The following is a 64,734-nucleotide window of genomic DNA, read 5'->3' as shown; positions in this document are numbered from 1 at the left end:
TTTGGAATTCCACCAGACAAGTTGTTCCTTGATAGATCCAACCCTTGGACATTCTTTAAAGAACTCAAAGATTGAGGAACTATCCCTTCAAACAAATTTCCGTCCAAGTATACATTTTCCAAACTCAAACACTCACCAAGAGTACTAGGTATTAAACCAGACAACTTATTTCCAGAGGCCGTGATATCAACAAGATTTATTAGTTTTCCTACTTCTAAAGGTAGGGAACCAGTTAAGGAGTTCATAGAGAAGTTAAGAATAACCAAAGAGGAAAGGTTAAAGATCTCTTTAGGTAGGGTACCATTTAGGTTGTTCTGTTCCAGACCCAGTTCTTGCAATTGGCTAAAAGCACCAAAACCTGAAGGAATGTTTCCTTCCAGTCTATTGCTTCCTAAATGCAAGTCATTCAAGTTAGTATTGTTTGCTAGAGAAGATGGGATCGGTTCAGACAATTTGTTTTCGTACAGATATAATCCCTGTAAACTACGGAGTTTTCCAATAGAAGATGGAATACTACCATAAAAGTTATTAGACTTGAGACTTAATAAAAACAAATTGAACAGGTTCCCAATCCCTTCTGGGATAATTCCAGATATTTGATTGCCTCCTAGATACAACCTCTCCATTCGGTTGGAGAGATTGGTAATAGAGTTCGGGAATACCCCTCCGAAATTGTTTCGGCCCAAGCCCAATACGTTTAGATTACTGGAGTTGGTCAAATAAGTGATAAAACTCAAATCATGAGCTTCTCCTGTTCCTAGATTATTGCTTCCAAGATTTAGCCATTCAATAGTTTGAGGGAATTGAAAATCCTTAGGAACTTGTCCTTTGAAATTGTTTGTTGAAATATCAAATAGTTGAAGTTTAGAAGCATTAGCTAATGAAACTGGGAGTAGTCCAGAAAGTTGATTTATACCCCCATAGAAGTTTACAAGATTAGGAAGAGTGATGCCCATGTCTGGTGGAAGATTACCACTAAATTGGTTATCGACAATTGATAAGATATTCAATGATGAGATGTTGAAAATTGTTAAAGGGGCCTCACCAGACAGTCTATTACGTCCAACATCGAAGATTTTTAAGCTTGACAGTCTACCAAAGCTCGCTGGAATACTTCCAACGAAATTATTTTCTTGTATATTGAAGTTTTGAAGCGACGAAAGATTACCTAAATAAAGTGGTAGCACTCCTGTTAGATTGGTTCTTCCAATACTCAAGACTTCAAGCTTTGACAATGAGCCAAGCTCTGCCGGAATATTCCCTGAAAATTTGTTCCAACTTATATTAAGGACCCTGAGTTCAGTACATTGGGTTAGATTGATTGGAATTTCTCCTTCGAAAGTGTTATCCCACAGAGTGAGTCCTTGAAGACGAGACAACCGACCGGTTTCTTGTGGGATATCACCGTAGAGTTGATTGTGCTGCAGGTCGATGACCCTTAGGAAAGTGAGGTTTCCAATATGAGGCGATAACGATCCAACCAAACTCTGGCTGGAAAGATTCAAACTTATGACTCTTTGATGACGCTTGCCACATGTAATGCCTTGCCACTGACAGAAATGAAAAGATTGGTTCCAAGAGCTTAAACCGCCTTCAATTCCATTTCTAATGGAAATTAGAGACAGGAGATCAGTCTCATTTCCTGAGGAGGTGGCCATAGAAGGTTTTGTTTGTAACATCAACTGGTTAAAGAGTAGGAAGATGATGTAAAAGTTAAGTAACGTAAATGCCTGCAGGTTTGAAATCATCTTTGCGAATTGTATAAACTAAAAGGTATGTGGTGTACTAATATATAGTAGGAGCATAGCGCCTCTTCTTTTCCCCCACAATCGCTGTTTTTTTGTTTTTTTTGTTCTTCTTTTTCGTATTTTTTGGTAAACTCATTTTCTTCCCTACTTTACAACTGTAATCCATTCATTGTATTGTAGAATGATTGTTGAGTATTGTAATTTGTTAACTTATACGGCGCAACTGGTGGTCAAGTTTTCATTAGATCGAGGGAAGGCTGGCACCCATGCTCTCTGGGACCTCTAGTATTCAGTGTCGGTACTCCATCCTTTGTCCTTAGAGCATTTGCAATGCAAGTCATAACTTTCACTCCCTCTATCACCGCCACCTCCTCACTTTTCACCCCCTATCACCAACCCGGTGATAAACAAGGTGAAGCTGTGCGATCTGAAGGTGATAAAAACATCTCGGACGGGATGTTAGATTCCGTCTGGTTTTTATCACGAGGCCGAATGTAACATCCCGGTCGATATTTTATAACGAGGCGGGGATGTAACATCCCGTCCTAACTCTCAATACCAACAGAGGCGAACGGGCTCCATTTTCACTTCATTTCGGTGAAATTCGATTTTGTAGCCTCCATTCACAACCTTTGAACACAAATTTCCATTCATAATGACTTCTCCATCCCCAACCCATCCCCACCAACCTCACCACATCAAGAGCATTCAAGATGGTTTGGAAATGTCAAAATTTCCAAAAAAAGGGCAAAAGGATCGTCGTCGAGAAACGGCGTAATGTGGGCGAGGAGGACGAAATTGAACTTGGGTTTAATTTTCCACCGTTAATGAAATCGAGGACCACCCACCATTAAGCGTCAACATCGGTCCGACACGCGTAGCAAATCGAGTGGCGGAATCTCAAATAAGTTTTGATTTTTTTTTAGTTAATTATAATTATTTATGTTAGTTTATATCATTTGTTGTTTGTTGTTGTTTGAATTTGTCGTATTATTTTTTTTTTGAATTTGTATTAGTTTATATTAGTTTATTTTAGTTTTTAGAATTTATTAGATTATTTTAGTTTGAATTTGTATTAGTTTATATTAGTTTATTTTAGTTTGAATTTGTCATTATTATTTTAGTTTGAATTTGTATTAGTTTATATTAGTTTATTTTAGTTTGAATTTGTCGATTATTTTAGTTTGAATTTGTATTAGTTTATATTAGTTTATTTTAGTTTGAATTTGTCGATTATTTTAGTTTGAATTTGTATTAGTTTATATTAGTTTATTTTAGTTTGAATTTGTTTATTATTTTAGTTTGAATTTGTATTAGTTTATATTAGTTTATTTTAGTTTGAATTTGTCGATTATTATTTTAGTTTGAATTTGTATTAGTTTATATTAGTTTATTTTAGTTTGAATTTGTCGTATTATTTTAGTTTGAATTTGTATTAGTTTATATTAGTTTATTTTAGTTTGAATTTGTCGTATTATTTTAGTTTGAATTTGTATTAGTTTATATTAGTTTATTTTAGTTTGAATTTGTCAATTATTATTTTAGTTTGAATTTGTATTAGTTTATATTAGTTTATTTTAGTTTGAATTTTTATCGTATTAAGCGTGTTTGTTGAATGTAGGAAGTACACTTATGGAAAGTCGTTGTGCACTTTCAAATGTTAATAATCGTGGTGGCGTTATATGAAATCAAAAAGCGGATCCTAATTTTGTCACGGTTACCGATATTATATCCATACACCATTTGGGAGTTTTTAATTGTAATTTGGGACAAAATGATCAGGCGTTGTTGTTTGCGATAGTTGGCGGTGGTGGCCAACTACCCACACATTTCATTTCCCATGGGGTGAGCTTGGGATTACCCTCTTGATTTAACAATGCTCACGGGTATCCCAATTGGTTATGGAGATGCGTTCCTTTTGATGAAACTTTAGAGGTTTTACTACGGATGAGTTTCTTTGAATGTTTTGATTTGGTTGAAGATGATGAGCAAGGCGAGTTTTGAGATTATCGGTTGAAAAGGTTTAAGGGAGGAGCTATAAATATGAGTTGGTTTCACGGCGAGATATTTTTGAATAGACTCAAGGAGAAGCCGAAGACTATCATATTGGTGAGAGTCGATCCACGGTATGTCACGTGCCTTCCTCTTCTACTTTGTTGGTGCGGTATTATTTGGATATCTTCGATAGTTATTTACGTGTATCCCGGTGGATGGCGGCGCCCTCGGGCGTAGAGAGGATGTGGGATTATGGTAGGGTCAATCCATCTTAGCATACCTTTACCGGTAGGCTAGACCTCGCCGTTGAGGCGAAAGCCGCTAAAGGCAATTTGTGCGGCTTTGTTTGGATTATACCGGTAAGTCTTATTTATTAAGTTATTGTTTCATTTCATTTATTTATCTAATTATTAATGTTGACATGTTTATATATATATTGATATTGTATTTTATCTATTGATGATGCGATATTGGTGAATGCGAGCATTTTCGGTGATGCATCCCGTGTTTGAAGAGGTTGGAAGAGGATGAGACTCATGACTGATTCCACGTATTCAAGCATGGGGGCTTCATCGTGGCGCGAGGGGGTATGGGGACCTATCACATAATATTCATAACACTCGCCGCCAGATTGAGCTTTTAGGAGCTAGTCGAATTGAGTGGCAACCCCGGGCGAGTCCTTCATCTTCGGACCCTTTATGCGGATATTCCGGATGTTCCAGAAACAGTGAGTACCGTGAACTATCATATATGTGTCATAGAGCAAGGTTTCTTTCTCAACTTAATGATACTTATAAGGGTCGATCATTGATGGTACCTTGGGGACAGATGTTGGCGGCAAGTATCCGGAGAGATTGTTATACCTTACCCACCACCTATGGATATGGCGACCTCGATATTCTTCCCCGCTGCTTTTTTCACACTATAGAGCAAACCCAAATGAGTGGCCGACGATCGCCTTTTCGGTTTACGGGCTTACTATGACTTATATTGGAAGAGGGTTGGTCGAGGTCTCTTGCTAGGTGCGTTATACCGGGGCACCAATTTTGAAGGGGTTACTTCTGGAGCATTGAGGCCCGACATTCATTTCCCAGGAGGAGTGGAGTTGCCACAGTCACAGCCCAGGGTGTTTCATGATATTCAGATGCCGCAAAGAACTCCACAGATATTTGATGATGATGACCTTTGGCATTGGAGCATGATTACTTCTCAGGGGCAAGATATGAGAATACCTATTCCACCAGTAGATGCCGCAGTGGTAGCAGATTTGTCAGTACAGTTCGAGCAGTTAGCCGAGGTTAGTATGATTTGAATTTATTTATGATTTGTTATTATTAGTATTCACTATAACCCCTAACTTGCATTTGTTTTGTTAAACAGGATGAAGTAAGGTCAGAGCTCCTTAACTACAGACTCTCTCAGTTATGCCATGCGTGAGTCCTTCATGGAGTCCTCTCGTCGCAGTTTTGAGTACTTACAAGAAGAACGTAATCGAACTTTGCAGCTTCAGAGACGTGTGCAAGAGTTGGAGAATGCTGGAAGTGGAGTACCTCAAGCTCAAGCTCAACCAGAGAGGCGACAACGACGTAGGGGGGAGAGCTCTTCGACCGCCTTCTCGTAGGGGAGGAGGTCTCGATAGATATTTTTTGTAGTTTGTAATAACTGTATGCCATTACTTGTCTTATGGCGTTTGGGATTGTTGTTTGTAATGAATTTTTGATTAGCAGGTTTTTCTTTGATGAGTTTTGGATATGAATATGTCATTAAACAAAGGAGGTTATGTCCAATTTTTTTAAGAAATTATAAGTTAGTTTTTTTACCGAGTTTCTGTGTTAGACTTGGGTGTTGTTTGTCTTCTTTATTATTTTCAAAGTATATTAGCAGGTTTTTTATATGAATATGTCAATAAAACAAATGAGGTTATGGCCAAAAAAAATTAAAAACTTATAAGTTCGTATGTTTCCAAAAATGGAACATTCGTTTCGCTCGTTTCACATTTGTTTCACTCATTTCCTGTCATTGTTGAAACAGCAAATTTTTAGTTTGGAATATCACTCATTTTGCAGGTGGTTTGGTTCTGACAGGTTCTGACAGGAATAGTGTATGGGGATACCGAGACGGAATGTAACATCCCGTCTGGTTTTTTAGACCGAGACGGAATGTAACATCCCGTCTGGTTTTTAAGCCCTCCTCCCTGCACATTTTACTATTCCAAACAATGCAATTATGGATGGTGGCCCATTTGGAATTATTGAGGGTACATGGATAGACATTTGGATACAATGTGTTGTCACTTGGAGAGTGAACAAAAATCTAATAAAATGTGTTGTCAATTGGTAAGTGGACCAAAATCAAAGTATCACATGTGACCTTATCATATGTGACCTTACCTTTCATATTTCGTTTTACTCTTCTATCTTTTATATCAAACAAACAACATAGCCATCTTCTTCCCCACAACCAAGCTAAAAATAGGAAAAATGTCTAGAGAAGAAAGAATTACATATAACCAAAGGTTATGGGGAGGATCTAGTAGTAATAGTTCGTCTTCTGGTTTCACCGGGTCGTCTTCTGGTACTTCTGCTGAAGATGACTACATGGAAAGAGTAAGAGATGAGCATAATGATATGATGAGGCGAAGGAGGAGGAGGAGGTTGCAGTTATTATCCATTTCTTTGGGGCATTAATGACTCAGCAGCCATTGAAATTGAAGATGTGGATCTGGATAAACGCGGTGGATCCGTGCGCAGCGAGAGTACACGTTTAGAGATGGTGGTGATTTCATAAAACAAAAGATAATGAGGGATTACTTCACAACACCTTGTAGGTGGCCTCCTCATAAGTTTAGACGAAGGTACGTGATGACAAGAGAGCTTTTATGTATATGTTGCATACCGTTGCATCATTCGACGATTACTTTAAAGACAAGGTGGATGGATTGGGTTAGACAAGCAATTTCACGGGTTACAAAGGGACTAGCCGCGGTTGCACAATTAGCAACCGGTTGTTCTTCTCCGATTCAACGGATGAGTATTTACAAATTGGAGATTCCACAAAGAAATGTATCTATGAAGCGTTGGTGCAAGGCAATTATCCGGCGTTTGAGGAAGAGTACTTGAGACGCGACCAAGTGAAAGCGGATCGCTAGGATATTAGCTGAAAATGCGTGAAGGGGTTTTCCAGAATGCTTGGATCAATCGACCGTATGCACCGGGTGTGGAAGAATTGCCCAAGTGGATGGGCCGGAACACATGTAGGGTACAAGAAGGAACCAACTTTGATACTTGAAGCCGTTCGCGGACAAACATTGTTGGATCCGGCATTGCTTCTTCTCGCCTACCAGTTCGCGATAATGACATTAACGTGCTTCATCGTTCTCATGTTTTGAATCATTAGAGCAAGGTGAGGCTCCTGGCTGTTGCATTTAATGTGAATGGTAATGACTATGATATGGGATATTATCTTGTCGATGGTATTTACCCAAAATGGGGCACATTTGTTCAAGCCATTCGTTATCCAAGAAATAAGCATGAAAAGATCTTTACTCAACGTCAAGAAGCCGCAAGAAAGGATGTTGAAAGGACGTTTGGAGTTTTGCGAGCGCGATGGCATATTGTTAAGGCTTAGCAAGGTTGTCATAGTGTTGTTGTTCTTGGAGATATAATGAAGGCATGCATTATAATGCATAATATGATTGTTGAGAATGAGCGTGAAAGTGGAGTTTGGAATTGGAAAGGTCGAGGAGGAAAGAAACAATACCAAAACTCTTTTCGGAAGATGATGGTTTTCATTTTGTCTATCGATGATTGAAGCAAGAAATAAGATCGAAATGAAGTTACACATACTAATCTTCAAAAGGACTTAGTTGAACATGTTTTTAATTGGGTGGCATTGAAGAAACAAAGCAGATCCGGTACCAATTTATGATCCAAATTGGTCGGATCCGGATATGAGGGAGAAGGAGGCTTAAAATTAAAATGGAAATGAAAATGTATTTCCTATGTATTTCCTAACGTGAACTATTAAGTTCCAACGTATTTCCTATGTATTTCCTATGTATTTCCTAACGTGAACTATTAAGTTCCAACGTATTTCCTATGTATTTCCTAATGTATTTCCTAATGTATTTCCTATGTAGTTTCAACGTATTTAATCAGTTGTATTTTAATGAACTATATTACAATGTATTTTAATTTGATTGGTAATTGTATTTCTATGAAAATAATTATATTGGACGAGAACATACATAGTGCATTAATTAAAAAAACAGTTAGATAAAAATACATAGTTCATTAATTAAAAATACAATGAAATTAAAATACATAGTGCATTAATTAAAAAAAGGAAATTAAAATACATAGTGCATTAATTAAAATACATAGTGCTTTAATTAAAATAAAATACTAGATAATTAAAATACATAAGCTTAGTTAGAGCTAGAACCACCTCTAGCCCTTCCCCATTCAAAGACGTATTTCAGCTTGTTGTTGCTCGATTATAAAAGCGGTATCGGGATGGAGGACACTTGTATCGGTCGCTAAAAATCTTAGCTTCATATTGCATCTTTTGAAGCCGATTTTTTTCCAATTGAACCTGATTTTTTCTGCTTGAATCCGATTTTTTCTTCTCTTGCCATCACAGTTCTTTGACCATATGCAAGTTCCCTTTCCCTAAGTTCTAAGCATTTTTGTGTTTCATTTGCATCCCATGGCAAATGTATCCTCTAAACGTAAAGTAACCCTCCAACATACCAAATGATTTTTCTTGGTTCCTTTTGGACTTGGCTTTCTTCGATCCAAGAGGACGCTCCATTTCTTTTGGACGCTCTATTTCTTGAGAACCCTCCAATTCAACTCCACCAACACTTGGTGAATTAGAAGTTGAATCTTCACCATCATTTTTGCGACCTTTTCCCTTTGTGGGGCGGCTTGACCTTGCCTCAAAAACGTTACTCCACTTTGGATTATCCTTGAGTATAACGTAACAATGATCAAGTGAAAAAAGCCGATTTTTCTTGTAGTTGGTACGTCATCCTTGCCTCGGACAACTAAAAAATAAAATGGTGGTAATTAGACTAAAATAATCACTAGGACTAAGATAATTAAACTGCAATAATAATTAGACTAAGATAATAATTAGACTAAGACTAAAATGGAAATAATAAATACACTAAGATAATTAGATCTAAGACGGAAATAATTAGACTAAGACTAAGATAATCAATAAATTCCAAATTGACAACGTTGTAATTACCCGCTTTGTATTGTTGTACCACTTGCATGTCGAGCCTCCACTTGCATTCACAATTGCAACAAATTTGTTCATCATTTTTGAAATATATTTCCACCTTCCGCTAATTGAATCGAGACCTATCCGACCCACGCTTGATTGAACTTCGTTTGTTACGATTCCAAAATCCTTTTGCATTTTGGAAAGCACCAACAATAGAGTCTTCACTAATTTTTATCCAAGCAAGACATAGAGCTTGATCATCGGACATGCTAAAGTGAGCTCTCGCTTTTGCTTGAGTGCTACCACTTGCTTGAGATGCTTGAGTTGATGCCATTTGATATTTGGTTTTTAAGAACTGATTTTAAAGAAGAAGAAATATGATATATGATTGTTGGAAGTGTGAGTTGAAATGAAACAAATGTTGTATATATACCAAAGTTTTTTATTTTGACCGTTTTTTTGACCGTTCGACTTTTTTGACCGTTGGTAGCCGTTAGGACTCCGGACGGGATGTTGGATTCCGTCTGGTGAGTTTTGTAATCCAGACGGAATCCAACATCCCGTCCGAAGTTAACAAGTCAGTGATAAACTCGGTGGTTGGTTTCACCTCGTTTTGAACTGGGGAAAATTATCACCTTCATTATCACCCTGCATTGCACAGCAGTTTTGGACCCAAGTAGGTGATAATTATCACTACCCCCTCTCTATCACCTGCATTGCAAATGCTCTTATATTGTTTAGTTTGTCCCCCCCATTACTCCAAGTAAAAGCGGATTTTGGGTTGTACACTTCTTCCTTTGTGTTTTAGTGAAATATTTTATCCAGATTTCATCTGCAAATTTCATATGGAAATCTGGATTAGCTAATTGTAAGTGATCAATTAATCGAATCGAGTCTGAATAGTGCAGGAGTCAAAGCTGACATTGTGACATTAATGTCGAGTGAAGGTTGAGTCAGATGAATAGTTGAGTATATGGATGCTCAGGTAAACATTCTGAGTAGAAACGTGGTTCTTCACTGTAAAACTGTGTGGAAAAAAGAAGTGATTAAGCAGACTGCATTCAGTATAGGGTGAAGCTTAGTGATGCTATTGTGCGAATGTAAACGTTCTTACACATCATGTAAATGTTCTTAACCATTCTGAGTAGAAACGTGGATCTTCACTGTAAAACTGAGTGGAAAAAAGAAGTGATTAAGCAGACTGCAATGCTTTACATCCATTAGACTACAAAGAGATTGAAAAAGTCTCACAATCGCCAGTTAAGATATTAATAAGTAAAAAAAACTTGTTTAATTACCACCACAACTACACAACTACAGTTCTTTCATCATCGATTTTTTGAATTTTAATTCAACTAATATGGACTGAAAAGTAATTAGATCAAGTTGATGGATTCTCAAACAACTTTTCATTTAATTTGCACTGAAGTTACGATTCCTTTTTCCTCTTTTAAAATATCTACATAATAACTATATTTTTTCGATTGACTATCTAAATAACTATGCTATAAGCTCTGGAGCTGAAAACATTCAACTATCGAAGGCCCTATTGTACTTATATCAGCTCGTGTAACTGGGGTGTTAATGGTGTCAAACTTAACACGGGGAAAAAGAGGCGAAAGGATTTTAGTTTCACTAAAATGTGGCCGCACATAAAGATTATAACTAATGCATTATACCATATATTGATTTCAAGCATTTATGAATTGGAAAAAGGACTGAAATCAGCATATGTCAATAATTAAATTCCTACCTAGAGCAGCATAGCCAATGGATCCTTTTACCCTTGTTGAGATACTTTGATTATTAAGCAAGTTCTCTAGTGATCCCGAAAGAAACTAGCTTTGCCAAACCAAAATCACCAACATGAGCTACCATATTATTATCAAGAAGCACATTGCTTGGCTTTAGATCACGATGAATAACTAAAACATGACACTCGTGATGAAGTTAGCGAAGCGCAGAAGCAACATCAATGGCAACATTTAGTCTTTGAAGTAGGCTCAAATTCGATTCTTCATTTTGTTCACAGATCTCTTGATGCAACCACTTCTCTAAAATTCCATTTGGCATAAACTCAAAGACTAGTGCTTTGAATTCACTCCCATCACAATCCACATTAGAGCAAGAAGTTAGAATCTTAACAAGATTTCAATGGCGGATATTTCGCAATGATTCACACTCTGCCATAAAACTCTTTGAAGCTCATTTCAATTGAAGTTTGAACACCTTAACAGCAACAACAATTTCATATTGGTTGAGCATTCCTTTATACACACTTCCAAAACCACCTGAACCAACAAAATTAGTTGGAGAAAATCCACCAGTCGCTTGAGAACGATCTCCATAAGAAACCTTAAGATGCTTATCATTGAATGATTGCGAAGAAGCCGTATCAAGTTTTCATTTTCTTTTCAAGTAAAATATTAGAGAGCAAGATGCCAAAAGAATGGCCACGACCACACTGATCATAATCAAGTGAGCAGAGTGTTATTTTGGAAGTATTGGACCTTCTATGATACTCAAATAAAATGGTTTCTTCATATGACTGTTAGAGCTCTTGAAGCAGGAATAGGTAAAACAAAATTGGCCGAGAAATTCAGAACGAAAACAATTTAAACGGGTTAAGCAGACCAAGATCAGTCTCAAACTCTTCATAGATACAATTCAAATTGGTAAAAGCGCAAAACTACCATAATCTTTTGTTTTTTATTAGTAGAGTTCTATCAGCAGAAGAAAGTTCAATTCTTAGGTTTCAGCTAACCAATTCTTACAAAAAATATCTAGCAGAACGTAAATTTTAAGTTTGTCACCATGGCATCATGCATCAAATTTTATGCCTTGTAAAGAACAAGTTACTAATTACTGTGTCACGAAGAAGCGTGAAACCTATTCTAGGAGTAAATTTTATTTACTGAAAGAATATGCTATAGTAACTCAATCTGTTCATAACCAACTATAAGACAGATTTAACAGATTGAAGGATTTGCAATAGACTACTACAATCATCGTATCCAAAACTTCATTAATGGAACTTGCAGAATGAGGATTCAAGAAAAGATTATATGTGTACAGCAACTAGAAACGGAGTTCAGACTTCAAAGATCCTCCTGCAATCAGTAGCGGACCCACATTATTCCCAGGAAAATTTAATGTTACCACTTCAAATAGTAATGGATTTTGGGTTGAGCGAGCATTCTGAAACTTGACTGTAGCAAATTGTGTTTTCTGTCCAGAGATTTTAGTTGTTATAAATGGTGATTCTACATTTGCTGACTTGCATTACCTACGAATAAAACAGCAGCAAACATGACCACGCTTTTGTACAGATTCTAAGAACAACATTTTATGTTTCGGTCTTAAAAGCATATGGTGAGCATCAACACTGCCGAGTGCCAAAAGCTGTTACTTACATAAGTTAATAGATGAAGATATTAGATGTTATGGTAGAATAATAAATGAAAGCATTTGGAGTTCTGGACTGATAAAAAAATATTTCCTCATATTCTCTTACTAGGAGTTCATGAATTTGAATTTATACCAATTGACAATGGCCACTGTTTGGGTGAGATCTCACACAAACACACTAATGATCTTGTTGGAGAGGTTGATAGAGAGTGAAAGAGACTGTACCACTAATGGCTGCCTACGTATCCAAATTGTTCTCTGGAATCAAGTCTCAAAAATGCACGTAGTTCTTTGTTTGAAATGATTGTTGGGTATTTATAGGAATCTTATTGCTAAAAATACCCTTTCCTTATTTGACAAGATATTTCCCTCTTTGTATGAAATCTTTCCTAAAGCTTCATATGGAAAAAATCCCTTGACATATCTCCGGACCTGCTATATATAACTTGGGTGTCATATTAGTGGGCAGTGTCATTGCTTCAATAGAGGGCATGCCCGAATGCCACATTAGTAGACAAGCCGGGCTGCCACAAGAAGGGCTAGCAAGCCCGCCTTCATTAATGGCCGGCTCTTATAGTGGTACCCAATGATTGTCGCTCGTAGGGTACAAGTACAGCGATTGGTACATACACCACCCCTCTTTGCCGGATGGAATCTGCTCCTTCTTACGGCGAAGAATAGACATCATATTACTATAAAAGAATGAAACAAAGGTGGTCACAATTTCTGCGATGCCACGCGAATAACTTAGTTAAGGTACTTAACTTAGAATGCTTTGAATTAAGTGTCGATCGCGTGCACAACCTCTTTTATAATTGAAGAACACCTAGGTGATAATGTAAAATTTGGGAAACAAAATTTCATTTTGTTGATAGACACGATAAACCGGTTTGCATTTATATAGTCATTCCCGCTTGATTGCTATGTGATTTGTGATGAGTGGGTAAGGTATTGTAAATGCTAACCCCACGATTTTCTGCGCGGGTCAAGATATTGCATATGTAAGTCCCGCGGACTTCTTGATGCGTGGAGTAAGGTGTTGCAGACGCAAACTCCACGACTTTGTGATGCGTGGAGTAAGGTTTTGCAAACACAAACTCCACGACTTTGTGATGCGTGGAGTAAGGTTTTGCAAACACAAACTCCACAACTTTTTGATGCGTGGAGTAAGGTTTTGCAAACGCCAACTCCACGACTTTTTGATGCGTGGAGTAAGGTTTTGCAAACGCAAACTCCACGACTTTTTGATGCGTGGAGTAAGGTTTTGCAAACGCAAACTCCACGACTTTTTGATGCGTGGAGTAAGGTTTTGCAAACTCAAACTCCACGACTTTTGATGCGTGGGAGTAAGGTTTTGCAAACGCAAACTCCACGACTTTTTTGATCGTGGGAGTAAGGTTTTGCAAACGAAAACTCCACGACTTTGAATTTGTGTAGGTTAAATACCAACCTCACCTAAACTAAGGTGGTGGTGGACTGAACTAGTGTGCCTTTGGTCGTACATTGCTTTTGAGGAATTTATATACACCGTATGGGTGTCTTCTTGAATGGAAGTCAAATATGGAAGAATGAAATTTTATTGATGATTTCAAATTTGAAACAACATAGCTAGTCCGTCTCCCCATGGACAAACACTAAGGAGCCACCACTCAAGCTACCAATTTGTACTAATGGGAAACCAATTTAACGATAAAAACGCCTAAGATGGAGCGCATTCCATGGTTTCGGGAGAGGGGTTCCCAAATTGTCTCGAAGGAAATATGCCCTTAGAAGCGAAAGACGGTCAATGATAAGAGGTCCTTCCCGTTTTAGCTTTCCCTCGCCTCGATGATCTTTGATTGTCTACACAAGACCCAGTCGCCTGGATGAAAAACTTTCAAGCGAAGCTTCTTGTCATATTGCTTCTTCATTGCGGCTTGGTAATGGAGGAGACGAGCAATACTTTCCTCGCGCACTTCATCTAGATTGGCCTTTGAATGAGCTACTAATTCGCCATTTATGGCCATCATTTAAGGCAGCAGTGGTCGCGCCCCAAAGAAAAAATTTCCGTGGGTAATACCGCTTCGCTCCATACGCCAAAGTTAAATGGTGACATTCCCCGCGGAAGCTTTGAGTTGTTCTATACGCCATAGAACGGCTGGTAACTCCCTTGTCCACTTGCCTTTAAGCCTGCTCGAAATCGACGCGTTTGAGGATTGCTAAGATGGATTTATTTGTCGCCTCGGCCCCGCCCCATTTGCTTGGGGTGATAGGGTGCAGAAAAATTGTCTTTGAATATGGAGACTAGCACAAAGCCCGCGGTATTTCTTCTGCATCAAATTGCTTTCCATTGTCCGATATTAGCTCACGGGGATACCAAATCGGCAAATTATATCCTTCCATAGGAACCGCCTAACGTCCGAAGCTTGTATGTGCACCAAAGGTTGTATACGCCCCACTTGGTAAAGTAATCAGTAGCTATGAGGAGAAAGCGAACATTCCCCTCGAGCTCTAGGTAGGGGCCCAATGTTGTCTAAACCCCATTTTGCAAATGGCCATGGTGAGAAAATCGGGTGTAGCTCGGTGGAAAGAGTACCCAAATGATAGTGTTTCCGACAAGGAATACATGTCCGGGAAATGTTTTTCGATCCAATTGCATATGAGGCCACCAATATCCTTTCATGCCATTGCCTTATGAGCCAAACTTCACCACCCAATGATTTCCGTGATATCCCCATGGATTTCTTGTAGCACGGCTGTTCCTTCCTGTGTTGTGAGACACCTCAGCATAGGAGACAATGAATTACCTTTCCTGTACAATTGCAGAGTTCCTGTGGATGAAGATACGAGTATAAACTTCCATGAGTCTCTTTTGACGTTATCTGCGATCTTGGGCTCTGCAGGGACTATGCCATTGCGTAGAAATGCAATGACCGGTGTGCGCCAATCGTCGATGTCTGCCACGATATTTGGGTAAGTGAAGTTGTCGGGATCTTCTGTAATTTCGTCGTCACCTTGATCGTTACTTTCAGGTATAGAGCAGGAGTCTGCATCATTTTCTTGAAGAGTCATGTTTCCATCTTTCTGGGAAGCGTCTTCACTGGGCTTGTCTTGTAGGGGAATATCATACTTCCTTTTCCTCGTATTGACAATATTAATGTCCGATGGTAGATGTTCCCTATCCATACTGAAAAAGCAACACGCGTTGATGTAGATGTCTGTGAGTTGTTCTAAGGACAAGTCAATGCTCGGGTCTTGCTGGAAATCAACGTTAACTTGTCTTGGTCCATCAATGTCTACTGCTGCGGATAGATATGCTAAAGCGTCTGCATGTCGAACATCATTCCGAGGCCTTTGTATAATCTGGATGGTTTCAAACCGGTGAGCAAGTCCGTGAATTAGGTCTAGGTATGCCGCCATTTTATCGCCTTCCGCTTCAAAAGAGCTCGAGAATTGCCCTCGCCACCAACCGTGGAGTCGAAAAATTTGTAATTTTCGAACTCCTAAGTCCAAAGTCAGGCGATTGCGCATTATGATGACAGCGGCTTCATATTCTCTACATTATTGAGGCCTTGAACCCAAAACGAACCGAAGGCCAATGGTTGACTTATCCGGCTTGATAAAACACATCCTAATCCGTGAGCCGGATTTGTTGTGTGAGCCATCCGTAAACAATCCATGAATCGGATGAAGGGTCAAGATGCTTTGGCAGGGCTTCCTCGCCCTAACTATAGCCGTTTCACTATAGATACCGCCGCCTTGGTTGACTTCGGGGACAAAATCGCCGATAGGAAATCGCCATTAGGGATGCAAGTGCATGACCCTTTTCTCAAATGCGAGGTTCAAAATTGATGCTATAAGCACTTAAGTAGATGTCCCATTCCGCGAAGTCTACTTGATTCCCCCGGGCACTTCGAAAACTTTTTGCGTAGAGGATATTCCGTGTACACTTTGATCGATCTTCCTTGGAAATATGGCTTGAGGCGCCCGGCAAAGATGAACCAAGGCTAGAGCAATTTTTTCAATTCTCGAATATCCGCTTTCCGCCCGTTAGTGTTTTACTAATGAAGAAGATTGGACGACCGTCTTCTCCATCGATGAACAGATCGCACTTACTTTGCCAGATTCAGAAGCGGCCAAGTAAGCTCCAACAGTTGCCCTCAGAAATTGGCCGCCAAGATTGGTGGTGCGACAAGGTAGTTCTTAATTGATTGAAAGGCATTTTCACAATCATCATTCCACTTTGCCGAAGTCTTTTAACGCCCGGAAAGAAAGGATGACACCGGGTCCGAAAGTATTTAGAGATGAAACGATTTAGTGCTGCTAAACGCCCTGTGAGCTGTTGAATCTCCTTTTTGGTTTTTGGAGAGGGCATGGATTGAATGGATCGGATCTGTTCGGTTAGCTTCGATGCCTCGACGAGTCATCAAATACCCTAGAAATTTTCCCCGATATCAACCAAAGCACATTTCAAAGGATTTAGCCGCATGTTGAATTCGGCCAATTTCGTCAAAAACCGATTGTAAGTCGAGATGTGATCGCCAATCGCGGCTTGGATTTTACAACCATGTCATCAATGTAAGCTTCCATTGTCTTGCCCAACATATCTCCGAATATGGTGTTGATCATCCTTTGGTACGTAGCCCCTGCGTTTTTTAAACCGAAAGGCATAACTTGGTAACAAAAAATCCCTTGGTCAGTGATGAATGCAGTTGCTTCTTGGTCTTTAACAGCTAGCGGGATCTGGTGGTATCCCGAATACGCATCCATAAATGATAAGCGTGGGTAGCCAGACGTGGCATCTACCAATTCCGATATTCGTGGAAGAGGGTAGGGATGAATCGGGCAAGCTTTGTTAAGGTTCGTGAAATCAATGCACACTCTCATTTTACCATCTTTCTTGGGCACTGCAACCACGTTAGACAACCACCGCGGATATGAAACCGGTCATTATGAACTGAAAGTTGAGAGTAACCGATCAATTTCCTCTCGACTTTGAGTTTTCTATCCGGGGCCATGCGCCTAGGCTTCTAAATCGGCTTGATGGTAGGATCCATGTCAAGTGTGGCATGCAACTTCGGTCGATCCCCGCATCCGCCGACCACCAAGCAAAGATCTTTTGTTTTTCCGAGGAGTGCTACCATTTCTTTTTGTTCATTTTCCGTCAGTTCTGCCGAAATGAAAGTTGTTTGTCCGCCTAAATTCCCAATTTGAACTTCTAAGAGGCGGTCGATAGTCGGCGGTCCTTCATTTTGTGAACTAGCAAGATAAATATCGCGGCGTGGCTAACTCGATTTAGACCGCTATGAATTCATCGAGAATTGTATTTCCCGCATATCCGGAATCGACGATATTCATCCAAGACTTTCTCGCGGATACCGTGGGAAGCCATCCGATCACCGCAAGACCTTACAAATTTTGTCGAGATGGGAATTTTATCTTTGCGGGTGAAAGGTAGAGACTACTGCGCCCATGCTGTGGAGCCAGTCTCTTCCTAGGATTGCATTGTACGGGGACTTGCAATTCATCAGGAGGAATTCAATGTCAATAGACTTGTCCATGAGCGTGACTGGTAGAGAGACTCTTCCTACTGGAGTTGTTGCGGTTCCGTCAAACCCAATGATTGGAGTACTTTCTGTAGTAATTAAATTTTCTGACAGCTGCATGTTCTTGTAGCAACCTTTGCAAAATGACGCCGACAGAGAGCTTCCAAGATCTATCATGATGCTACCGAACTCGCCATAATCCAACGAAAGCGAAATGACGACAAAGATCATAATGAGGATGATGGACGCCAATTAGATCTCTATCACTAAAACATAGGGGACCAAGCCTCTCGGGTTTCGAACGAATTCCTTCAACAAAATCAATGTTATTGACGTGATAAAATTCCCGAAGAAACCAAACTTTGCTCGTTGTTCACACTTTTGCCTTGTTCGTGAAACATCATTGATTTTGGCATGACCAAATATGTATGACATTGTGGCGACCATTGCTACATTTTGTTTCACCGCTTTTGAAAGCACAAACTCATCTAATTGTCCCTTTGTCGACTAGCCTCCTATTTTTCCCTTTGAGGGATCTGCACTCTCTCCCCGCTTCATGGCGAAATCATTGTGGAAGTGACACCAAAGATTTTTGTCACGCGGTAGACTTAGTGTTTTCGTGCAAGGGTAGTGGTGGAAAAAGTAAGTTATTCCCCCTTGATCTTTTCATATATCACATTGTACTTGGCATTTAATGGAGTGAGCTTCATTTCCTCCGAACCGTGTTAACCTTGTTGTATTCTAACTTCGTTGTGGTCCTTCCGATATGTTTTGCTTCGCTTTGCCTTTACCTTCGCTTTGAGTCTTTACTCCGAAGTCTTTGTCTCTTGAGGCTTTTGATCTAACATCTTCCTCCACGCAATGAACTGCGTGTTCGTGCAAACAAATCGGATTTTGATTGTGGGGGTCCCGCATAAGGAGTTGTAAATTCCGCTTTTATCGAAATGGACTCCTTCCTTGAATGCATGAATGATCATTACGCCGGGACATCGGTGACCTCTGCTTGCACTTGGCTTAAAACGAATTACTTAACTTTGCCAATGCTTCATCCTTTTGCTTGCTTGGTGTTGAGCAAGATGTTGACATCCTTAGGACGGTCCAATTATGCTTAAACCGATCTCGTGAACCGGTTTGCTAATTCCCGAAATGACGCTGATAGATTGAGTGGGTAAGGAAAGCCAACGTAGAGCCTTTTAACGTAGACGGAAAAAAGTTTGCAATGATGGGGTCATCTTTGCGCCATAGAATTACCCCCGCTTTTAAACTCCATAACATGATCGTTTGGGTCTCCTCCCCGCCTTCGTTGAACGTAGGGAAGGTCCGGTTGTTTGAATCCTTTTGATGCTCTGCATTTTGTATTTTTAGAGAAAATCTCCGACGATATCTTCATTTACTTTGCAAAGGTCTTTCCATCGCGGCTTCAAAGACACCCACATTAGTCATTGTTTTCTTGATGATGTCTTTGATTTGTTGTTCGCGTGAATGGTGCACCCGTGGCTTCTAGACTTACGACTTGAGGAGTAACTTCACTACGCTGCATCTCACGTTGTTGTCGCCCCGCTTGTTGCTTGCTTCTATATTTGGTCGGTTCCTTGGGTCATGGAGACCTATGCCGATAAAACGGGCTAGGCCGGCGAACCGGGGACCCATTTCTTTGGTGTGGCCATATTCGGGGGTGACCGGCCATTAACCCGCTCAGATCGGGTTTGTCGCGCATTCAAGCCATGTCTAAGGTCATGTTGCAATTGCCTCGAGGTCCTGATCTTGGCGTTCAACATTTCGTCTTATGGTGGATGTTGTCCACCTTTCTGATACGCTATGATCAACATTCAATGATCTTGTCATGTTATGACCACTTATACGCCTAGTGTTGTTGGTATTTCGAGATCTGGATCGTCTTCTTGAATGAGATGAATGTCTGTTTGACCTTGGGTGACGATGCTCAGGGACCGTTTCCAATGGACGGGATGTACCGTAATTAAATTGTAGTCGGTTGGATACACTCCGATTTTCACCGATCCGGGAGCTCTTTGCCGGTGTGGAAGATGCAAAGATCGGCGCCATCCCTTTGTACTTGCTTCCCTTTGTCCACCGCTACGCAAGTAGTTGCTATGCTCTTCTCTCTCTCCTCAACCTCCGACGCAAAATTTCTTAACGGCATGTCTTCATCTCCTATCTCCATGTTATCCGGATCTACTTCGCTTGCATTTGTAACATCTAGATCTTGAAGGTGAGTTCATCGGAGCCCGAGATGTCGGACGCCTAGATCCGGTTGTCGTGGCACCGAGAGTTGAAAAGCGCCGATCTTGCGGATCTGCTGCGGCCGGTTGTTCTATCACCTCCTCGATTGATTAGTATTTCCGGATTTTCGCCTTGTTGTTGTTGTGTTCTTGCATTCTTGTTAACTTTGAGACCTTGTAGTTTTTGCCATTAATGGTGCTTGGAAGAAGGAACGTGGAAGAGGGCCCGTCAATAAGGACCACGAACGGCGCCAATTATGTTTGGGTGAGATCTCACACAAACACACTAATGATCTTGTTGGAGAGGTTGATAGAGAGTGAAAGAGACTCGTGCCACTAATGGCTGCCTCACGATCCAAATTGTTCTCTGGAATCAAGTCTAAAAAATGCACGTAGTTCTTTGTTTGAAATGATTGTTGGGTATTTATAGGAATCTTATTGCTAAAAATACCCTTTCCTTATTTGACGAGATATTTCCCTCTTTGTATGAAATCTTTCCTAAAGCTTCATATGGAAAAAATCCCTTGACATATCTCCGGACCTGCTATATATAACTTGGGTGTCATATTAGTGGGCAGTGTCATTGCTTCAATAGAGGGCATGCCCGAATGCCACATTAGTAGACAAAGCGGGCCGCCACGATGGCGGCATAGCAAGCCCTCATTAGTGGCCGGCTCTTATAGTGGTACCCAATGATTGTCGTTCGTAGGGGTACAAGTACAGTGGTACATACAGCCACTACATTACAAACATGACTAAAAGAAAATAAAGTACCACATCGTTCAAATCTCTATACAAAATCAAATCTTTCCAGATGAAGAAATGACTACACCAGACTGATTACATAGTTTCACCCTAAACTTGGCAAATCATTTGTGTATGTGAAATGATGATCTAGCGCTATGCATATATGCAGCGAAACAGCCAAACCACAAAAGATATCATAAGCCCCTGGACAGTTGCTGAGTTGATCAACATGGGTCAGAGTTGCGAATTTGAAAACCCAATTTTCTTTTTTATCCCCCTACTGACCAGGGTTTGAATTAGTGAGATTGTGCTTCAAGAAGGATGTTTGTAGCCACGTTGGTGTCGTTTCTTGGCTGTCTTGCCGAGTTCCTGTCAGAACCCATTGAAACCAGCGTTGCGATGGAATTGTCAGATAGCTCCACGGTAGAAGCAATAGGAGCAGCGGAGGTTAATTTCCCTGAACCAAGAAAATTAGTTAGTGAAACTCACAAGGAGAGAATAAGAGTAGGGCAGGGAACGGGTTCGGGGTCCGAATTCGAATTTTTTCATAGTATCCGAACCCAAATTCGAATATTTTGCAAATATTTCTATCGAATCCGAATTCAAATCCCAAACCCGATCAAGTAACATTAAAAATGTGAAAAATTACATAAAACAGGTATCCGAATCCGACCCAAATTTAAATACGCCTATAGAAATGTATCCGAACCCGACATATTTGAAGAGGAAGTACAAAAGGAATCGCCCATTACTTGTTTTCATTGTGATTGCTATTCTTATACTTATTATTATACAAAAAAAGGATCCATTACAAATTTAGGCAACCCAAAAGCGAAAACCACAGTGCCCGTCATCTATTATAGGTATAGCAATACTTTTCCGTATGCTATACTGCGGAAAGCCGAAGAGAATCATTTGAGTCAACACAAAGACAACGCACAAGACCAAGCAAAGTAGAATCCAAGACAAGTGTGAATAAAAATGCCCTTCCAGTAAGACACTAACTCAGGAGCATCCAACAAAGCAAAACAAAAAGTGGAATTCTTGCGGCGGGATGATGGAATGTGACATGTGATCTACTATAAGTCAGTAATCTACGCACCAAAATTTAAACATCAATGCAGCAAATGAAGATCTGTGAGAGGCTAAAGTTATCATATGATTCATCAACATTTAAAGTAGAGCAATGTCAGACATAAATTTGGATAAGAAATTCACATGGTAATAGTATTAACATACATGATGTGAGAATATAGTTTTGTGCAATAAAACAAAGCTAACATCCGTAAGTTCTTCAAAAGTGACAAACAACAATAAAAATCATTTACTAATACTACTTGCCTCCACTTCACGGCCGGTATAAGATGGTATGTTTCCAATTACATTCCTGTCTGATGCTGAAGGGGATGATCCTCCCAAAGTGGGCCAACACAGTCGTGAAAAGAATGAACTGACAAATTCCGGGAACTGCAAAAGTTATTCCATAAACAAATTACATTGTCAAGAAAAGACCATGATGTGAAAGGTTTAGGACATGTATGGAAAGATTTAGGACATGATGTGAAAGGTTTAGACCATGAAGTAACAAAGAAAGCCAAAACACTGCTCCAAATATGGAAAATAGCATGCATATGGCACCCTAGGAGTTGTATGACATTTGGTCATTGGGAATTACTTGTTCAAGTGAAATAAAAAGGAACTGATTTTGCAATAAGAACCAGATAATCATTTAGTTATTATACATACAGTTGTTTCAATTTCATATCAGACAGCCTGTACACTTCACAATCTAAATATTTTACTGAGATCTGTGTGCCTAATATAAGAGAGAAACTCTCGACAAAAAACCTATGGTAAAACATAAAATCGCTCATTTAGAAAAAGAAAAAGAAGCTCCACAAGTTGATCTATAACTATATATAGTACCGTTTTTTTGGAGTCATGTTTTCTTCATTCCAGATAACTAAAAAATTATAATTAGCTGGATTATCAAAATATTGTATCTAAGTACAGCTTGACTCAATAGATCTTTTGTATAAAATAGTCTGAATGACTGAAATTGTTGTTCTATTCAATGAAAAGCTACTAAGTGCAGGTGCCGACTAGCAAAGTCGGAAAAACTTTTGGGTGATGATAGCATAGGTCTGGGGCTCGAACCCCGCTAGCATCAAAGAGTTACTGATCTCATTTAAAACAGGCTTGCCAATAAAAATAAAAATAAAAACTACTAAGCTGGCTACTAGCCTACTAGTGAAATATAAGTAACCTTTCTACTGCCACATAAGAACATGCCCAGCTAAATTATATAAACAAGGTTAAGAACAATTGGAAAACTAAAAACTAACCTTGATGTGGCATATGCCGAAAATATTCGAACGATAGAGAAGACTAGCAAAAACACCACATATGTCTGGCAGAATAGATCTTTTCCTCAACGAGAAAAGGAACTGTGAGGTGACAGTAAAAGTACAGTTAGCATTTAATTGAGAAGAAAACTATTTCAGGTCGAGCCAGTCTTGAAATTGATAAAAAGGTAAAACCATGAAGTAGTTATAGAACTAAGTTACCTGAAGACCTGCTAAATATACAAACGACTTGTCAGAGAAGTTAATTCCAAAAATGTGAAACCGTGTTGAAACTGGGATGTCAAAGTAGAACGGTACAGAGGAAGGAAATATAAGACCAGAAGGTCCAGATGCCAGCATGTTCAAGGAAGGATCGGATCTGCAAAATCAAAGAAATAAAATTTCCACCTAATTTATTGTTTTACAATCCTTTTAATAAAAAAATCCATCAAAAAATTAAGTGCTAAAAAAAAACTAGTGAACTCTTCAAATAGTATGGTCCAACAAACTAAAACTTCTCATCAATATGAATCTCAAATCTGTGCAACTGCAAATGTAAACTAAACTAGTTACGAACAACACACAAATTGGAGCAACACGTTTTCAACATAAAAAAAAAACATGAGGTATCATCCAAATCTGCAGCAGTGCAGATCAAACTAGGCTCTTTCTAGATAACCATTATGTCTAATGCCAAACATAAGAGTGAGACAAACAAAAACATAAAAAGTAGAAAAGGACAACCAATCAGGTCGCTACATGAATTATTTGTGGATGGTTTTGGCTGTGGAAACAATAATGAGGTTGTAGGTCAAAGGTTTTCCGTCCTAGACCATTGTTAATTTGTAACAACTTATAAGGATAATCATGATTGAGAAGCAATAATTAGTCTAAAGCTCTTACATCTTTGGATAGAGAAAATAGTCGTGGTTCTACGGCTGTCGATTTTCGTCCAACAATATTGAAATTGTTTGGGGGATGAGATGTTGATAAACGTGCTCTCAATGAGCCTAAATTAAATAGTTTTCTTGAACATAAGTTTTAATTAAATAGTTTACCTATAAAATTAACTTGTAATGATATTCATGATCTTACTACTTGGGTAATATAAAATCCACATCTAAAACCCAGGGAGTAAAAATTTTAATAAAAACTACTTAGATAATATTCATCATCTTACAACTACGAATTTGCTACTTCTGTTGATTTAGATTTGTTAATGAATGTAAATGATTCCCTAGTAATTGTGAGATAAAGTTTCAATAGTACGTATCTCACTCTTTAAATACATGTATAAAGCGCTCACAATTTTTTAGTTTAATAAAATATTGTGAGTATATCAAAGCTTTCTTGTTAACAGACCAACGACTGAAGACTTCCATGTTCCAACAAATCTACTAAAGCACAAGATGAAATACACATTCACCCCTGAGTAAGCAATAATAATGAAAAGTACGTAAGTATGGAACCAAATAAAGACATCATAGAACCTTTAAGCTGATGATAAAGAAAGTAAAAGGCAAATTCACATAAAATCAAAGTTGCATAAATCAGAAAGGCAACCCATAATTCTCAATTGAAAATAAAAGAAGTGCACCTTTAAAGAATGCCAAAGCAATAGCCTCAAACAAGGACGAGACTACCACGGAGAACAAGATAAAGGCCTGCACAACAGAAATGATAGACATGAAGACTTTGATTGATATAACTAACTAGTTATACCACCATTAATATTTCAGTAGTAGAAAAAAATTGCAAGGCAGCATAGACCAACAAGGGACCATGATTCGCGTAGAGGTTCTATTGTCTGCCAGTAGTGAGAACATAAATTTTCAACACAGTGAATATGCAAAAATCCAGACAAACAAAGAACCGTGTGGGGGTAGATAACTCACCAAGTATTTATTGGATCCAATTTGCCTCTCAAATACCCTGAAGTAGTAGAGTATATACAGTCCAAACATCAATGCCGGTGTCGATGAAAAGGCAAAGACAGACGCAAATAACCTCCAAATACGAAGCCTCCTAAAGATGTCCTGTCAAAAAAAAAACAAACAAAAACTCAATCCACAGGTAAAAAGATCTATAAAAAGGAGTTTTTGTTTACAAATGAGATCACAGTGCCCTGGAATGAGCCTAATTGCAGCTTGAGTTGAAGAACACAAACATACTGCAAAGTGGAGCATAAAACGACATGAAAATCCTCGTACTTTACACTCTTCTAAATTTCTAAAACACAAACTTAATAATTAAGAACTCGACAACAATGCATTACTCATTATACCAATCATATATTTCCAATCTAATCAATACCCAATTCTTTAAACACAAATTAAAGTTCCAACCCAACATCCAAAACAAAATTCAAACAAACCCCATCTCATAAAATTAATAAAAAAATCACTACTAAAAAAAAATGGAGTACCTGATATGATAAACCGAGTTTGCAAGAAGAACCTCGAACTCCAATCAAGATCGTAAGAAGAGCAGATGCATAACTGGAGCATTATCTGGCAACATGTAGTATCTGCTAACAATTAGACCAACTCCACCGGTTTCAGTGGATACATCCTTATATTCTCATCCTACAGTGGAGAGGGATATAATAATGAGAGCTAAAATGGTTCTGACTTCTAAGTATGGGACGCCACTCGAAATGGCTTCTGGTGTTGGACACCAGGCCAGTGAGAGTGGCGCCTAGTGTAGTCAAACTTTCAAACGATAAGGATTGTGTTCCATTGGGAGTGGTCATCTGCTCTCCTCTGTGGCCAGATCTGAGCCACCTTGCATATTTAGTTGCATATACCATTGTTGGGTTACAAAGATTCAAAGTGAGAAATTCAGCTGCAGGTAGAGGAATACGGTTATGGGGGCCAATGAAGGGAGATTTTCATGATTTTAGAGGGGTATAGAAGTGAGTTGGTCTTAACAAAGATTGCGTAATAACTGAATTGATACAAAATCAACAGTAACTATCACCTTCACAAAAGTAGATCAGGTGGCCGCTATTTTGTGAATTATGTAGACCTGTACTAGTGGGTAGCAAACACATGTATGAAGAATCTACCTTCAATTACTTTTTTGCTCTAGTTATATATAGATGTTTCTACACATCTCAGATTAACATAAACAAAGGAATATTACAGTGCAAAACAATGAGCTCTTTCTATCTCTTTCATATTCATTTATTTGTAAAAGATGTGATTTTACCTTTCAATTAAACCTTCGTTGGAGGCAGTTACGTTCTTTGTGAACCCTAGTACGTACCAAGAAATGTGTCTCTCGATAAGTGCAATTAAATTCTTGACTTCTCTAATATCCATCCTATCTAACGGTGATTCAACAGAACATGCAACCCCAATTTTGACTATTGCAGTCATACACTCTAGCAGTTTTGTTCTTCTGTGATTGCTGATTCCCAAGCTATTAGCATCTCCTAAAGTGTCATCTCCATCAGATAGAAGTATTGGATCTACGATCTTTGTAAGTTGATCTTGCAAACTTTTGCTAGCATAGTTATGGAGGCTTAAACCGTCTTTAAATATCTCATCGGTTGGTTTCCTTCCTGTGGACATTTCCAACACAAGAATTCCATAACTGTACACATCTCCTTGTGTGGATGCATCAACTCCCATACCATATTCTGCAATATATACATCAATCACTAGTTTCCATAAAACCATTTAAATGTAACAAAAATGAAAAAATAAATAAAAATAATATATATAATAGTAATATCATAATGTTTTACATACATCCATTAATATACTACATATTGAGAGATTGGAAAACTAGCTCCTCACAATCGTCAATTAAGATATTGATAGAAGAAAACAAACTAGCTTAATTACCACAACCATAGTTCTTTACTCAATCTTTTGAATTTGAACTCCACTAACATAGACTGAAAAGAAATTAGATCAAATTCATTAATCATTTTATTATCTCTAACAGCTTTTTATTCGCACTAACTTTCTTTTTTCCTCTTTTAAGATATATGAATTATTAAGTATGAAATAAGCTCCGGGGATGAAAACATCCAACTATCCAAGGCCCTCGTTAAGCTCATATACCTGGGTGTTAATGGTGTCAAACTTAACACGGGGAATAAAAAAGAGGCAAAAGGATTTGAGTTTCACTAAAATGTGGGTGCACGGAAAGATTATAACTAATGATGCGGTATACCTGATATTAAATTCATGCATTTATAAATTGTAAAAAGGACTGAAATCAGCATACATCAATCTTTAAATTCCAACCTGGAGCGGCATAGCCAATAGATCCCTTTATCCCTGTTGAGGTACTTTGATTATCATGCAAGTTCTCTATTGATCCCGGAAGAAGCTTTGCTAAGCCAAAATCACCAACATGGGCTACCATATCATTATCAAGAAGCACATTGCTTGGCTTTAGATCACGATGAATAACCAAAACGTGGCACTCATGATGAAGATAGCAAAGAGCAGAAGCAACATCAATCGCGACATTTAGTCTTTGAAGTAGGTTCAAATTCAATTCTTCATTTTGTTCATTGATCTCTTGATGCAGCCACTTCTCTAAACTTCCATTTGGCATGAACTCAAAGACTAGAGCTTTGAATTCAATTCCTTCGTAATCCACACTAGAGCAAGAAGTTAGAATCTTCACAAGATTTCGATGGCGGATATTGCGCAATGATTCACACTCTGCCACAAAACTCTTTAAAGCTCCTCTCAATTGAAGTTTGAACACCTTAACAGCAACAACGGTTTCATATTGGTTGAGCATTCCCTTATACACACTGCCAAAACCACCTGAACCAACAAAATTAGCTGTAGAAAATCCACCAGTCGCTTGAGAAAGATCTCCATAAGAGACCTTGAGATGCTGATCACTAAATGATGGCAAAGAAGCCGTTTTAAGTTTACTTTTTCTTCTCAAGTAAAATATTAGAGAACCTGATGCCAAAAGAATGAACACGGCCACACTTAGCAAAATTGCTATCCTGGAAGGATCGGACCTTCCATGTTTTTTTACACCTTGCTTTACAGATTTGTTAAATCGGCATGGCGGCAATTGCAATTCAGGTATACCCCCACAAAGATCAGAATTCCCAGCTATTGAAAAATTGCTTGCACTTTTAAAGATCCCGTTCATTGGTACCTCACCTTCAAGTTTATTGAAGGATAGATTCAACCGCCGGAGATATGGAAAACCCTCTAAATATTTTGGAATTTCACCAGACAAGTTGTTCCTTGATAGATCCAACCCTTGGACATTCTTTAAAGAACTCAAAGATTGAGGAACTATCCCTTCAAACAAATTTCCGTTCAAGTATAAATTTTCCAGACTCAAACACTCACCAAGAGTATTAGGCATTAAACCAGACAACTTATTTCCAGACACATACATTTCAACAAGATTTTTTAGTTTTCCTACTTCTAAAGGTAGGGAACCAGTTAAGGAGTTCATAGAGAAGTTAAGAACAAGCAAAGAGGAAAGGTTAAAGATCTCTTTAGGTAGGGTACCATTTAGGTTGTTTTGTTGCAGACCCAGTATTTGCAATTGGCTAACAGCACCAAGACCTGAAGGAATGTTGCCTTCCAGTCTATTGCTTCCTAAATACAAGTCATTCAAGTTAGTATTGTTTGCTAGAGAAGATGGGATCGGTTCAGACAATTTGTTTTCGTACAGATATAACCCCTGTAAACTACGGAGTTTTCCAATAGAAGATGGAATACTACCGTAAAAGTTATTAGACTTGAGACTTAATAAAAACAAATTGACCAAGTTCCCAATCCCTTCTGGGATAATTCCAGATATTTGATTGCCTCCTAGATACAACCTCTCCAGGTTTGAGAGATTGGTAATAGAGTTCGGGAATACACCTCCGAAATTGTTTAGGCCCAAGCCCAATGCCTTTAGATTACTGGAGTTGGTCAAATAAGTGATAAAACTCAAATCATGAGCTTCTCCTGTTCCTAGCTGATTGCTTCCAAGATTTATCAATTCCATAGTTTGAGGGAATTGAAAATCCTTAGGAACTTGTCCTTTGAAATTGTTTGTTGAAATATCAAATAGTTGAAGTTTAGAAGCATTAGCTAATGAAACTGGGAGTCGTCCAGAAAGTTGATTTATAGCCCCATAGAAGTTTACAAGATTAGGAAGAGTGATGCCCATGTCTGGTGGAAGATTACCACTAAATTGGTTATCGACAATTGCTAAGATATTCAAGGATGAGATGTTGAAAATTGTTAAAGGGGCCTCACCAGACAGTCTGTTACGTCCAACATCGAAGATTTTTAACCTTGACAGTCTACCAAAGCTCGCTGGAATACTTCCAACGAAATTATTTTCATGTATATTGAAGTTTTGAAGCGACGAAAGATTACCTAAAGAAGGTGGTAGAACTCCTGTCAGATTGGTTCTTCCAATAAACAAGACTTCAAGCTTTGACAATGAGCCAAGCTCTGCCGGAATATTCCCTGAGAATTTGTTCCAACTTATATTAAGGACCCTGAGTTCAGTACATTGGGTTAGATTGACTGGAATTTCTCCTTCGAAAGTGTTATCCCACAGAGTGAGTTCTTGAAGACGAGACAACCGATCGGTTTCTTGTGGGATATCACCGTAGAGTTGATTGTGCTGCAGGTCGATGACCCTTAGGAAAGTGAGGTTTCCAATATGAGGCGATAACGATCCAGCCAAACTCTGGCTGGAAAGATTCAAACTTATGACTCTTTGATGACGCTTGCCGCATTTAATGCCTTGCCACTGGCAGAAATGGAAAGATTGGTTCCAAGAGCTTAAGCCGCCTTCAATTCCATCTCTAATGGCAATTAGAGACTGGAGATCAGTCTCATTTCCTGAGGTGGCCATAGAAGGTTTTGTTAGTGACATCAACTGGTTAAAGAGTAGGAAGATGATGTAACAGTTAAGTAATGTAAATGCCTGGTTTGAAATCATCTTTGCGAATTGTAGAAACAAAGGTACGTGGTGTAGTAATATATAGGAGCATAGCGCCTCTTCTTTTACCCCACAATCGCTGTTTTTTTGTTTTTTTTTGGTAACCTCATTTTCTTCCCTACTTTACAACTTTACAACTGTTATCCATTCATTGTATGTGTGCATAACATACTTTTTTGGCTGCTTTGGTTGACTTGTAGAATTATTTTTTGACTTATACGGCGCAACTGGTGGTCAAATTTTCTTTAGATCGAGGGAAGGCTGGCACCCATGCTCTCTTGGACCTCTAGTATTTAGTTTGTCCCCCCCCTCCAATTACTCAATGTAAAAGCGGATTTTGGGTTGTACACTTCTTCCTTTGTGTTTTAGTGAAATATTTTATCCAGATGAAATCATCTGGATTACATCTGGATTAGCTAATTGTAAGTGATCAATTAATCGAATCGAGTCTGAATAGTGCAGGAGTCAAAGCTGACATTGTGACATTAATGTCGAGTGAAGGTTGAGTCAGATGAATAGTTGAGTATATGGATGCTCAGGGTAAACATTCTGAATAGAAACGTGGTTCTTCACTGTAAAACTGAGTGGAAAAAAGAAGTGATTAAGCAGACTGCATTCAGTATAGGGTGAAGCTTAGTGATGCGCTTGTGCGAATGTAAACGTTCTTACACATCATGTAAATGTTCTTAACCATTCTGAGTAGAAACGTGGATCTTCACTGTAAAACTGAGTGGAAAAAAGAAGTGATTAAGCAGACTGCAATGCTTTACATCCATTAGACTACAAAGAGAATGAAAAAGTGTCACAATCGCCAGTTAAGATATTGATAAGTTAAAAAAACTTGTTTAATTACCACCACAACTACAGTTTTTTCATCATCGATCCTTTGAATTTTAATTCAACTAACATGGACTAAAAAGTAATTAGATCAAGTTGATGGATTCTCTGACAACTTTTCATTTAATTTGCACTGACGGACGATTCCTTTTTGCTCTTTTAAAATATCTACATAATAACTATTTTTTTTTTATTGACTATCTAAATAACTATGCTATAAGCTCGGGAGCTGAAAACATTCAACTATCGAAGGCCCTATTGTACCTATATCAGCTCGTGTAACTGGGGTGTTATTGGTGTTGAACTTAACACGGGGAAAAAGAGGCAAAAGGATTTTAGTTTCACTAAAATGTGGCCGCACATAAAGATTATAACTAATGCATTATACCATATATTGATTTCATGCATTTATGAATTGGAAAAATGACTGAAATCAGCATATGCCAATAATTAAATTCCTACCTACAGCAGCATAGCCAATCGATCCCTTTACCCTTGTTGAGATACTTTGATTATCAAGTAAGTTCTCTAGTGATCCCAATTAGCTTTGCCAAACCAAAATCACCAACATGAGCTACCATATCATTATCAAGAAGCACATTGCTTGGTTTTAGATCACGATGAATAACCAAAACATGACACTCGTGATGAAGATAGTGAAGCGCAAAAGCAACATCAATGGCAACATTTAGTCTTTGAAGTAGGCTCAAGTTCGATTCTTCATCTTGTTCACTGATCTCTTGATGCAACCACTTCTCTAAACTTCCATTTGGCATGAACTCAAAGACTAGTGCTTTGAATTCATTTCCTCACAATCCACATTAGAGCAAGAAGTTAGAATCTTAACAAGATTTCAATGGCGGATATTACGCAATGATTCACACTCTGCCATAAAACTCTTTGAAACTCATTTTCTATTGAAGTTTGAACACCTTAACAACAACAACATTTTCATATTGGTTGAGCATTCCCTTACACACTTCCAAAACCACCTGAACCAACAAAATTAGTTGGAGAAAATCCACCAGTCGCTTGAGAACGATCTCCATAAGAGACCTTAAGATGCTTATCATTGAATGATTGCGAAGAAGTCGTATCAAGTTTTCGTTTTCTTTTCAAGTAAACTATTAGAGAGCAAGATGCCAAAAGAATAACCACGGCCACATTGATCATAATCAAGTGAGCAGAGTGAACGTTTTTGGGAGAGGTGGGGGTACATGGGCCAAAAGTAGTTTGGTAGGTTTCTTTCAGTCTTCAATCTCTCACTTCTCTCTCCTTCTCCCTCCTTCAACGTTTTTGGGAGAGGTGGGGTACATGACCCAAAAGTAGTTTGATAGGTTTCTGTAAGTTCTCAATCTCTCACTTCCCTCTCCCTCCTTCAGTGAGCAAACCCAATTCTCTCTCTCTCCTCACCCACAAACCCATCTCTCCCTCTCTCTTCTCCACCCTATGCTGACGCCCGCAGTTATCCAGTTGTTATTTTGGAAGTATTGGACCTTCTCTGATACTCAAATAAAATGGTTTCTTCATATGATTGTTAGAGCTCTTGAAGCAGGAATAGGTAAAACAAAATTGGCCAAGAAATTCAGAACGAAAACAATTTAAACGGGTTAAGCAGACCAAGATCAGTCTCAAACTCTTAATAGATACAATTCAAATTGGTAAAAGCGCAAAACTACCATAATCTTTTGTTTTTTTATTAGTAGAGTTCTATCAGCAAAGAAAGTTCAATTCTTAGGTTTCAGCTAACCAATTCTTAGGTCCAATCAGATTTACAAAAATATCTAGCAGAATGTAAATTTTAAGTTTGTCACCATGGCATCATGCATCAAATTTTATGCCCTGCAAAGAACAAGTTACTAATTACTGTGTCACGAAGAAGCATGAAACCTATTCTAGGAGTAAATTTTATTTACTGAAAGAATATGCTATAGTAACTCAATCTGTTCATAACCAACTATAAGACAGATTTAACAGATTGAAGGATTTGCAATAGACTACTACAATCATCGTATTCAAAAATGGAAATTGCAAATGAGGATTCAAGAAAAGATTATATGTGTACAGCAACTAGAAACAGAGTTCAGACTTCAGACTTCAGAGATCCTCCTGCAATCAGTAGTGGACCCACATTATTCCCAGGATAAATTTATGTTACCACTTCAAATAGTAATGGATTTTGGGTTGAGCGAGCATTCAGAAACTTGACTGTAGCAAATTGTGTTTTCTGTCCAGAGATTTTAGTGGTTATAAATGGTGATTCTACATTTGCTGACTTGCATTACCTACGAATAAAACAGCAGCAAACATGACCACGCTTTTGTACAGATTCTAAGAACAACATTTTATGTTTCGGTCTTAAAAGCATATGGTGAGCATCAACACTGCCGAGTGCCAAAAGTTGTTACTTACATAAGTTAATAGATGAAGTTATTAGATGTAAAAGTTAAGTAATGTAAATGCCTGCAGAGTTAAGTAATGTAAATGCCTGCAGGTTTGAAATCATCTTTGCGAATTGTATAAACTAAAAGGTATGTGGTGTAGTAATATATAGGAGCATTGCGACGTATACTTGGTCTTCAATTTTTTTTTTCTTGCCTATCAAGATCTCCATTAATATTGCCTTTGAAATCATCTTTGTAAATTGTAGAATTAGGAGTATTGCGAGGTGTACTTGGTCTTGCCTGTCAAGATCTCCATTAATCTGGCCGTGTAGAATAATTTGGTTGACTTGTAGAATAATTTTGCTGCTTTTGTTGACTTGTAGAATAATTTGGTTTCAGTCTTCAAATTGGTTGGCTTATGAGTCAATCTCTCCATTAATCTTGCCTCTTCTTTTACCCCACAATCTTTTTTTTTTTGTTTCTTCTTTTACCTTTATGTACTTATTTGTTTTGATATTTAAACAAAACTTATTTTGGCTCACAGAAATGTCAACAAGCACATAAATCCACTCACAGAAAAGCTTTAAAACCTTGTAAGTCAAGTACCATCTCTTTCTGTTGTATGTGTGCATAACATACTTTTTTTTCTAGTCGTTTTTAATGTTTTATTTGTGTGACTTGAGTTGTTGTTAATTTGTTTGATCAAATGCGTCAATTGGGTTTTTTTGTTTTTTTGGCATGGAAGTAAGTAGTAAACTCTAGTGTTGGGTATCTGTTTTTGGAGAACAAATTTGATCAAATCATTGGAGTAATCTACAATGGGTGGTTAATGAATATGAACATAACAAGTAGAATACAATGGGAGAGATAAGTGTTGTGTTGCTCGTGATTACTGTTGGATTTCTAGTGTTTGGTAGGATAAATGATTACTGATCTCAATGTGCACTAAAAACTTCCAAGTGCTTAACCTGAGTGGCATTGTTTCTAAAACCGTTTTCTCTTATTCTAAGCGCTGAACACAATAACATAGGAAACACTGATGAGATTTTCTTTCCTATGGTTTTACAAGAATTTGAAAAGATTTACAACAGTAAAGATAGTCGAACGAGATAGTGAGTGGCCTTTGCAATGAGGGAGAAAAAATCACTTGTCTGTCGCCCAAATATATGTCCCGTCTGTCTTCTTCTTCTGTTTCTTCAAAAAAAAAAATCAGAACCCTCTTCATTGTTCTTCTCCCACAGGATCAATCGTTTTCCCCTCCCTACCTCTCTCTCATCTCATCTCCATAATCCATTGGTAGTTTATCTCTCTTTTGTCTTCTTGGTCGGATCGGTATCTTCGAAAGTCGAAACCTTCCTCACAGTTCCTGCCTTTCAGGGTGTTCCCGGAATTTCCCTCGCTTCAAACATAGCCATAATTTCAGGGAATAGTACATTCCCAAAACGGTAAGAATTGTTTAACGAAAAAAAAAAAAAAAAAAAGGTAAGAATATAATCATAGAGAAAATTGGATGGATTGGCTTTACAGTTGGAGCTTGAAGGTTGTAAACACTCAAAGATTATTTCCTATCCTGGTCATACTAAGAAATCAAAACCTACTTTATTAGCAAGTATAGAATCAAATTACAAGTAATGGCATTTCATCTAAGTACTTTATATATACATGACAAATAGTTCTACTTCCACCATTGAAACCGGAGGGTTGCTTGGGATTTACCATGAGTAGTTTGAAGGTTATTATCAATTTAGCGGTTTTGGGTTTGTCCCTAATTCTTTGCCAGGGAGAATTTTATCAGATGAAGAAGATATTGAATTGGAAAGACAGTTCAAAATTCTCAACAAGCCACCCATCAAGACATTTCAGGTGTAGTAGTTAGAAAATCCCTCACTTTATACCTTGTTGGAGTACTTGTATAGTTGCATTCTGTTTATTATCACCCGTGTGTCCATTATAGATAGGGTTAGTTTCAGCCTTTGCACTTTACATCTTCCATAATCGAAATACAATTTAACCGTCAGAAAATTTGACCTGAGCACTTGATTAATCTACAATTTGGTCTGAGCTTCTCATGTGGTTTGTATGGAAAAATGGAAGATAAAAGAGCCTTCAAATCTGTAAGCATTAAAATGTAAGAATGCAAGTCCAATTGTATATATCATATGGGAGGTTAGGAGGAAGCCACCCCGCGTAATGATGGTGGTGCTTCTATAATTGCTTCTACAAAGTCTCTACTTCCACAACTAGATGTCTAGATGGGGGTGCTTCTATAATTGCTTGGGGAGGACTGGCAGGAGGGCCACCAAATGATAGTCCACCAATGGGGAATGGACACTATCCTCACGATGACTATAAGAGGGCCTGCTATATTCGATCACTTCGTTATGAGGATGAAAATTGGATGTACTACACTCCTGTACATAGTTTCGAGAGTTATATTGACGTTGTACTTGTTATGGTCTAGAATTATATGATCCGGGCGCGGTATTCCTGAAGCCGTCATTCTTGTTTGGAGGACCTGGAGGAAAGTGTGAGGTGTAATAAAGTGCTGTTTCCAGAAAAATAAATACAGTTATTGTGCAAGTGAACCTACTTCAACGTTTGCTGTTATGTGAATTTTCATACAGTTAACTTCTCCTAGACTGTTTGTCTCCTAGCAGAATTTAGTCCAGAGTGCTTTTATAAAAACGCATATTGAACAAGTTTCTTTGGGAGTTTGATCATAGAACTTCGTGGGTGGCGATGTTCATGTTTGTAAACAATGGTTTAGGATATAACAAAAGATTGCACTGCCATTTTAAGAGGTTCTAGTATCCTTTCCAAAATACAAAATCCCAGCAGCCATTAGAAAAAATTGCGGTTGCAAATAGCCTGCCTCGTTGTGCGAAGTTTTTGCAGCTGGGTTTTGCTTTGCAGAGAGAGAGAGAGAGGTTTGCTATTTTTGCAGCATGGCGGGAAACGCCATGGGTTCGTGCTTGGAAAGCTATGGAAACTTGTAAGTCAAGTACCATATTTTACTTATTATATATGTTTACAGAACATTTTTTTACTTGTCTTTTTTAGGGTTTATTTGTATGATTGGTATTGCAGTTAACATATTATAACGCGTCAATTGGGTGTTGAATATATGAGCAAAGCAGTAAACTGTAGTGTGTGTTTTTTTCGATATTCTGTAAACTGTAGTGTTGGGTAAATGTTGTTTGAGAGTAAATGTGACTGAATCATTGGTGAATGAATTATCAACATATTAAGTAGAGTAGGAAATTAATCAAAAGCACTCAAAACCACTTGAGGAACTTGTTCAAGTGGTAAACCAGGGAAAAAAAGGAAAAAAGAGAAGTGTTCTCATGTTCATGTTCTATCCATTGCCAGCACCACACAAATAAGAGAAGTCTTCGTTGGCAAGTGCGAAAGATGCTGTTGTCATCTATCCCTAATCCCTATCCATTTCTATTTCTTCCTCTTACTTTTCATCTTATTTTAAACTCATATATTTCTCCTCCTCACTGTATACAAGCTACAGCATAATCGTCACCACCCAAAGTCATTGCCCACAAAAAGTAAATTGGGTTGATTTCTGGTTTAGTACAATCTTGCTAAATTGATTTGAGCAATTATAATTACCACCGTTTTTGTATTAAGAATTTCAAACACAATTAAGAAAAATCTATTTTAATTTCTATTAAGATTTAAATTTGGAGATGGTTATATGAACTCCACCAAAACGAACTCCAAATGATGTCCACCACTTAACTTAGAAGCTGTCTTTAATATAGATCATTCTCACAAAAAATTTGCTCATTTGAAGATATATAATCTCATCAAAAATCGTTTAGAAAGTTATAAAATTATCCAACGGTTCATATTTTTTTAATTTCGATACAACGTTTGATAATGTGACACATATACAATTGAGCTAATTTTGGTGGGAGTGTTCTCCATGTGTAAATCCACAAAAAATTAGTCTATAATTCATTTTGTAAGTTCATTTTTAGAAGTGAAGTAACTTTGGAGTCACTCTTAGGTGGAGTTCATATAACGATCCCCCTCTTATAATTGAAGGGATTTATGCTATAATGATAGTCATATAACGATCCCCCTCTTATAATGATGGTCATTTCCAGAGGTCGTTAATTAATATTAAGAGAGGGAGAGAGAGTGGAGTGCGTCGGTCGCAAAAGATAGTTGTCGGTGGTGGAAACATAGTAACAAACAGAGGAAAGACGGTTGTAAAGGGTGATATCTGATCTATCACTTATTTTTCTTTTCTTCTCTACGGTTTGCTCTAATTAAAATCGCTTCTTCAGGTTATCAAGTTGTGCCTTTGACGTGTCCAGCTTACATGATTTTGGTCTTGGCTTACATTATAGAACGTCTCTTGAATGTTCTCAATTATCAAATTGGTTTGCATGCACCACTCGGTCCAACCTTGGAGGCATTTACCTACTGCTGAACTGTGATCAACTTGGTTGGTCACTTGGTACTTTCCATCGCATATCTTGATAAGAATTTTTGCTGTCGTTCTTAATTTAGTTGCCGAAAAGAATTGGCGACCTAATTGTAGTGGGGGTAATACTAGTTAACCCTTTTCTTTTTGCCGGAAAAGAAAACAGAAATAGGTCAAAAATCTTAGAAACAACAGAACTGTTTCTTTATTCAGATAAGTGTTAATTTCATGCTCAATAGTTTTTACACAAGTGTACTAAGCATTTATACAGGTGAAGAAACATTAGAGAGATATAGGAAAAGAAAAAATAAAACAGAGTTGACATACTCTTGACTGTTCATCCAAGATATAAGGAGAACTTAAAACATCGCGGGACCTGCTGCTTAATTTACTCTGTCTTTCCAATACTGAGAATCTGGATTAATTGGGTAGAGATCAGAAGCAGATGTTGAAGACTCAGTCCATGGTGCTTCCATAGACATACTTTGGGTCTGGTTATCATTCATGCTCGGATCTAGGATCTGTTGGTACTGGTTCCGGATGGACTTAAACTTCATATCATCACTGGAAATACCGGAACCTGAAGCAACCTTCTGAACAGCAGTTTGACCTTCAAGCATGCTCACCACTGAAGACATCATAGGCCTAAGTGTTGGAGATGAATTAGTGCATAGGAGAGCCACATTAATCATCCCCAGAACCTCTTCCTTTATATAGTTGGATTCCAACCTCGGATCAACTAACTCCATCAGTTCTCCTTTTTCTTGTAGAACCAGTGCCTAAAAACATGGAAAGGTGACAAAGAAAAGAGTTTTTTTTATACATTTCATGCAATGGCTATGACCCCATTTGTATATTGTAATACAAGTAACAAAAGCATATGAAATAATCCAAAAATTTGCATTACCCAATCAAGAAGATATATACATTCTTCTTTCGGTCTGTAACTCGTATTGCTTTTCCCACTAACAATTTCCAAGGCAACAACTCCAAAACTGTAGACATCTGCTTTATCAGTCAGGTAGCCTCTCATTGCAGACTCAGGTGCCATATATCCACTGCAAAATCAGGAGTGCTTCTGTTACATTATCCTACAGGATTTCGAGCCTAACCATGAGAGACTATTTGGCCTGCTTCTACTACAGACACAATAATATCAGACTGGAGAGCATCCTACAGACACAATAATATCAGACTGGAGAGCATCGATCACGTATTCACGTAGTATGCAAAAACGCTCTCTTTTTCTTCGCAAGGGTTTTGAAGTGATTAAAAATATTTGAGCTCTATAAAGGTAGCAGTAGTATAAGAAGTAACAACATATTCCGAATGAGAAGAGAGAATGTGGCAAACCAAGGAAAAGAAAGAATTACTAGAAGCATCAATATACTTTGATGGAGAAATGAAAAAGTGTAACTCACAAGGTTCCCGCTATTCGTGTGCTGATATGGGAATTCTCCTCTTCATCAAGTTTAGCCAAACCAAAATCAGATACTTTAGCGTTGAGATCCTTATCAAGCAATACATTGGTAGCTTTAATATCTCTGTGAACAATCTTCAGTCTTGATTCTTCATGGAGGTAGGCCAGAGCTCTTGCTATCCCAACACAAACCTTATACCTAGTTGGCCAGTCCAATTTCAGTTCACTTTCTTCATGACCTTACATAATGAAATGGCGACAAATTGTAAAATAACCGTTTCACCATCTGATAGTCAAACAGATCAACAATAAAACAAACCAAACAAAGGAGTACTTACCAAACAAAGCACGCGCAAGGCTGTTATTTTCCATATATTCATATACTAGCAACAATTGATTTCCTTCAATGCAGCATCCATAAAGTCTTACAAGATTCGGATGTTGCAGAGCAGAAATCATTCCTATCTCATTCAAAAATTCACGATTTCCTTGCTTTGATTTAGATGAGAGTTGTTTCACAGCAATAATAGTACCATCTGATAAAAGTCCCTGGAATTTTGTGATGTAAGGGTGTATATAACCTTCAAATTTTAGGAAAATGTTATGTCTTGTAGAAGCGTATATGGGTCAAAAACAAAGATTAATACGTATAGTACCTTGTAAACAGGCCCAAAACCTCCTTCTCCAATTTTATTTTCAGCATCGAAGTTGTTTGTGGCAGCTTTAATTTGCCTTAATGTGAAAGAACCGGTTTGTAGATCTAGACTTCAAAGATAAACATTCTTTTTTATTGCATCTAGTTTCATGCGCAAGACATCTCAGCTGATGAAAACCATCTCTTTCCAACCCAAAATATTCAGAATGGGCGATTGAAAAAGCCAAATGATATCTGAGTTTTATACCGAGTCAAGTCCAGGTGAGATTGTGATCATATCAAAATAAATTAAATGTGAAAAAAAATTCAGTAGACGAGTGCAAGGCAGCCAAGTAAGAGCGAGTCCAATAGAATGTTGCAGTCTCCGCTTTAGAAAATGAAGTTCCGTCAGACGCAACATGCTATTTAGCATGTCACAAGGGTGCCAAATAGGTCTTTTACAAGGCGTGTTATTTTATTGCGGAAATTGTAGTACATTGTCAGTAAGTATGAGTTAATCTGCACAGATATGTTTCATTTTGTTCTTGTTACAGAGTTAAACTTTCATGTTTTATTAAGAAACAAGTTATGGCATTGGGAGAGATCTGACCTTCATCAATTTCATTCTTCCGTCCAAAGTATCCTTTCCACCAAAGAATACCTAGAATTATCACAATAAGACATGAAACTGAAAGCACAATCCCAACCACAAGACCTGGAGAAATCTTCTTTCCATCTTCTGATGGCAGTTTAAAATCGTTTACCTATAAGGAAAACTCCCCAAGCAACAGTGTTATTTCCATCAACCGGATTTTCTACTTTCCAATTTTGCCCTCGCTCCAAATTTCTATTTACAATACTATAATTTGATTTTATTTGTAATTTATCGTTTACCTATAAGGAAAACTCCCCCAAGCAACAGTGTTATTTCCATCAACCGGATTTTCTACTTTCCAATTTTGCCCTCACTCCAAATTTCTATTTACAATACTATAATTTGATTTTATTTGTAATTTATTATATTTGATAAGAGTGAAAGGGTAAATATAATATTCAACTCTAACTAGAGTGGTCAACAATTGCGGCTGGGCTGGAATTCGATGGGCTTTTGAGTGGGCTTCGGTTGCAATTTTTTTAAAATCAATCTTACTACATGGACTGGGCTTTTGTTGGGTTTGCTTTCATGGCTTGGTTAATTGGGCAACTCTCAATTTCACGCTCATAGAGCGTGCCCCTGAGCGTGCCCAAAATGCTAGTCTACATAAAAGAAGTGCGATTAGGATTGGAGAAAAAACACAACCTTCCACATTAACACGTAGATCAACTCTATCTTACTAGAATGCTACAGAAAGCTCCAACAACAACAACAAATGGCTCTGATTTGATGTGATCTTTTGTTTTACTTTGATGGGAATCAAGTGGTGGAACTGTCAAAGCTCAAGCCCAAGTTTTTCTTTTTTATATTTCAAATATTTATTTAAAACCCTAAAAGCATCAGCTTTAACACTTTTAATTAATATCGATCAAACCAACTAACTTCTAATCTGTTACAACTTACAAGCACTTATTTATAACCTAAAGTTTGCTTGGCACAAAGCAAACCAATAGTCTACTAACAAACATGTAGACCAATTAAAGTACAGATAAATGAAAAAAATAACAATAATAAAATCAATACTTGGGCTTGAACTTCGACAGGTCCACCACATGATTCCTATCAGACTTTCTCTAGTAAGACGAAGTTAAGGACCTAATGTGGTATAATAAGTTAAATTTAAACATTCCAGGCAATATAAACTATTCAAGATAGAATAGTGATTCCATCTGAAGAACAAAGTCCCCAAGAACAACTCAACAGAACAAACGACTTACCAGGAGTTACAGATATAGCTGAAACAAGAGGACCATAGGTTCCTTTAAGAGGGATCCCTGTTGTCCCTTTCCCATTCCAATAGAAACGAATCTCTAATGTGGTACCAGTGACAACTGTAGTAAAGGTTTTAATGACTGCCTTCCCAACACCACCTGCTTCATCCTCGATGTTAAAATCCTTTAGCACCAGTTTTCCCTGCAATATATCAATCTAGTAAACAACTAAACAAGGGTCTTGCATGTTAATGAACATTATTTCACAAACTAAAACTACCTGAATGAATATATCAAATATGCGCCTCCCTAGGCTTTTATATGTTTTGTCATTTGTAAACATTATCTCTGCAAAGTGAAGGCTCACAGTGTAGTTCCCATTCAGCAGACAAAATCCATAATAAGTTAGAGATAAGGGAGAAAGGCGTGCAGTCATGTACAATTGGTAGTCTTTCATCGTAAGTCCAGATGTATTTGTACCTATATAGACAGTGCCAACATCATTATCCATGAAATTACCGGTGCTGCTGAATGCCCAGTTATATCTACTCAGGAAAAATTTGGAGGCCCCACCAGAATCTATATCGTCTTCAAATGTTGTACTTCCATCAGCAACGACCTCACTTCCGCCAGAATTGATATGGAAAGAATATGAATCTGGTGAAAAGCAGTAACAAGACGTTGTCAGATAAAAGTTCAATGAATTAACGGAAACGGCATATATCCTCTTCATACACGTATTTGACATGTTGCAGGAACTTTTTCTTTGGACATTCTGTCATACCTAGGTCTGGACCAGGATTATTGTCGAGGGTAATTATCCTATAATCTGTGGATCTGAAAACCTACCTGAATGGATTATTTCGGCCACTCTTTGAGACAGTTGGTTGAACACAGATATATGGATCAATTTAATTTTTAATCGAATCGACTCGTCGCCTGTAGTTAATCTCAAATAATATCAAAAATAGAAACTGTAGACTTACTCTGCGGACACCGAAAACTCTTTAAGCACGGGAAAACTCCACTTCTACATCAGTACAAAATCGAGAGTATTTCAGCATTACTTATTCAGATATGTTCTTTACATGAAAAATAAGTCAACGGAATAGATTCCCTAGTGACATATGCTTCAATAAATTCAGATGAAATTTAAGGTAAAAAAAAAAAAAGTGTAGTAGCTTACGAGTTGTTCCCCATGGAAGAGCTACCAAATAAGTTTCTGAAGAAAATAATGTGATGTCAAAGGTATAATAATAAAAAAATAATGTTGAACCAGTTAGAGGAAAAAACTCAAGATCTAAAATAACAGAAAAGTATCTTACACATTCCCTTGTTGACAACTAGGTGACCCTGAGCTTTCCAGAGAGAAATTGTTGTAGGAAATATCACTGGTAGTAAAAATTTACATTACGAAAGATGATTAATGGTGTATTGATAGGAATAAGCAAACGAGCAAAGAAACTTACATGTTTTGTCCATTCTTCAGCATACTCTCAGGCACAGGTCCAGTCAGTGCATTTCCAGTCAAGTAACTGATGAAAATGCATGTCATATATTAGTTATAATCTAAGTCGCATGTACACTTCATATTCTTTAAAAAGATCCGTGTTGGGCACACATACACACGAACGCGTTGTGCATACATTTCCAAATTAGGGTTTTTTCTATACCCTAAAAGATTAAGAAAATAGTCTATTTCCATCGAAACAACTCGATGATATGCCACTTTTATAGTTAAATTATTGTAAGGAGGCACTTTGTAAGGTCTTGAGCCCAAGAATTAGTTGTGTAACTAAAAAATAGTTATATTTTCTTTTTAGTAAGCTGTGTCCCCGTGTCAGACACTTCGTATCCATGTCGGACACTAACACACGTATCCGTGTCAATGTGACTTAGGTTATAATCGAATAATTGGATATTCTAAAATTGCATGAGAATACCTACCAAAAGAATACAATATAATAAAAATGATTCTTACATGAGCTCTACACTTTTCAGACTGTTGAAGCTGCTAGGAATCTCACCTTTAAGTGTGTTAAAACTGAGGTCTCTGACATAAGATAACAACAAAACAGAGCTAAGCATAAGTTTCCTTCCAAAAGAATGCACTCACTGGACATACAAAATGTGTTTATCTACTTTCTGTTTAATAAGAATGTGTTCATATTAAATATTAAGAACAATCAAATATATCATCATACCAAAATAAAGGACCAGGAGGAAGAAGACTCATTTAATGATAATAATAATAATAAAATCTTTCAATATTGCTAGAAGCCCAAAACCGTCCTGAAGAATGGTTCGATTCGAATCATCTTACCTGATAGAGTGGGAATTGTTTTGCAAAAAGATGTAGAAAATGGTAACAAGAATAACATGTGTTCATAATTTTGAAGACTTTCAATCATTCTTGTGTCATGTTGTTTAACAATAGCAGTTTGTTCACGATTTTGAATTTTAATAGGACACTTTAAAATGCTTCCACCGGCAAATTTACTTGTATTCTTAAGCTAAAAGGCTCAAACAAACTGGTACCGAGAGCTCCAAGCTTTTAATCATGGTGATCAGTTAAGGATGCTTTCATCTATTTGTTATCTAGCAACTGTATCAACAATTTCAAAACAAAATCATTCTACTGGTGTTATGTATTAGATACTATCTCAGCATCACTTCTCCATAATGGTGATCACTCGCTCTGTACATGAAAAGTCTAATTAAGTTTGTGCAACGCAATATATACATAACCCTAATAAACAGAAAAAACAACTCTAAGAGTAATGACCAGCCCATACACCTGTCGACACTGTCTCCATTTAGCCACCCAAGGCCAAAAGCCCATATGTAACAGTAAACACCCCAACAATGCCCAAAGCCAGTGGCGGAGCCATGAATTTGTTCCAGGGTGAGCTGTTGTACTGTGAGCACTACCAATTTGCGAGACAGTTTAAATAGTTTGTCCACACGCTGATTTGCTTGTTTCTTTTCTGCTTTTTTTTCCATGATGACAACAAATATTCTTTCTATTGACTATTAAATAATCATTATTTACGTAAACAAACAATTGTTAATTTATTCACTCATCAATCAAGTTAATTTACATAATAATGGAGTGTCTAATTTTAAAGTGTATGATCACAACTACTAGTTAGGTTAATTACTTTATTGGGCTAAATAATATAATTAATTGGATAGGATAGTTAGTATTTGTTTTATTAATTTATATAGTAATTTTTTAAGAAGGCTATCTATATGTATTTCTTGTTTCACCCTTTTTCCTCTTCGATAAAAAAAAAATGTCACATGTTCTTTAAATTCTAATACATTCCATATGGTTTTTAATAATTGGAAGAGCATGCAAGGAATAATGGGATAGGTTTATCGTAACACTTTCTTTCTTTGCACAAACGAAATTTAGTGGCTGTGGACCCATGTGTTAAGGTACGAAACATATTGAAGTCAAATTAGGAGGAAATTACCATATCCCCTATAGACACCAAGTATGACAAATGAAATGCTTTAATTATTCTAAGGCCAAAAGAGACAACAATACATGGTACAGGGGAGCTGTTAGTCAAAGTTTTACAAGAGCTAGCACTAGTAGTACTTTTTTTTCTTGGAATCCAAGGTACGCCAGGGTGTACTCTCGGACCCCCCTGGCTCTGCCACTGCCCAAAGCCCTTCAAGGGTGAAGGTGTTTTTAATGTAGATCTTACTGGCGGAAGCTTCAGTTTAATAGATTCTACACTTTAATTGAAACACAATTAAAAGACGACCTAAAAATCACTCTTTTATTGAATCTCTCAATCACAAATCACACACATAAACACAACTACTGAAACCCTAACTACAAGCCCGTTATTTAAAGTAAACCTAGAAAGCATAAACCAATAGGAACGCGACATGTGTCCAACTAACTAATGGACTCAAACCATGGGCTTGGACTCAACTAAGGGCGCATGCCCATGACACTGACAATATCAAACTAATGATCTACATCACTCTCCCCATGTTGAAGAAGCTTGTCCACAAGCTTGTTAAAGCTCTTCAATCTTGTATACATCACCGTCCCGAGGTTCTGAGGAATTCGACCTCGAATCTTGCCCAAATATCGGCTCAAACGAATAACATGGCACCACAATGCCACAAATATGCGTTGGATTTCACTACTTTGCCCTAGAGAAAATGTCTCAAAGTTAGGCAGAAAAGGATCCACATAACCACTGTTGAAGAGCACTGACCCATGCGATATAGGAGGCCAAAATCCAGAATATCGCATTGGCGTTCCAGCAACTAATTGATGTTCACTAAAAACCGTCCCAAAAGAATTTGTGTGTGGGTTTCCTTGGGCCTGTTTGTCACGAGCCCATAGTGGTGAGCACTGCTGCTGATGGCATTTGTAATCACGCTCAAGACACAACACAGCGGTTTCAGAAGTTCCTTCTTTCTTTTTGTTGTCATCGATAACAACTGGTGTTTTACGTTGGGCTATAGAAGCTCCACCAACGATGGGGGGTTTGGGCTGCAAAAGCTCCACCATAGCCTCCCTCAGTCGACTAGTCGCTTCTTCTAATCGATCAAATCTGTTTTGCATTAGCGTTTCTTTCAACTCTTCTAATCAAGCAACCCAAACTCTAGGGGTTAATATGAATCCATGGGTTCTCCATGAATTCTTTATCTCTGACGTTGTAGACATATCTTGATCTACAAGAATAAAATTAGATTCGCGAAATTGGATTTGCGATGAACAGTAACCGAGTGAACAGTAACGAGGTGAACAGTATCCGATGAACAGTATTTCGTGAACAATGTTTTCGGTGAACAGTACCGTGAATAGTAACCCCTGAAATTAATCTGCTCTGATACCAAATAATGTAGATCTTACTAGCGGAAGCTTCAGTTTAATAGATTCTACACTTTAATTGAAATACAATTAAAAGAAGACCTAAAATCACTCTTTTATTGAATCTCTCAATCACAAACCACATACATAAACACAACTACTGAAACCCTAACTACAAGCCCGTTATTTAAAGTAAACCTAGAAAACATAAACCAATAGGAACACGACATGTGTCCAACTAACTAATGGACTCAAACCATGGGCTTGGACTCAACTAAGGGCGCATGCCCATGACACTGACAATATCAAACTAATGGTCTACATTAGTTTTCCTCAAAAGGCCTGGCAGAACATTGTGATATACTCAGGATCTAAAACAACATCCTATTAGATGAATAGATTTGGGACTAAACCCCCATCTGTCGTCATCACATACTTTTACTACTATGGTTAGAACAAGTCTAGCACTGATTTTATTGTGCATCACACATGCTCTGGTAGTTAGGCTAGTTTTCCGATGCCCAGTTAAATGTAACTACAATTGATCTTCACTGGTACTCGATCATCATGTAACTTTTCACTATTTCATAAGATGGGGAACGAGACTTCTCCATTGTAATAGTGAAAAGAAATTCTCATGTGAAATCTGGTCACGGAAAACAAGGATTGCAATAGGACATTAACTAAATCTCGGTTATTCATAAGGAGAACCTTTCTATTTTATAGATGATGCAAGGAAAGAACAGCTTACTCACAAGGTTTTCAGGACGGCCATATCACCAAGGTATGCAGGCATCTCTCCAACAATATTACAACTCCTCAATACACTACACAATAAAGTGCATATCTCAGAACGTCAAGAAGATAGATATTTTAGAAGTTCATTAGTCATATTAATAAGATCTAGAAGCATACAACTTACAGTGTCTTCAAATTGTTCATGTTACTTAGTGGAGGAAAAGAAGCTTCTCGTCCTTTTAAGTCACTTATCCTCCTGCAAAATTCATAGTACATAGCAGAAGATTCCTTAAACTGAAATTCTTAAAGAGCATCACAGAATACACTATACAATAAAAGAAGTTGTCCTTACAAATCAGATATTTTGGTACAAAGAGAAATTCCTAAAGGTATGGGGCCTTCCAAACCACTCGCCTGGATTTCTCTGTCATTGTAAACCGTTACATAACAAATGCAATTACTAGACTGAACAAGGTGTCGAGGAAGTTAGGAAGATAATCAGAACTTTAGATATACAAACACCTACATTTTGTCAAGATTGGTCCAGTTTTGAATAAAATCGGGTATCTTTCCAGTGAAATGGTTATCACTGATCCGACTGCATAACATAACAAGAACCAACAAATTATATACCGATGCATGAAAAGAAAGGATATAATGGTACAGAAACTTACAAGTCCTTTAAGGTGGTAAGCTTAGCAAGCGTCTCCGGTAAAGGCCCAGTAAAATTGTTCGATGTTAACAAACTATACGATTACAAAAAAATTAGTGGACATTGGTTAGTACTTAAAAGCTACATTTATTAATTAATATAAACGACGATTCAAGGAACCACTTAAACCATACCACAAAGGAATCAGAAGGCCTTACATTCTCTCTATACTGACCATGTTTCCAAATTCCGGAGGAATAACTCCAGAGACATTGTTGTACTCCAATGTACTGAAAAAAAAAACACATTCTACTTATTAGTGCAAAAACTTTCATACATTAAAAAAAAATGTTAAAAATAAAACAAATTAGTACTTACAAGCTTTTGAGAGTGGTAATGTTTGCGAGTTCGATAGGGAGAACACCCGATAACCGATTTCCAATAAGGGAACTGTAGTAGTAGTGAATGTTAGCCAACAAAAGCAATGGTTTGTTAAAATAAGCCATGGAGTGGTACGTAAGAAAAAAACTTACATATTGACTAATTGCATGGAACCCCATTCTTTAGGAATTGTGCCGTTAAGATAGTTGCGCGTAAGATCACTGTAAGTGAAGCATAGTAAGGGAAATTTTTGAAGTGTTTGAACAAATGCGCATGAGAAGAAGAAAAAACGTGAGTGGAAAGTTACATTTCTTGGAGGTAAGGAAGCTTTACTAGTTCTGGTGGGAGAATGCCAGGTAGACTTTGAGCTTTGAGAATTCTGCGCGCCAAAAGCAAGATAATATTTCAGGAATATTTTAAGGCGAGAGCTCTATATATTCCATCTTTACCCTTACAAAACAATACACAGTCTATATTAATATAAGAGCAAGTCCAATGGGGTGCTATATGGACTGATAAAGGCAAATATAACACCCCAACTATCAAAATGTGTTTTCAATGGGGTTGCTAAAAGGCTCCTAAATTTGGAAGGAGTTATAAACCCAGCCAAAATTAAGACCTTCACTAGTAGCTGCCATAATAAGTTTCGGAAGACGAACGACATAGTTTCTGCCGTTTGTTGGTAATTTGTGGACAGACAGCATAAACTTTGTCGTCTGTCTCCCATTTTAATTAAAGGGACGGACGGCAGAAACTCTGCCGTCTGTATTTGAAGAGAAGAGAATTGTGTATTTTAGCGTCTGGACTATACGGACGGCAGAGTTTCTGCCGTCTATATGTTAAATTGCAACAGACGGCAGAATTTCTACCGTCCGTATCTCAATTTTAACAGCTGCTAAAAAGTCCCATTAGACTGGTTTTTGGATTTTCAGGTGCCAAATTTAACTGGGCCTATGTGATACTTTTTAGCAGCCCATTATAACAGCCCTCCATTGAACTTGCTCTAAGCCTCTAATAATGCAACATGGCTTTATGACACAGGGCATGTCATTTTGTGGGTAATGATCAGTTTTTATTAAGAACAATGGAATGATGGAAACAAAAATAGAAAGAAAATTAAACAGTGGATAAATAAGTAACATACATGCTGATGATGTGGCAGACGGTATTGTTAGCGTAGGAACAATTGCAGGTAACGGTATTCTGAAATCCTTTCTCTTTCTCAGGTTGAAGTGGTGTCCTCCATTCCGATTCTCCACTGCAAGGATCTACACTGAAATTCCAATTCGTCTTCCCTAATGTCTTTGCTATCTATTTTAAAGCCTCCACTGTATAAACATTCAAACAAACTTATTAGAATTAATGAAGCATTTTACTTATAATTCAATCATTACTATTCTTATTTTCTTTCCCTATATACACCTATACATCATATCAAATAAGTGTTCAATCAAAAATTTAAACGTATAGTTTCTTGTGATCAATTTCAAGTTGCTGATATGTAGTTATGTACGTGTATATATACAGGGTAACAGGGTGTCTAAACACGAGCATGACAAAATGTTTGAGACCCTTCATTCAAGAAAACACCCAAACGCGAATGTTTGACTTGTTTTTTTTTTTTTTTCACAATTTTTGTGGACGTGTTCAATCTATCAGACTTGTTTCTTTGGTTTTTATGGATTGTAAAAGAGAAGTATGCATGTCCGTAACTCCATATTACCTTCATTAATTGGAAGAAGAGCCGCTTCTGATGCAAGCAACAAGAAGTAACTGAACAGAACAACACTAAAAGTGAATAACCGTCCAAACTGCATCATCTTTACAAAACTTTGGACGGTAATAAATTTCTGCATGACAAATACATGATTATTGTGATGAATTATGTTTATTTTGAGAAGGTCATATAAGAGCATTTTTAGGAGAGCTACAAAAAAAACGCCAAAATTTTGAACAAAAAAAACACCAAGCAACTTTAGGAGCAACATCAAAATATCACCAAGCAACTACGCGGGTTTGCCAAAACCGCGTCATATAGCCCACACGGTTTTGGCAAAACCGCGCCACTAAAGCCCAACTGACAGGCCCAAATCCACGCGGTTTTCAGAAAATCGCGCAGTGTTCGAAACACCGCGTGCTATATCCATTTAACCCTCTTGGTCATGCGATGTTCTCTTCATTTTTCATATTCACTCTCATCTAAACTCATCTCCTTGAACCAAAAAAAAAACACTACCAAAACTCTTGACGATTTTTCAATGGATCATTCATCTTCTTCTGATTCTTCATCGAGCTCAAGTTTGAGCTCGAGCTCTTCAAATGATAACACTGCAGTTAAAACTCGTAAATTAGTGGTTATTGCTCTACCTTTGGTTCGACATCGGCTGAATTTATTGCGTAAGCAAGAAGCGGAGTCTTCTTATAGACCACATGATGGTTCGAAGAAAGGAAGAAAATGTAAGAATCGTTAGTACGAAGCAACACTGGCTCGTGTAAATGCTAACTACTTCGGCGCAAATCCTATATTTCGTGACTACGACTTTCGACGCCGATTTCGTATGGGTCAGTCATTATTTACTCGTATTTTCAATCATCTTAATCATAATGTACCATATTTTCAACAAAAAGTTAATTGTGCGGGTAAGTTTGGGATTAACCCAAAAATAAAAGTAATTGCTGCTATACGAATGCTTGCTTATGGGACTTTGCGGTGATCTAGTAGATGATATGTTATATGTTGCTAAACCAACTCGTTCATGAATGCATGCGCTATTTACGTGATGGAATTATTAGAATTTTTGAGGTGAATACTTACGCAAAACCAAATGCCGCAGATATTCAACGTTTGCTTAAAGAGTTTGAGGAACGCAGATGGCCTGGAATGCTAGGAAGCATTGATTGCATGCACTGGCAATGGAAGAATTGCCCATCCGCGTGGCAAGGGTCTCACACTGGCCATAAGCATAAACCAACAGTGATTTTGGAGGCAGTTGCAGATCGTGACGCATGGATTTGGCATGCTTTTTTTGGAATGCCGGGTTCTCACAATGATCTTAATGTGCTTGACCGCTCACCAATATTTGATGATATAGTCAATGATGAAGCTATTCCTTGTAACTACACTGTGAATGGCCATCATTATGATATGGGCTATTACTTGGCTGACGGTATTTATCCTAATTATGCCACATTGATTCAAACGATTGCTAAACCGACTATTGCACAAGAGAAACATTTTGCAAAGAAACAAGAAGCTGCTAGAAAAGACATAGAGCGGGCGTTTGGTATGTTACAATCGCGTTGGGCTATTTTAGCGAATCCGTGCAGGTTATGGTATTTGGAGAATATGGCTACTGTTATGAGGGCTTGCATCATTTTACACAATATGATTGTGGAAGATGAACGCGAAACGGATATTCCGCAGTATATTCCTGATTTGGAAATACCAAGTAGAGAAGGTGCATCTGAAGATCAACGCCACTTTGTTCTATCTCGTTGGGCATCTGGCGTCGAGAGGGTTCGTTCAAAAGTTGTTCATGATAGATTGAAGAATGACTTGGTCGAACATTTGTGGAGTAGGCGTGGTCAGACTTGATTTATATTTCTATTTGCACTTCATTTGGACTTTGTGTTTATTTATCGTTTCAATTTCTATGTATTTGTGTTCCAAGTTTATTTCTATGTATTTATGGTTTTATGAAAGGATTTGTGTATATGAGAATTTTGAAAATACAAAGTAGAATGCCGAATTTTTTTTAGAATGATAAAAAGTATCAACTTTAAATTAAAAGAAAATATTCAATTGAAGTACATTCTAATTAAAATCAAAATACAAACTCAAATTAAAGTACGTCATTAATTAAAAGACAAATTAAAATACTCAAATCAAAAGACATACAAACTCAAATTTAGACTATGCACTACTTTGACTACTACCAGTGATATTGCCAAGTCGATTCTTCATTTTTTGTAAAATTTCTGCCCTTTTGAGTTGCCAAATTTCGCGCTCGTCTTCGGGTAATCCTTCTAACTTCATTCCTAGTATTTTCGCATCATTTTCATCTTCTCAAACTCATAGCGCATCTTTCTTCAATTGAAGTTTTTCTTTTTGGATTTGGATCTTCCAATCCATCGAACTTTTCTTCAATTGAAGTTTTTCGATTTCCATCTCATCTTTCTTCAACTGTCTTTGAGCTTCCAATTCATAGCCTTCTTTGGTGGTTTTAGAAAGTTCCACCAGAAAATCATCAAGTTTCTTAGCGGATTCCTCCACTTTAGAATCACCTTCTTCTTTCTCTTTTTGCCTTCTTTTCTTGTCTTCTTTCTTTCCAAGAGGCCTATCCTCAAGCCCATGAACTTGGTGTGGATCATAATCCATTGGTTGAGTTGTCGTAGTTGATATTGGAACTGATGAACCTCCTTCCCCATTGTTTGACTTCGACTTTTTGGTGGGATGCAAATTATTTCTCAACTGTAGCCTCTTCCATTTGGGTGAGTCTTTCACCATATTATAGCATTGCATCCACTTCCAAACCCCATTATGCATCACATATGCACTTATTGCTTCCTCAACCTACCAATTAAGCAAAAACTAAATTAGAATTGAAAAATGTAATTGTTAATCAAAATAACAAATAAAAAGTAAATACTTACCATCATATTGTCATTATAGCCACTTGGAGGAGATGCTTGAATCTTAGAAAGAATAGCATGAAACTTGTTGATATTAGCTTGAATGAGAGTCCAACGGTGTTTCATACCCGTCAAGTTGCGTTCGGTCATTCTTCCTAAATTTGCATGAAATGCATTTAGAATTCTAGCCCAAAAATCGTTCGACTTTTGCTCATTTCCAACTACACCATCTTGACTAACTTGTAGCCAACTATTGGTGAGAGCAATATCTTCTTCTTGTATCCATGAAGCCCCTCTAGATTTTGATTTTGGTTCTTGACTCATTGTTGTTTTAAGAGTAGAGAGTAGAGAAAATAAATGAGTGTAAAACTATAGTGTGAGTGTTTCAATTTATAGGGTTAGAAAGATATAGCCATTTTTTGCCCGTTGTTGTAATTGAGAGCACTCGGTTTTAGGAAAACCGCGCGGTTTTGCCAACACCACGCCCATAGAAGCCCAAGCCCACGTGGTTTTGCCAAAACTGCGCCATAGAAGCCCATTAAGCAGCCCAAGCCCACACGGTGTTGGGAAAACTGTGTGAGTGATTTGATACATCATCAAACCTGTAACCAAATATTGGCCGATTTGGTGTTTAGTTTGGTGTTTTTTTGGTGTTTTCATCAACATGTAGCTCTCCTGAAGTTGAAAAAACACCAAATTGTTGGAAATTTAGTGTTTGGTACTAGGTTGATATCACTCCTAAAGATACTCTAAGGGGAAATAAAAAGTGGTGAGAACTGAACAAGAAATATGAGGGACTATTATTATGCATGAGGGAAGACACTTATGACTGATCAAGGTTGATCATTGTTCATTGTTCATTGGCGAGAGACAGAGAGAGAGAGAAAGGAGTGAACGTGGGACATCATAATGCATCATGTATAGGTCGAAACCAATTACTTGCTATATATCAATTGATATAGAATTGGTTGACTGTTTATCATTGGTCCATTTCAATTGGAATTAGTCTGTCAGCATGCATTGTTTTAATTTTGAGTATAGATAACGTGCTGAAGTACTCTTCAAGGGGGAAAAAAAAGTCGAGTGGTTAAGTACAAATGTACAATGACCAAATGAAATTATCCAAAAAAATGACTAAACTAAGTTAATTAAGTTTTAGAAAATTTTAATGTAGTAGATTATTAGTTATAGATTTCAAAACACTAAATGAGATCAGTAACTCTTTGATGTTGGCAGGGTTCAAGTCCCAGACCTCTGGTATAGAGATCAGTAACTCAATTGTGTGTAGCGGGGTTCGGGGGTCGAACCCCAGACCTCTGGTATCATCACCCAAAACTCGCCAAAAGTTTTACCAACTAAGCTAAAAGGCACTTACTAAAAAATGTGTGGACAAGTCTGTTTTTATTTTAAAGAGATCAGTAACTCAATTGTGTGTGTAGAGGGGTTCGAACCCCAGACCTCTAGTATCATCACCCTGTAAGTTGTTCTTGGTAGAGTTCATTAAAGTTCTAATCTATTACCAATTTGTTCAAAATCCTACTCCAATGTTTTGTTTCCCTAAGCTAGATTTGTACCTTCATTCATCTTCGTGCTTGCAAGTATGTCACGTATAAATTTTGGGCTCATACTTAGAAGAAGAATTTTGCAAAATTCGACTTTCGTGGAAACCTCTGTTACAGTACGTACTATGAACTTCTTAGGTCGACTGTCAACAAGGTAAATGGAAAACTTTTAGAGATTGGATGAGCCCTTGATTACAAAACCAAGAGGACATTTTCATAACTATACAATTCTGTAGATGTTGATGGTATTGACTCGTACAAAATATCACCTGTGAAGTTGTAAAGCTTGCCAGACAATTAGACAGAGACAGTGTAGCTTAAAATCCTTAAATTGAACTTTTGGTATTTATCTTTCACCTATAAATAAAACTCCCCACATAAGAGCATTTGCAATGCAGGTGATAGAGGGGGGGAAGTGATAACTATCACCTACTTTCCTCCAAAAGTGCTGTGCAATGCTGGGTGATAAACTCGGTGATAGTTTTCCCGAGTTCAAAACAAGGTGAAACCAACCACCGAGTTTATCACTGACTTGTTAACTTCGGACGGGATGTTGGATTCCGTCTGGATTACAAAACTCACCAGACGGAATCCAACATCCCGTCCGGAGTCCTAACGGCTAGTGTACCAACGGTCAAAAAGTCATAACGGTCAAAAAACGGTCAAAATAAAAAACTTTGGTATATATACAACATTTGTTTCATTTCAACTCACACTTCCAACAATCATATATCATATTTCTTCTTCTTTAAAATCAGTTCTTAAAAAAACCAAATATCAAATGGCATCAACTCAAGCATCTCAAGCAAGTGGTAGCACTCAAGCAAAAGCGAGAGCTCACTTTAGCATGTCCGATGATCAAGCTCTATGTCTTGCTTGGATAAAAATTAGTAAAGACTCTATTGTTGGTGCTTTCCAAAATGCAAAAGGATTTTGGAATCGTGTAACAAACGAGTTCAATCAAGCACGTGGGTCGGATAGGTCTCCCGATTCAATTAGCGGAAGGTGGAAATATATTTCAAAAATGATGAACAAATTTGTTGCAATTGTGAATGTGGTGGAGGCTCGACATGCAAGTGGTACAACAATACAAAGCCGGGTAATTACAACATTGTCAATTTGGAATTTATTGATTATCTTAGTCTTAGTCTAATTATTTCCGTCTTCGTCTAATTATCTTAGTGTATTTATTATTTCCATTTTAGTCTTAGTCTAATTATTATCTTAGTCTAATTATTATTGCAGTTTAATTATCTTAGTCTTAGTGATTATTTTAGTCTAATTACCACCATTTTTTTTTTAGTTGTCCGAGGCAAGGATGACGTACCAACTACAAGAAAAATCGGCTTTTTCACTTGATCATTGTTACGTTATACTCAAGGATAATCCAAAGTGGAGTAACGCGTTTTTGAGGCAAGGTCAAGCCGCCCCACAAAGGGAAAAGGTCGCAAAAAAAATGATGGTGAAGATTCAACTTCTAATTCACCAAGTGTTGGTGGAGTTGAATTGGAGGGTTCTCAAGAAATAGAAGCGTCCAAAAGAAATGGAGCGTCCCTTGGATCGAAGAAAGCCAAGTCCAAAAGGAACCAAGAAAAATCAATTGGTATGTTGGAGGGTTACTTTACACGTTTAGAGGATACATTTTCACAGGATGCAAATGAAACACAAAAATGCTTAGAACTTAGGGAAAGGGAACTTGCATATGGTCAAAGAACTGTGATGGCAAGAGAAGAAAAAATCGGATTCAAGCAGAAAAAAATCAGGTTCAATTGGAAAAAATCGGCTTCAAAAGATGCAATATGAAGCTAAGATTTTAGCGACCGATACAAGTGTCATCCATCCCGATACCGCTTTTATAATCGAGCAACAACAAGCTGAAATCGTCTTTGAATGGGGAAGGGCTAGAGGTGGTTCTAGCTCTAACTAAGCTTATGTATTTTAATTATCTAGTATTTTATTTTAATTAAAGCACTATGTATTTTAATTAATGCACTATGTATTTTAATTTCAATTGCTTTTTAATTAATGCACTATGTATTTTAATTTCATTGTATTTTTAATTAATGAACTATGTATTTTTATCTAATTGTTTTTTTAATTAATGCACTATGTATGTTCTGTCCAATATAATTATTTTCATAGAAATACAATTACCAATAAAATTAAAATACATTGTAATATAGTTCATTAAAATACAACTGATTAAATACGTTGGAACTACATAGGAAATACATTAGGAAATACATAGGAAATACGTTGGAACTTAATAGTTCACGTTAGGAAATACATAGGAAATACATTTTCATTTCCATTTTAATTTTCGCCTCCTTCTCCCTCATCCGATCCCACCAATTTGGATCATAAATTGGTACCGGATCTGCTGTTTCTTCAATGCCAGTCCAATTAAAAACATGTTCAACTAAGTCCTTTTGAAGATTAGTATGTGTAACTTCATTTCTGATCTTATTTCTTGCTTCAATCATCTGATAGACAAAATGAAAACCATCATCTTCCGAAGAGCACGGTATTGTTTCTTTCCTCCGACCTTTCCAATTCCAAACTCCACTTTCACGTTCATTCTCAACAATCATATTATGCATTATAATGCATGCCTTCATTATATCTCCAAGAACAACAACACTATGACAACGCCGCTGAAGCCTTAACAATATGCCATCGTGCACGCAAAACTCCAAACGCCCTTTCAACATCCTTTCTTGCAGCTTCTTGACGTTGAGTAAAGATCTTTTCATGCTTATTTCTTGGATAACGAATGGCTTGAACAAATGTGCCCCATTTTGGGTAAATGCCATCAGCAAGATAATATCCCATATCATAGTCATTACCATTCACATTAAATGCAACAGCCAGAGCCTCACCTTTGCTCTAATGATTCAAAACATGAGAACGATGAAGCACGTTAATGTCATTATCACGAACCCGGTAGGCCAAGAAGCAATGCCGGATCCAACAATGTTTGTCCGCAACGGCTTCAAGTATCAAAGTTGGTTCCTTCTTGTACCCTACATGTGTTCCAGCCCATCCACTTGGGCAATTCTTCCACACCCAAAGGCATACAATCGATTGATCCAAGCATTCCCCGAAACCCCTTGCCGCATTTTCAGCTAATATCCTAGCGATTAATGCGCCTTCACTTGGTCGTCTCAAGTACTCTTCCTCAAACGCCGCGGATAATTGCCTTGCACCAACGCTTCATAGATACATTTGCTTGTGGAATCTCCAATTTGTAAATACTCATCCGTTGAATCGGAAGAACAACAACCGGTTGCTAATTGTGCAACCGCAGCTAGTCCCTTTTGTAACCCGTAAATTGCTTGCCGATCCAATCCATCCACCTTGTCTTTAAAGTAATCGTCGAATGATGCAACAAAGATGCAACATATACATAAAAAGCTCTCTTTGTCATCCCCAGACCTTCGCCTAAACTTATGAGGAGGCCACCTACAAGGTGTTGTGAAGTAATCCCTCATTATCTTTTGTTTCTTGAAATCATCACCATCTCTAAACGTGTACTCTCGCCCTTCACGAGATCCACCGCGTTTGTGCAGATCCACATCTTCAATTTCAATGGCTGCTTGAGTCATTAATGCCCCAAAGAAAGGATAATAACTACAACCTCCTCCTCCTCCTCCTTAGCCTCATCATATCATTATGCTCATCTCTTACTCTTTCCATGTAGTCATCTTCAAAGAGAAGTACCGTAAGATCGACCCGTGAAACCGTAAGATCGAACTATTACTACTAGATCCTCCCCATAACCTTTGGTTATATGCAATTCTTTCTTCTCTAGACATTTTTCCTATTTTTAGCTTGGTTGTGGGGAAGAAGATGGCGTGTTGTTTGTTTGATCTAAAAGAAAGAAGAGTAAAACGAAATATGAAAGGTAAGGTCACATATGATAAGGTCACATGTGATACTTGATTTTGCTCCACTTACCAATTGACAACACATTTTATTAGATTTTTGTTCACTCTCCAAGTGACAACACATTGTATCCAAATGTCTATCCAAATGTACCCTCAATAATTCCAAATGGGCCACCATCCCCATCCATAATTGCATTGTTTGGAATAAAAAAATGTGCGAGGAGGAGGGCTTAAAACCGCATCGGATGTTACATTCCGTCTCCGGTCTATAAAAACCGGCCGGGATGTTACATTCCGTCTCGGTATCCCCATACACTATTCCCCGTCGAGGAACAACCGAACCAAACCACCTGCAAAAATGAGTGATATTCCAAACTAAAAATTTTCTGTTTCAACAAAGACAGGAAATGAGTGAAACAAATGTGAAACGAGTGAAACGAATGTGAACGAAACGAAAACGAATGTTCCATTTTTGGAAACATACGAACTTATAAATTTTTAATTTTTTTTTGGCCATAACCTCATTTGTTTTATTGACATATTCATATCAAAAACCTGCTAATATACTTTGAAAATAATAAATAAGACAAACAACAATCATGAACAACACCCAAGTCTAACACAGAAACTCGGTAAAAAAACTAACTTATAATTTCTAAAAAAAATTGGACATAACCTCCTTTGTTTAATGACATATTCATATCCAAAACTCATCAAAGAAAAACCTGCTAATCAAAAATTCATTACAAACAACAATCCCAAACGCCATAAGACAAGTAATGGCGCACGTTATTACAAACTACAAAAAATATCTCTTGAGACCTCCTCCCCCTACGAGAAGGCTCGGTCGAAGAGCTCTCCCCCCTACGTCGTTGTAAGCCCTCTTTGGTTGAGCTTGAGCTTGAGGTACTCCACTTCCAAAGATTCTCCAACTCTTGCACACGTCTGCTCAAGTGCAAAGTTCGATTCACGTTCTTCTTGTAAAGTACTCAAAACTGCGGCGAGAGGGACTCCATGAAGGACTCACGCATGGCATAACCGGAGAGTTGTAGTTAAGGAGCTCGACCTTACTTCATCCCGTTTTAACAAAACAAATGCAAGTTAGGGGTTATAGTGAATACTAATAATAACAAATCATAAATAAATTCAAATCATACTAACCTCGGCTAATCGCTTTCGAATCATCGACAAATCTGCTACCAACTGCGGCATCTCTCGGTGGAATAGGTATTCTCATATCTTGCCCCGAGAAAATCATGCTCCAATGCCAAAGGTCATCATCATCAAATATCTGTGGAGTTCTTTTCGCCATCTGAATATCATGAAACACCACGGGTTGTGGACTGTGGCAACTCCACTCCTCCCCGGGAAATGAATGTCGGGCCTCAATGCTCCGTATAACCCGCTTCAAAATTGGTGCCCCGGTATACGCACCCTAGCAAGAGACCTCGACCAACCCTCTTCCAATATAAGTCATAGTTAAGCCCGTAAAACTGAAAGTCGTCGTCGGCCACTCATTTGGGTTTGCTCTATAGTGTGAAAGAACAAAGACGAAGAATATCGAGGTCATCATATCTATAGGTGGTGGGTAAGGTATAACAATCTCTCCGGATACTTGCGCCAACATTTGTCCCCAAAGGTACCATCAGTGATCGACCCTATAAGTATCATTCAGCGAGAAAAGAAACCTTGCTCTATGACACATATATATGATAGTCTACGTTTTCGGTGTTCTCGGAACATCCTGAATATCCGCATAAGGGTCTGAAAGATGAAGGACTCGCCTAGGGTTGCCACTCAATTCGACTAGCTCCTAAAAGCTCAATCTGGCGACGAAGTGTTATGAATATTATCGCGATAGGTCCCCATACCCCCCCTCGCCTCGATGAAGCCCCCATGCTTGAATACATGGAATCAGGTCATGAGTCTCATCCTCTTCCAACCTCTTCAACACAGGATGCATCACACGAAAATGCTCATACCACCAATACTGTCATCAATAGATAAAATACAATATCAATATATATATATAAACATGTCAACATTAATAATTAGATAAATAAATGAAATGAAACAATAACTTAATAAATAAGACTTACCGGTATAATCCAAACAAAGCCACACAAATTGCCTTTAGCGGCTTTCGTCTCAACTGCGAGGTCTAGCCAGCGGTAAAGGTATGCCAAGATGGATTGACCCCAGTCATAATCCCACATCCTCTCTCGTCGGGGAGACAAACCATCCACCCGATCGTAAATAACTATCAGCATATCCAAATAATACCGCACCAACAAAGTAGAAAAGGAAGGCACGTACATACTCGTGGATCGACTCCTCACCAATATGATAGTCTTTCGGCTTCTCCTTGAGTCTATTCAAATATCTCGAAGTAAACCAACTCATATTTATAGCTCCTCCCTTAAACTGCTCAGCCGATAATCTCAAAAACTCGTCTTGCTCATCATCTTCAACCAAATCAAAACCTTCAAAGAAACTCATCGCCGTAGTAAAAACCTCTAAAGTTTCATCAAAAGGAACGGCATCTCCATAACCAATTGGGATACAGTGAGCATTGTGAAATCAAGAGGGGTAATCCCAAGCTCACCCCATGGGAAATGGAATGTGTGGGTAGTTTGCCACCACCGCTCAACTATCCCAAACAACAACGCCTGATCATTTTGTCCCAAATTAGAATTCAAAAAACTCCCAAATGGTGTGGCAGATATAATATCGGTAACCGTGACAAAATTAGGATCCGTTTTTGATTTCATACAACGCCACCACGACACAACATTTGAAAGTGCACAACGCACTTTCCATAAGTGTACTTCCTACATTTAACAAACACGCAATACGATATAATTACAACTATTTTTTTTTTTTTAAATAATACGACAAATTCAAACTAATTACACAACAACAAACTTGATATAAACTAACATAAATAATAATAATTAACATAAAAAAAAAATCAAAAACTTACTTGAGATTCCGCCACTCGATTTGCTACGTGTCGGACCGATGTTGACGCTAATGGTGGGTGGTCCTCGATTTCACAACGCGGTGGAAAATTAAACCCAAGTTCAATTTCGTCCTCCTAAGCCCACATTCACGCGTTCTCGGCGATCGATCCTTTTGCCCCTTTTTTGGAAATTTTAACATTTCCAAACCATCGAATGCTCTTCATGTGGTGAGGTTGGTGGGGATGGGTTGGGGGGTGGAGAAGTCATTATGAATGGAAATTTGTGTTCAAAGGTTGTTAATGGAGGCTACAAAATCGGAATTTTGGCTGGAAATGAAGTGAAAATGGAGCCTGTTCGCGTCTGTTGATATTGAGCCATCAGACGGGATGTTACATCCCGTCTCGTTATAAAATATCAGACGGGATGTTACATTCCGTCTCATTATAAAAACCTCCAGACGGAATCCAACATCCCGTCCGAAATATTTTTTATCACCTCTGCATTGCACAACTTCACCTTGTTTTTCACCGGGTTGGTGAAAAGGGGGGTGAAAAGTGATGAGGTGGCGGTGATAGAGGGGGGGAAAACTATTACCTGCATTGCAAATGCTCTAACAGTTCATTTTCCATCGCAAGGATTTTTTCGTTTCCTATTTTATCCTTCTATTTATAGACTTGTGTAATGTATCTAATTGTAATATATGATGTTAAATAAGGGCATATATGTCTTTCAATCGTTGTGCGATTATTTCTGTTCTGATGGGCTTTATGGATGGCCCACGACCTATTCCAGATTCTTCCAGCTCCAGTTTCCCATCTCTATTCACGCATTACGCTCTTCCAAATTCCCAATTTCCCACTGATTAATTTCAAATGAGATTAGTGTAATACTTCATCTTTGATTGGTTTTTTTGTATCAACTCATCTGTGTATTTGTACCGATCTAAATAATCCAAGCTTTTGTATCTCTGTCTCTATTTCTTTCATGTTCGCTAATTCTATTTCTACTATAATCATCAAATTGATGAGTATTTAAGTTCAGTAATTTTTCTTTTAGTTTAGGAGCGGTTCATGAACTCGCTCTTTGCATTTTATTTATTTGTTTATTTTTATTTTTATTTTTTAATTCATCATATCTGAACTAACTACCTCTATATTACTATCTCTATATTGTTTAAATATTTCATTATTGTATTTATTAATGTATACGTTATCCAGCAGGTTTCATCATGTCGACCAATGTTGAGAAAAACATTGGGCATTGCCCTCTATCAAGTAGAAGATTAACTGATGAGCAGCATGAGCGGAGACGCCTTTATGAGCGAAGACGGAATCTTAATAAGAGTAATGAACAGTTAGCTTCTGAAAGAGAACGTCGTCGTATCTGTTATAGACAGCGAATGGCCGAAATGACTGCAGAGCAGAGGTCCCAACTACGAGAACAAGAGCGCCTGAATTATAGATGCAGAAGAGAAAGACTGCTTTCTCAATCAAATGAGACACTGCCTATGGAAAACGATGCCAATTTTAACACCATATTGGATCTTTGAAATCTGCCGGCATACATTCCAAAGACACCAACGTTTTCCACGGCGTTAGTGTACCACCTTTGGACACTGAACAGTTACATGATTTTAGTGTACCGCCACCTTTGGCTGAACAATTGAACGAGAGTAGCATACCACCACCATCTGATCCCGTTGTTGATTTAAATCAAGTCCTTAATATCATCCAGACTCACGTACAATCAGAGGTTGACAGGTTGAGTAGCCGCCCTTTGTCTGCAACATTGTTCCTAGATCGAATGAATCTAGATTTTGTCATTGGTATGTTTGTTTGTTTGTTGTTGATTTTGTTGTTTGTTGTCGAATGTTTTTTTTAGTGTTGTTGTTGTTGAGGTGTTGTCGACTTAATCTTTTTGCATGTTTTTTTTTTTATCAGATGACCCGAGCACCATATTAAGTGCACCAGTGGGTGACGACATTGATGGCTATCGTAGTGATGTTGATTTAGATAATATCAACTTCGTAAATGACATTCAAGGTTTGGTTTCTTAATATCAATACATTTTTTTTAGCTTACCATGTGCATTAGTTTGTGACATATTTAATAACATTCAATACCTGCATATGCTATTGCTAGAGCAAAAAAATAATAATGGTGCCGAAGAGATCAGCACTTTTCGCTCTAAAAAGGTTCCCTCATCACAGAAATCTTATCACAACTGTGCAAGAGGCTTCGTTGACACTCCAGAATTTCGACGACATGAAATAAGCAACATGCGTGTCTGCACTCACTGTCATGCCGAGCTATTTCCATCTGAATCCCATCAATTTTGTTGTCTTGGAGGTAAAATTAAACTGCCACATATAGATTCTCCTCCAGAATTGATGTATTTGTACACTGCACAGTCAGAACAAGGTGCACACTTCAGAACAAACATCCATGCTTACAACCATATCTTTGCTTTCACCTCGATGGGAGTGCACTTTGATGAAAAACTGGCTAGCGGTAGAGATGGAGTATACACTTATCGAGCTCAAGGATCCATTTACCATAGAATCGGTGGTCTAATACCTACACATGGCCAGTGACCGCGTTTTCTGCAAATATATGTCTATGACACCGATCATGAAATGATGAACAGACTATCTGAAAATAAGTTGCTGAATCCCCAAGTTCTGTCAATTTGGCAGAAAGTCCTCGACCGTAATAACCCTTTTGTGCGCACTCTTCGCCGCGTTGCTAGATCTGAAAATTTAATGGATATTCGATTACATATCAAGGAAGTGCCCTCTCACAAGCATCACTATACTCTGCCAACATCTTCCCAAGTAGCTGCCATTTTAGTTGGGAGTGAGGATCCTGCTGAACGTAAGGAGAGAGATATAATCATAGAAACTATGACTGGTGATTTATTAAATGTGCCTGACACTGCTGGCTTCTATGACCCCCTTCAATATCCACTGCTTCACCCTTACGGAAACTTTGGATGGGATTTGTATATATTCAGTGACGATGCTTAAAGAATCAGTTGTCGTGAGTTTTATTGTTACCTACTCCAGGTAAATTATACATTCCAATGCTAAATATTTAATAAATTATATCTCAGTTAATTATTTTATCTTTCTATTTGACAAAAAGAGACATGCTACTTTTTATTAGATCCGGGATAACCACGACTCAATATTGCGTCGTGGCGGTCGGCTCCTACAACAGTATGTAGTTGACATTTATGTCAAGATTTCAACCCAGCAGTTAAGATTTATCCGTGACAACCAGGATACTTTAAGAGCTGAGTTATGCC

The 64,734-nt window shown here is 37.8% G+C and overlaps 4 protein-coding genes, 1 long non-coding RNA gene and 1 pseudogene across 14 annotated transcripts in view; 2 read left to right on the top strand and 4 right to left on the bottom strand.

Moving 5' to 3' along the window:
• Window positions 1–4,720: 4,720 nt before the first annotated feature.
• On the top strand, window positions 4,721–5,566 carry LOC147484511 (uncharacterized). Its single transcript, XR_015205173.1, has 2 exons — window positions 4,721–5,040; window positions 5,124–5,566. It is a non-coding gene; the product is annotated as an uncharacterized LOC147484511 (long non-coding RNA).
• A 15,338-nt stretch (window positions 5,567–20,904) lies between these two features.
• Window positions 20,905–30,243, bottom strand: LOC147484510 (uncharacterized). 9 transcript variants are annotated; one of them, XM_086576866.1, is made up of 9 exons: window positions 27,500–30,243; window positions 26,451–26,883; window positions 25,698–25,767; window positions 25,136–25,276; window positions 24,838–24,904; window positions 23,463–23,619; window positions 23,241–23,342; window positions 22,237–22,362; window positions 20,905–21,352 (listed from the first exon to the last, which is right to left on the bottom strand). In XM_086576866.1, the coding sequence occupies exons 1-3, from the start codon at window positions 30,183–30,185 to the stop codon at window positions 25,710–25,712; spliced, it is 3,177 nt and encodes a 1,058-aa protein (XP_086432992.1). In that variant the 5' UTR covers window positions 30,186–30,243; the 3' UTR covers window positions 20,905–21,352; window positions 22,237–22,362; window positions 23,241–23,342; window positions 23,463–23,619; window positions 24,838–24,904; window positions 25,136–25,276; window positions 25,698–25,709. The 9 variants fall into 9 exon arrangements, with proteins under 9 accessions (XP_086432992.1, XP_086432998.1, XP_086432996.1 ...); XM_086576872.1 differs by having other exon boundaries at window positions 25,666–26,084; window positions 27,480–30,242; XM_086576870.1 differs by having other exon boundaries at window positions 25,666–26,084; window positions 27,500–30,242.
• A 7,990-nt stretch (window positions 30,244–38,233) lies between these two features.
• Window positions 38,234–38,901, bottom strand: LOC147484509 (putative LRR receptor-like serine/threonine-protein kinase At1g53440 pseudogene; annotated as a pseudogene).
• A 366-nt stretch (window positions 38,902–39,267) lies between these two features.
• Window positions 39,268–49,959, bottom strand: LOC147484508 (putative LRR receptor-like serine/threonine-protein kinase At1g07650). Its single transcript, XM_086579760.1, has 21 exons — window positions 49,529–49,959; window positions 48,692–48,763; window positions 48,537–48,605; window positions 48,382–48,453; window positions 48,222–48,293; window positions 48,026–48,097; window positions 47,878–47,949; window positions 47,704–47,775; window positions 47,536–47,607; window positions 47,369–47,440; window positions 43,752–43,823; window positions 43,240–43,305; window positions 43,096–43,161; window positions 42,957–42,992; window positions 42,757–42,800; window positions 42,051–42,427; window positions 41,777–41,972; window positions 40,457–40,565; window positions 39,927–40,035; window positions 39,609–39,819; window positions 39,268–39,509 (listed from the first exon to the last, which is right to left on the bottom strand). The coding sequence occupies exons 3-21, from the start codon at window positions 48,551–48,553 to the stop codon at window positions 39,268–39,270; spliced, it is 2,049 nt and encodes a 682-aa protein (XP_086435886.1). The 5' UTR covers window positions 48,554–48,605; window positions 48,692–48,763; window positions 49,529–49,959.
• A 2,196-nt stretch (window positions 49,960–52,155) lies between these two features.
• Window positions 52,156–53,355, bottom strand: LOC147484507 (glutathione S-transferase T3-like). Its single transcript, XM_086576861.1, has 2 exons — window positions 53,038–53,355; window positions 52,156–52,957 (listed from the first exon to the last, which is right to left on the bottom strand). Exons 1-2 carry the CDS (start codon window positions 53,338–53,340, stop codon window positions 52,457–52,459), a joined length of 804 nt encoding a protein of 267 aa, XP_086432987.1. The 5' UTR covers window positions 53,341–53,355; the 3' UTR covers window positions 52,156–52,456.
• Window positions 53,356–63,017: 9,662 nt separating this feature from the next.
• Window positions 63,018–64,734, top strand: part of LOC147484506 (uncharacterized) — a 6,417-nt gene continuing 4,700 nt past the window's right edge. For both annotated transcript variants that reach the window (XR_015205677.1, XR_015205676.1), the window contains exons 1-4: window positions 63,018–63,253; window positions 63,369–63,470; window positions 63,638–64,492; window positions 64,593–64,734. The exon at window positions 64,593–64,734 is cut by the window's right edge and continues 42 nt beyond it. The gene's annotated coding sequence lies outside the window, so the exon portion shown is untranslated. The remainder of the gene's footprint in view (window positions 63,254–63,368; window positions 63,471–63,637; window positions 64,493–64,592) is intronic.

The sequence above is a fragment of the Coptis chinensis genome, chromosome 8 (genome assembly GCF_015680905.1).
Source record: "Coptis chinensis isolate HL-2020 chromosome 8, ASM1568090v1, whole genome shotgun sequence".
Lineage (NCBI taxonomy): Eukaryota > Viridiplantae > Streptophyta > Magnoliopsida > Ranunculales > Ranunculaceae > Coptis > Coptis chinensis.
This window is presented reverse-complemented; position numbering and strand designations above follow the sequence as displayed.

Excerpts from the sequence above, each read along its gene's own strand:
- LOC147484510 (XM_086576863.1), bottom strand. The coding sequence starts at position 30,185 with ATGATTTCAAACCAGGCATTTACATTACTTAACTGTTACATCATCTTC. Across the intron at positions 26,884-27,499 it reads TATTGGCTATGCCGCTCCAG|AATATGGTATGGGAGTTGAT; the intron begins GTTGGAATTTAA and ends TATATATTGCAG. Across the intron at positions 25,277-26,450 it reads AACGAAGGTTTAATTGAAAG|GACATCTTTAGGAGGCTTCG; the intron begins GTAAAATCACAT and ends TTTTTTTGACAG.
- LOC147484507 (XM_086576861.1), bottom strand. The coding sequence starts at position 53,340 with ATGAGTCAAGAACCAAAATCAAAATCTAGAGGGGCTTCATGGATACAA. Across the intron at positions 52,958-53,037 it reads GCTATAATGACAATATGATG|GTTGAGGAAGCAATAAGTGC; the intron begins GTAAGTATTTAC and ends CTTAATTGGTAG.
- LOC147484508 (XM_086579760.1), bottom strand. Across the intron at positions 48,294-48,381 it reads ATTACCACTCTCAAAAGCTT|TACATTGGAGTACAACAATG; the intron begins GTAAGTACTAAT and ends TTTTTTTTTCAG. Across the intron at positions 48,098-48,221 it reads ATGGTCAGTATAGAGAGAAT|TTTGTTAACATCGAACAATT; the intron begins GTAAGGCCTTCT and ends GTAATCGTATAG.